This window comes from Equus caballus, chromosome 12 (genome assembly GCF_041296265.1).
Source record: "Equus caballus isolate H_3958 breed thoroughbred chromosome 12, TB-T2T, whole genome shotgun sequence".
Classification (NCBI taxonomy): domain Eukaryota; kingdom Metazoa; phylum Chordata; class Mammalia; order Perissodactyla; family Equidae; genus Equus; species Equus caballus.
The window spans coordinates 23,770,371-23,842,459 of NC_091695.1; the positions used below are offsets into that span (position 1 = coordinate 23,770,371).

Here is a 72,089-nt window from a genome sequence, read left to right on the forward strand (position 1 = left end):
GCAGATCTCATGTACACAAATATGCAGGGCATAAAGAATAAGATAACCACTGTGATGTGGGAGACACAGGTGGAGAGGGCTTTGCGCCTTGCCTCTAAGCTGTGAGTCCTTAGGGAATGCAGAATAACCACATAAGAGACCAACAAGAGGAGGAAGTTTAACATACAGATGAAACCACTGTTGGCTGAAACGAAGAGTCCTAGAGTGCAGGTATCAGAGCAGACAAGATTGAGCAAAGGATTCAGATCACACATAAAGTGATCTATGATGTTAGGGCTACAGAAGGCTAATTGGAAGATGAAGAGGATCTGTATGGTTGCATGAAGAATGCCTCCCACCAGCAGGCCACACACCCTTCAGTTCATGATGGTTGTATAGTGCAAGGGCTTGCAGATGGCTACATAGCGGTCATAGTCCATCACTGTGAGAAGGATGATTTCAGCACCTCCAAAAAGATGTCTTCCGAATATTTGGGTCATACACTCATTGAACACAATGGTCTTCTTTTCACAGAGTGAATCTATGATCAGTTTGGGAGTACTGACAGAGGAATAGCAGGCATCAATAAAAGAAAGATACACCAGGAAAAAGTACATAGGGGACCCCAATAATGGGCTGGCAGTGATGGTGACCACGATGAGCACATTTCCTACAATAGAAACTATGTAAATGACAAAAAACACAGTGGATATGATTTTCTGCATTTTTGGATCCTCTGTGAGACCCAGTAGAACAAACTCTGTCACATTGCTCATATTCTCCATGTGTTTCTTATGATGGTTAATTGCATTACCTGAAAAGAAAACAACTTTATTAATGTAAACTTGAATTCATTAAACTTATCTATTCTAATAAATATTAAATGTGTGTGAATTCTATTGAGTTGTGAATTCTTATGAGATTTCTCTTGAGATAGAAAAAGAGGTTTCAAGTTCTTGTAGGTTACTCAAATTGCCTTCCTGATAAAGATCCTACTAAAAGTATAGACAGGAGAAACTATTGTAAACAAACAGATAGGAGACCATGTGTGTTCACTCAATCATCTGAGATGATTGAGAGCCTGATGTGAAGTAGTAGATCACAGACAGATTGGCAACTAAGCAAGAAAAGGGAGGTACAACATGGATGTAAATGATGCAAATGCAAAGCTAATGGATTTCCCCTTTATTCTTAGGAAATGAAGAACCATGGAAGGCGATTGAGAATGTGAGTGGAATGATGGAGAGGAATTTGAGCAAGGGGGAACCATTTATATTGCCCTAGTAAAGATCATTGTGGTCTTGGATAAAGTGGGCTGAGGTTCAGTAGGGGATGGAAGCCTGAGACAGGAATTCCAGTTTGGACATTATATATAATAGGTGACATAAGGACTAACAGGGCATTGGTGAAGGGAGTGTGAAGAAAGTATCCAAGAGGTACCATAAAAGAATTCATTTGCTTGTTGTCTAAATGCAACAACCATATAATAGGTAATAATACATACTTTTTAATGATTGATGGCTATATGTATGGCATAGAAGCAAGTGCATTGTACATATGATCTCATTTATTACTGATAAATGAGATCTGATAAATAACAACCTGTGTGGTTAGTATTACTTCATCCATTTTGCAGATCAGGAAATAATCTCAGAGACATATTGATAATAATAAAAACAATGATATTATTAAATAAAAGTGAACATTTAGTGTGCTCTAAGGGTTTTTGCAGACACTCAGTCATTTCATCCTTACTACAAACCTATGATATGATTACCACTTTGATTTTTAAACTTAGTTTGTATATTAAGGAAAAGAAGCACAGAGAAGCTAAGGATCGTGCCCAAGGTCAAGCAGCTAATAAAGGGCAGAGGCAAGATTAGGTCAAGTTATACTTGTTAACTCTTTTTATCATATAAACTCTCAAACTTTGCCTTATATTGTTATAATTAGCAATGCTAAACTAGCAATCTATCTTTACATCACCATAATAATTATGATTACTTTAATCCTTTTTCACATGCAAGTGTATATAAAGCAATTTCATCAGCAGACACACACACACATGCATATACACACGCAATGCCATGACTGAACTCCCAAATATCAAGTAAAATGTGGTATTGAACTCATTGGAAGTATTTTTACTTTTACTTTTCCCTCAGACACAATTGTCCCTTCTCCCTACCCCACCAATTGCCCACAGCATGGGCCCTCAGAATCTTCTGCAAAATGTTGAAAATGACTACCATAGTGATAAAGTGTATTCATTTGAAAATCAGAAAGACCAGACTACAATGCCAATTTCTCCACTTACCATGTCTTTTGTCAGAGGTACATTTCTTAGCACCTAACTTATTTATTTCCTCCCCTATCAAGAGGGAATAGTAATGTCCACCTCACAAGTTCTTATGGTAATTGATTAAGGGTACATATATGAACATATCCGACATAGTGCTATAGACATACATAGGATATCCATCTATTTTTGTGACTTTGTAAGCACTTAGGAGATAAGAAGAATTGGCATTATGAGCAATAAAATAAAGAAACATTTAAGCATACAATAAGCTCAAGAGGAATCATCTCCAATTTTGCTTTTAAAGAAGCCACAGAGACTCATTATCTATAGCAGTCAATCCCAGAAAGGGTCCTCCGTGTTTGTGCTTAGACTAACAGCTGATAATTTATGTCACTTAACATTCATATTTATGTCTTCTGTGTGTGAAGTATATTTAAAATTTGGTTTGCATTTTCATGATGAGTCAATTACTAAAGGAGATATCTCATTGCAAAAGCATGGTGTCTGGTGTCAGAGAGCTGGATCTTACTATCTGCTTAATCTCTATGCATTTCAAATTTTTCATCTGTCAAATTGGGTTAATGATATTTACCAACCACCTTTTGAAGAATTGGAGTGACTGTAAACTATTTGATTACTATATTTCAAAAGTGTTGAAACATAATGATAATTATATATGGAAAGTAACAACCTTTAATAAGCATCAGCGTTATTGAAAAACTTACCTTATAGTCTTATATGACATTAACGATATTTGAGGATGTGCAGAAACAATTCTGTCTTCCAATTGACCTCGTCTTGGGATCAGTAACTGTCAATATGAAATACATGACACATTCAGAAAGAGGTTATTCTGATAATTCAATATCAAATGAACTGTCGATAAGTGTTTTTGTTAGTCTAATTCTTTCCTTCTAGCCTAAATCCTCAAAACATTTTCACCCCAAACCTGGGATTTGAATTTAGAATGGATTCATTTGAAACACTTTGGAGAAATAATCTTCCATAGATGACTCTGGTCCATTGGCAAGAGGTAGAAGTGTAGAGGAAACATATTCAAATGGGTCACTCCACCCGTGATGAATCTTGCTCTGAAGATGTAAACAGCAAAAGATATTTTCACCTTGCACTGCATGGATATTTAAAGAGCTTTCCATAAAGGTTCAGGCACCTTGTCTTGTATCTGCTACTTTCTCTCCCAGGAGTTAATTATCTCCTTTGATGGAAAGGCTTTGTCTTAGAAGTAGGTATTCTGGCGAGACGTGTGAGAGGAACACCAATTCATGAACGGGGAATTGTATTCCCTGCACTTGGAACCTAAACATGTGCGTGTCCCCTTTCTCTGTCAGAACCTGGGTTTCTAAGAAAGCTGAATGCCATGTGAATAGCAAGTTGGCGTAAATCCAGTGTGGGGACCTGTGATATAGTTTCCCTATTGACTCATGTCAGAGACAGAACTTCTGTTTTCTTATTAATATTAAACCTTTTCTGGAACCCACTATTGTCTGCTTCAGAGCTAGAACAGTGAGGGTATAAAACTAATAGCATTGGTTTTAAAGTGCTTGACTCCAATAGCTGTTTTTCACATTCCTCAGAGGGCTATAGAAGTAGACAGAAACTCTAAAAGACTCCTGGTAAGTTATCTCTAGGTCTCATGTGATGGCTAGTATGGAATTTCGGGCCACATTAAAATGTGGAGATGGGCCGGCCCAGTGGCGCAGCGGTTAAGTGCTCACCTTCCCATTCAGCGGCCCAGGGTTTGCCGGTTCTGAACACCGTGTGGATATGGCACTGTTTGGCAAAAGCTATGCTGTGGTAGGCGTCCCACATATAAAGTAGAGGAAGATGGGCATGAATGTCACCTCAGGGCCAGTCTTCCTCAGCAAAAAGAGGAAGATTGGCAGCTAGCTCAGGGCTAATCTTCCTTAAAAAAAAAAAACGTAAAATGTGGAGAGATGACAAAACACAAGAACAGAGTTCCAATTGTTCCAAATCCTTGTCACTTGATATTGTTCATTATTATTCTTTAGTCATACTTGGAAGTATGTAGTGGTAAGTTACTGTGGTTTTAATTTGCTTTGGTTGGTGACTAATGATGTTGAGCACTCTAAAAATTTTCATGTTATTATTGGCAATTTGCATATCTTACTTTTTGAAGTTTCTGTTCAAGTCCTTTGCACAATTTAACACTAAGGACTCTAGATTTATTATTACTAAGTTTCAAGTATTCTTTACATATTCTAGATACATATCTTTTGTCATATGTATGTGTTATGTATACAATTACAAAATATATGTTTACTTAAAAATTTTATGTATAAATTTGTACATATTTCTATTTAAAAAAGATTATACATGCAAAATATACACATGCATTAATTTGATCATTTTATTTATATATAAATATATGTTTATATATATAATTTACTATTTATAATATTATATTTATAATTTTTTATTAGCCTGTGGATTGCTTTTTCAATTCTTAAATGGTGACATCTGATGAGCAGAAAATTTAAAATTTTGACCAGATCGATTTGCTTATTTTTTCTTATAGTTCTTGCTTTTTGTGTCCTATCTATGAAATATTGATATACATCAGGGCAAAACTATTTCTTCTAGAATATTTATAGATTTAACTTTAATATGTAGGATTTTAGGTCTCTAACTCGTTTGGAGTTAATTTTTGTGTATGATGTGAGGTAATGGTTAATGTTCATTTGTTTCTCTTATGCATATCCAATTCATGCTGTATGATTTGTTGAAAAGTCTATTCTTTCCCCACTGAAATACCTAGAATCTTTGTAAAAATTCACATATCAAGTCCTTTTCTGGATGGTCTCATGTTTCAATGATCTATAGGTTTATCCTTATGTCAATAACACCAGCATTGACTATGGGAGCTTTCTAGTGAGTCTTGAATTCAGGTAAAATAAGTACTCAAATCATGTTCTTTTTATTTTTAAGAATAATTTGCTATTCCAGTTTCCTTTAAAGTTTGTATATTTCTACAAATATCAGTATTGTCAAATTCTCCAAAAATCCTGTTTTATTTTTGTTGGATTCCATTGAAATTAAAAAAGTGATATGCTGGCTGGCCCAGTGGCATTGTAGTTAAATTCTGTGCACTCCACTTTGGTAGCCTGGGTTTGTGGGTTTGGATCCTGGGTGCAGACATACATGACTTGTCAAGCCATGCTGTGGCAGTGACACACATATAAAATAGAGGAAGGTTCTCACAGATGTTAGCTCAGGGCCAATTTTCCTCGAGCAAAAAAAAATAAGAATATGGTAAAAATATTGTCTTTTAATCCACCAACATAATATACTCTCTAATTATTTATGTATTTAGTTTTTCTCAGCAAATTATTCTGGTTTTTATCTATGGGTTAAGCACTGTACAAATATGTACTTTTAAAATATATTTTAAAAATTTTTCCCTCATATTTTGTTTTTAACTGGCATGTTGCATAAAATTTTGTTTCTAATTTCAATTTCTAATTGTTACTATTATAGAAATACATTTGATTTTTGTATTGATATTATATCCTGTGAACTTGCTAAATTTATGATAGGATTTTTTGTAGAAGCACTTAATATTTTCTACTTATACAGCTCTCAAATGATGCTATTTGCACATAAATATATTTTTATAATTTTGCTTCTTCCTTTCTAATCTATATGCGTTTCATTTCTTTTTCTTACCTTGTTGCAATGGTAGAATGTAGGCTACAATACAGAACAGAAGTGGTGAGTAATCAGCCTTGTACTGTTTCCAGTCTTAGAGAGTATTCACCATTATGTATGATGGTAGTTGTAAGTTTTATACAGATGCCTTTTATCAGGTTGAGCAATTTCTTTTATATTCTTCATTTTTTGTAGTTTTAAACAATATATCTCTAAATTGAAATTTATCAATTTTATTCATTTATTGAAATGATCCTGTGATTCTTCTGTTTGTTGTGTTAACTTAGTGCATTACATTGATTGATTTTTGAATATTAAACATCTTTTGGACTATAATTAGATTTTGGGTGGGGAACATGATGTAATCTACATAGAATTTGAAATATATTACCATGTACATCTGAAAGCTATATATTGTTATAATCCAATGTTACTGCAATTAAAAAAATTAAAAATTAAAAATAATAACACTTTTATTCCTGGAATAAACTCCACATGGCATGGAGAATTATTATTTTTTTAAAAATTGACGGATTTTATTTACTAGTGTTTCCAGTATTTTGTTTAATGTCTTGATGCATATATTCATGAGGAATATTTGTCATGTTCTTTCTTGTACTGTGACTTGGCATTTAAGCAATGCTGGCTTCATAGACTGAATTGCACAATGTTCTCTTTTTTCTGAAATAATTTGTGTAGAATTTGTATTATTATTATTTTTTAATGTTTTGTGGAACTTCCAAACTGAATTAATCAGCCCAAAAGTTATTTTTGAGAAAGATTTTAACTCAAAATTTAATTTCTTTAACTGATAAAAGATTACAGGTTTTCAATTTCTTTTTCATTTGATTTAGTAATGTGTTTAGAAAATGTTGGCTGCTTTTTTGGGAGTGCCACAGAGAAGATTGGCCCTTAGCTAACAGCACTTGCCAATCTTCATCTTTTTGCCTGAAGAAGATTGTCATTGAGCTAACATCTGTGCCAATCTTCCTCTATTTTGTGTGTGGGATCCCAACACAGCATGGATTGATGAAAGGTTTGTAGTTCCACACCCAGGATCTGAACCTGCAAACCCCATGTTCCAGAAGCAGAGCATGCAAACTTCACCACCACACCACCAGGCCAGCCCCTGATTGTTTTTGTTTGTTTGTTTGTTTTCTTTTTATTTTATATTCACTCCCATCCTATATTGCTTTATTTTTCCTTAACTTTTTTTTAAGTTATTCTGTTGAGGTTATGTTGGCTTATAACATTCTGTACATTAAAGGTGTACATTATTATATTTCAGCATCATGTTCACAACTAGTGCACCAGTTTTATTCTGTCACAATACATGTGTACCCCTTCACCTCTTTCACCCTCCCCTCATCCCATCTCCTTTGATAACCACCAATCTGTTCTCCTTATCTAAGTGTTTGTTTGTTTATCCTCCACATATGAAAGAAATCATACAGTATTTGCCTTTCTCTGTCTGACATTTTGCTTAGCATAATACCTCAAGGTCCATCTATGTTGTTACAATGACAGAATTTTGACTTTTATTATGGCTGAGTAGTATTCCATTGCATATATAGACTGCATCTTTATCCATTCAGCCACTGCTGGGTCCTTGAATTGCCTGCACATCTTGGCTATTATAAATAATGCAGCAATGAACATGGGGTACATATATCTTTTGGAATTATTGATTTCATGTCCTTTGGATAAATACTTAGTAGTGCAATAGCTGGATCTTACAGTATTTCTATTTTTAAATTGTGGGAAATCTCTATACTGTTTTCTACACCAGTTTGCAATATCACCAGCTGTGTATGAGGGTTCCATTTTCTCCACAATCTCTCCAACACTTGTCATTTCTTGTCTTGTTAATTATAGCCATTAGAACAAATGCGAGGTCATATCTCATTGTAGTTTTCATTTTCATTTCCCTAATAACTAATGATGTTAAACATCTCTTCATGTGCCAGTTGGTCATATGTATACCTTCTTTGGAAAAATATCTGTTCATATCTTCTGCCCATTTTTTGATCAGGTTTATCATTTTTTTATTGTTGAGTTGTGTGAGTTCTTTATATATTTTGGAAATTAACCCTTTATCAGATATATCATTTGCAAATATTTTATCCCCGTTTGTGGGTTGTGTTTTCATTTTATTGTTTTCCTTTGCTATGCATAAGCTTTTTAATCTGATATAGTCCTGCTTGTTTATTTTTTCTTTTCTTTCCCTTGACTGAGATGTGGTATTAAAAAAGATACTGCTAAGACTGATATCAAGAAGTGTACTGCCCATATTTTATTCTAGAAGTTTTATAGTTTCAGGTCTTACATACAAGTGTTTAATACATTTTGAGTTAATTTTGTGTATAGTGTAAGATAATCATTTACTTTCATTCTTTTGCACATGGCTTTTGAAGTTTCCCCAACACCATTTATTGAAGAGATATTTCTTTCTCCTTTGTATGTTCTGGCTTTTTTGGCAAAGATTAGTTGTCCATAGATCTGTGGTTTTATTTCTGGGCTCTTGATTCTGTTCCATTGATCCGTGTGTCTGATTTTGTGCTGGCACCATGCTGTTTTGATTACTGTAGCTTTCTAGTATATTTTGAAGTCAGTGATTGTGATGCCTCCAGTTTGTTCTTTTTTCTCAAGGTGGCATTGGCTATTCAGGGGTCTTTTGAGTTTCATATAAATTTTAGGATTCTTTGTTCTGTTTCTGGAAAAAATGCCCTTGGGATTCTGGTTAGAATTGCATTGAATCTATAGATTGCTTTAGGTAATATGGACATTTTAACTCTGTTCATTCTTCCAATCCAAGAGCATAGAATATCTTTCTATTTCTATGTGTCTTCTTCAATTTCTTTCAATAACGTCTTATAGTTTACAGTATATAGGTCTTTCAACTCGGTTAGACTTACTTTTAGGTATTTTATTTATTTTGTTTCAGTCATAAGAAAGAGATTGGTTTCTATTTCCTAGTTCATTATTAGTGTACAGAAATGCAACTGATTTTTGTGTGTTGATTTTGTACAGTGCAACTTTACTGTTTTTGTTAATTATTTCTAAGAGTTTTTGGTGGATTCTTTAGGGCTTTCTACATATAGAATCATGTCATCTGCAAATAGTGATGGTTGTATTTTTCTGGTCCAATCTAGATCCATTTTATTTCTTTTCCTTGCCTAATTGCTCTAGCCAAAACTTCCACTACTATCTTGAATAAGAGTGGTGAGAATGGGCATCCTTGTATTGTTCCTGTTCTCAGAGGAAGAACTTTTAGTTTTTCACCATTGAGTAAGATGTTAACTGTGGATTTGTTATATATGGCCTGTATTATGTTATTATGTTGAAATGCTTTCCTTCTATACCCATTTTATTGAGAGTTTTTAGCGTAAATGGATGTTCAATGTTGTCAAATGCTTTCTCTGCACCTATTGAGAACATCAGGTGATTTTTATTCTTCATATTGTTAATGTGGTGTATCATATTGATTGATTTATGGATGTTGAACCATCTCAGCATCCCTGAAATAAATCCCACTTCACTGTGGTGTATGATCCTTTTAAAGTATTATAGTGTTTGGTTCGGTATTTTGATTAAGATTTTTGCATCTATGTTCATTGGTGATATTGGCCTGTAATTTTCTTTTTTTATGTTGTCCTTCCCTGGTTTTGGTATCATGGTAATGTTTGCCTTGTAAAATGAATTAGGAAGCATCCCTTTTCTTCAATTTTTTGTAATAATTTGTGAAGGATAGGAAATAAATCTTCTTTTAATGTTTGATAGAATTCATAAGAGAAAGCATCTGGCCTTGGACTTTTGTTTTTTGGAAGTTTTTGATTATCGTTTCAATCTCTTGCTTTTGATTGATCTATTCAGATTCTCTATTTGTTCTTCCTTCTGTTTGGGGAGGTTGTATGATTCTAAGAATTTGCCCATTTCTTATACCTTACCAAGTTTTTTGGTGTATAGTTTTTCATAGTATTCTCTTATAATCCTTTGTATTTCTGTGGTGTCTGTTGTAATTTCTCCTCTTTCATTTCTGATTTTATTTGAGTCTTCTCTTTTTTTTTGAGTGAATGTGGTTAATGGTTTGTCAATTTTTTTTTAATCTCCTTAAAGAACCAGCTCTTAGGTCCACTGATCCTTTCTATTGTTTTCTTAGTTTCTGTTTCATTTATTTCTGCTCAAAGCAGAAGTATTTATTTCCTTGCTCAAAACTTTGTAAACCTTTGCCTTTTTGGTTCAGATGTGACGACTTCCTTTCAACATTTCTTATAAGGCAGGCCTAGTGTTAACTAACTTCCTTAGTTTTGTTCGTCTGGGAAAGCTTTTATTTCTCTCTCATAACTGAAGGATAATTTTGCTGTATAGAGTATTCCTGGCTGATAGTTTTTGTCTTTCAGTATTTTTCATTTATCTTTCCACTCTCCCGTAGCCTGCAGTGGAATCTGCTGAGAAATCCACTGAAAGCTCGATGAGGGTTCCTTTGGAGGTTATCTTTTTCACTTTGCCTTCCCTTAATATTCTTTCTTTGTCATTGACTTTTGATAGTTTTAACATCAGGTGCCTTGGAGAAGGTCTTTTTGCACTGAGGTAATTAGGATTCCTATTAGCTTCATGTACTTGCATGTCTAGATTCTTCCTCAGGTTTGTGAAGTCCTTTGCTTTTATTTCTTTTTTTAATAATCTCTCTGATCTTTTCTCCCTTTCTTCTCCTTCAGGGGTATCTATTATCCTTATGTTATTTCTCCTATTTGATTTACATATTTCTCATAGAATTTCTTCATTTTTTAAAAATCTTAGTTCTTTCTCCTCCATGTGAATCATTTCTTGATTTCTATCTTCATGCTCACTAATTCTCCCTTCTATATGGTCTGCTCTATTGTTAATATTTTATACTTTATTTTTCTTCTCATTGTGTTCTTCATCTTTAGTATTTCTTTTTGTTTTTTGTTCTTTAGTTTCAATGTCTGGTGAAGGACTCCTGTTTATTAATTTTATTTCTGAGCTCAGTGAACTGCCATTCTGAGTATCCCTATTATTCATGAGTTTCTTCATAATAGCTATTTTGAATTCTCTGTCAGATTGTTATCTTCTGTGACTTCAAGTTTGTTTCTGGAGAGTTGTCATTCTCCATCTGTTCTGCCATGTTACTACAGTTCTTCATGGTATTTGGTGAATTGATCCTCTGCTGGTGCATTTACAGTAGTAACCACCTTTCTTATTTGGTTATGGCTTTAGCTACTTTGGTTCTGCACTGCTTCAGGTTGTATTTGAGAGCCTGCACTTTCCACCACCCATTGCCTCTCCTATAGGTGTCATCAGTGCTCTCTTTGTGCTGCTTGTGCCTCTGAGGATGCTGGTGCCTTGCCTGCTTTTTATTTCACTGCAGTCTCAGCTGTTGCCACCAACTTCACCAGGCTGTGAGCACTTCTGCTGCTTCTTGGGTTGCCTGAGCCTCATGTTTCCCCATTTTCTCTCTTTCTGCTCTCCATGGGTTCACGTAATGTTGCTCTGCACCAATTGTGCTGCTCCTGGGTTATCTGGGTTCAGATGTCACTGTTGTATTCAAGGATCTAGGTTCTTGTAAATAGCCCATGGTGCTGGTAGAGCAAGTGTCATTCATGTCACTATGGGAAGCTGGGTCTCAGGTTCTGCGGTGGTTCCTGAAGCCTCCAGTTTCAGGGGCCACCTGCCATTTATTGGGGAGTAAATGGGCTAATCCATAAGTGTTGTTGATGCTCCTGTAGTCTATGGTGACTGGTGTGAGCCAGTGTGCTTTTTGAGACTTCAGGTAAGGGTACACTTCTACTGCTGGTGAAATCCACATTTTGTTTGCTGTCTGCACTGCTGGAGAGACCAGTGCAGCTACCAGGGAAGGAGGACGGGGCTAGTTCACTGCTACCGCTGTGTGTTCTGAAACTTCAGGATTTGTGTGTCACCCACCACCGCTGGGGAAGCAGGAGCCACAGACTCTGGTCACTGGTCCTGGCATGTGCTGGTGGTCTGCTCTGAAAACTCAGATCGGGGCACCCTGCCCCCACTAGGGAAATTCATATCTTGAATGTTGTTCCCGCTCCTGGAAAGACTGGTGTCACTGAGTCACTAATGGGGGCTGGGTCACTTACACCACTCTATGTCCTGAAGCCTTAGGATGTATGTGCCACTTGACGCTACTGGGAGTGAGGCAGGGGCCAATCCATGAGTGTAGTGGTTGACCTTGCAACCTGTGGTCAATGGTTGCAGTGTGCCAGTTTAAGGGTCTGCATTTTTGGATCATCACTACAGAGCTCCCCCAGTTCCATTGCCTCCCAGAGGTCCAGTCCACCCCCTTCAGATGTATAGAAGCACAGAACACTCAGTTGTTCTGGTGTGCTGTGCAGGTAGTCCTTTCTTGGTCACTGGATGTCTGGTTGCAGCCTAGAGGAGAGAGACAAATGGAATGACTCACTCTTCCATGATGCTGATGTCACTCCTGAAAATATTGGTTTTTAAGTTGTTAAATTTATCTGCTTTAATGTCTTCATAATATTTCCCACTGTCCTGTTAATGCCTGTAGAATCTGTAATGCTGTATGATATTTCATTCTTGGTATGAATAATTTGCCTATTTTTCTCCCTGGTTCCCTTCTCCTATATTTCCTCTCTCTCTCCCTCCTCATTATTTTAGCTAAGACTTTATCAGCTTTTTGATCTTTTCAAAGAATCAACTTCTTGTTTCATTGATTTCTCTAGATTTTTGTTTTCTAATTCACTGATTTCTTTTCTTATCTTTGTTATTTCCTGTCTTTTATTTACTTTCTTCTTAATTTCCTTTTATTTTTCTATCTCTATAAGTAAAAACCTTTGGTAATTGATTTTAAATATTTTCTTTTTATATACATATATCCAAAATTCCATATGAGGACTTTTATTGCTTCCCAAAAATTCAGATATTTTGAATATTCAATTTCATTGATTTAAAAAAATTTTTAATTTGTTTTCTGAATTCTTTAATTGAGGTAACATACAAATACTGTAAAATTTATCTTTTCAACAATTTAAAATGTACAGTCTATTGGCTTTGAGAACTTTTACAATGTTGTGAAATCATTGTAACTATCTAACTACAGAACATTTTCATCACCCCACTCCAATGAAGCAGTCAATTATGATTTCCCCCTCCCCCTAGCATCTGGAAACCACTAATCTGTTTTCAGTTTATATGGATTTGTTTATTCTGAACAATTTCATATACATATTAACATACAATTCCTTGTCTTCTGTGTCTTCTTTCACTAAGTGTCTTTTCAAGGTTCATCCATGTTGTAACATATGTAATCACTTCATTCTTTTTTATGATGGAATAATAGTCTACTGTATGGGTGTACAACAATTTAGCTATCCATTTGTCAGTGGACAGACATTTGTGTTATTTTGGCTATTGTGAATACTGCTGCCAGGAATATTTATATACAAGTTTCTTTGAACATTTATTTATATCTTTTAGATATATATCCTTGAGAAGAATTGCTGGGTCATGCGATGATACTATGCTTAACTTTTTGGGGAACTCCAACTGTTTACTCACAGATCTACACCATTTTACACACCCATCACCAATATACAAATTTTCAAATTACTCCTTATGGTGCCAACATTTGTCAGTTTCTTTCTTTTTTTCATTATGGCCATACAGTGGATGTGAAGTGGTTTCTCATTTTGATTTTGATTTTCATTTCTCTGGGGACTACTGACATTAGATATATTTTCATATGCTTGTAAGTTATTTGCGTATTTTATTTGCAGCAATGTGTATTCAAATCCTTACACATTTTTTTAATTGAGCTGTTTTTCTTTTTGTTGTTGAGTTGTGAGTGTTCTATATATGTTCTCAGTACAACCCTTATTGAATATATGATTTGCAAATATTTTACCCCATTCTGTGGGTTTTCTTTCAGTTTCTTGATGTTTTTCTTTGATGCACAAGAGTTTTTAATTCTGTTAGGGTCCAATTTATCTTTTTTTCTTTCTTATGCTTTTGTTGACATGTTAAAGAAACCATAGCCTAATCCAAAGTCACGGATTTTCCTATATGTTTTCTTCTAAGAAACTCTGCCTTAGCCTTCACTTCCCGCTTTCACAGAGCCTGAAGGTCAGTGGCTGTTGAAAATTTAGTGTCCTGAAATTTTTTTAAAACGTATCCAACCCTGATGATATGCAAAGTATTCTAGATTCCCTATTATACACAGGACTTTTTCAATGCCTTTTTTCTCACATTTATAACCTTTCTCACCTACATTCTTTCAAGGTTTTCAATCTTTCTACTGAATTTCTTGTTTTATCATTTGCATCAGGCACTTGTGGCCAGTATGTTTGCATTTTGATGATTTTGACAAAAACTTCCCTGGAGGTCATTCCAGCAGGGAAATTTCCAAGACACGTGAAGCAAAGTCAAACCAGTGAGGCAATTCTTCAGGGAGACACCACAAAATTCAAAACACACAATCATAATTCTTTGAGATGAAATTCTGTATTGTTCACTCTGCCAAGGGACATAAGGAATGTATGCCACCATCCCCATTGCTCCCACTGAGCTGGGAATTAGGAAATGGTAATTAAGTTAAAATGCCAAAATGTTCTCTTTCCAAAATTTATTAGCCTCTTTCTTCCCTGGCCACTTTAACTTCTTGATTGTGTTCCATAATCCTGAATCTTTGGAAAAAAGTTTAGCAGTAATTTAAATAGCTGAACATACACCTCTGATATGACCCAGATATTCCATTTTTAGGTATTTACCAAAAAATAATAAAAGCTTATGTATATACAAAGACTTGTACGTGAATATTAAAAATGGCTTTATTTGTTACAGCCAAAATCTGTAAAAAATCCAAAAATCTACCAATGGGTAAATGAGTAAGCAAATTGTAGCATAGCCAAACAATGGAATACTACACAGAAAATTGTAGAAATATTTTACTTGCATGATAGTCTATTATCTAACAATATTGTAACTTTTGTCTATTTTAATTGTATTACTTACAATACAATATGGACATGTAATTGAATTTTATATATTGGTCTTATAGCAGACATTATGCTGCTCTACTATTTCTAATAATATCTATAAAATCCTTAGATTTTCTGCATGAATGATCATTTCACCTGTGAATAATATGTATTTCCTCCTTTGCACTTCCTATATATTAGATGTTTGCCTTATTGTGCCGATTATGACCTGCATCATAATGTTGAATGAAAGTGGTGACAGGAATGAACATCTTTTTCTCATTTTTGATTTTAGACAGAATGTGTCTAACTTAATCTCTTTTAGCTAATGCTTTATGTAGGATTTTTAATAAATGCTATGTTTTAGTGTTATGCAGTTTCCTTTATAATGTTAATTTACTTTAGAGTTTAAATAAGATAAACATTTAATATGATTAATATTATCATTATCATATGATTAATATAATATTAATATTATTACATTAATAATATAACTTATTACACACTTTATATTAAACTTATTACATACTTAAACTTATTACATACTTTATATTAAAATAATTACTTAATTTTCCTTTTAATTTCTAATTTGATAGATATATCTATCAAGATTGTAATAATGAACAATTCTAGAATATCTAGGATAAATCTGACTTGGTAATGGAACATTCATTTTTATATAAAATTAGAGTAGCTTTGTTAATATTTTGTTAAGGTTTTGTACAGTCTCAATTTTAGAGGAAAATGGGCCAACAATTAATTGTATTTCCTTGTAGGGATAGTCTTGCAACAGGAAGTAATGACAGTTTGCTTTTTACTCTTCAATGGAAGATTTTGTATAAGAGTAGGATTATTTATTTTGGAAAATATAATAAAATCTTGTAAATCCTTTTAGGTCTGGTATTTCTCTAATGGAATTATTTTTAATTAACTATATTTCTTACTAAAGTCTAGATAGGTTTTGTAATTCTTCTTGAGTCACTTTTTGTAATAATTTTTTTGAGAAACAACTCTGTTTCTACATTTTCAAAATTATTGGCATTCAATTGTTAATAGTTTATAGTTTTTAATACTCTTTTAAATAACTAGTTATGTCCTTCCTCATAAGTATGATTTATTTGCATTTCCTCTCTCTTTTTGATGCATATTTCTTAAGGTCAACTATTTTGATAAGGTTTTTTCCAAAGAGGAAAATTTTGTTGCTCTTTCTTTTGTACATTTTTTAATCCATTAAAGTCCATTATATTTTTCCTAATAGATTTTCTTCTTGGTTCTCTAAACTATTTTGTCTTCTAAACATAGAATCCTTTTAATTTTTCCTTTTTCCTAATGTAAAGTTTATACATATATTTTAAAGCACCACTATTGTTGCATTTTATAATATTTGATAAGTAGTATGTTCCTTTTAGTTCAATTACAGGTAGTGTTAAAAGTTTCCATAATGATTTATTTCTTAATAAATTAGATATTTACCAGGGTATAGTTTTTATTTCCAAATATTGTATATGTGTGTGTATCTACTTTATATCTATCTATATCTATTTGTAGATCTAGATCTATCATTTATTGCACTCAGAATTTTGTATAATGTCACTTCTTTAAAATATGTTGACCTAAAGCAATCCTGAGAAAAAGGGACAAAACTGGAGGCATCACATTCCCTGATTTTAAAGTATACTACAAAGCTGTAGTAATCAAAACAGCATGTTGCTGGCAGAAGAGCAGACACATGGATCACTGGAACAGAATTGAGAAGCCAGAACTAAACCCAAACATTAAAACTCTTTTCAATAAATGGGATTGAGAAAATTGGAAAGCCAGATGCAAAAGAATGAAAGTAGACCATTATCTTACACCATACACAAAAATTAACCTAAAATGGATTAAAGACTTGCATGTAAGACCTGAAATCATAAAACTCCCAGAAGAAATCAGTCAGAATGCTCTTTGATATTGGTCTTAGACAGAAGACCATCAAAAAAATGAAAAGACAGCTTGCCAATTGGGAGAAGATATTTGTAAATCATGTATCTAATAGGAGATTAATATTCAAAATGTATAATGAACTCATATAATTCAACAATAATAAAACAAACAACTCAGTTAAAAGATGGGTAGAGAATCTGAACAGACATTTTTTCCAAGAAGATATACAGACAGCTAACAGGCACATAAAAAGACATTCTACATCACTAATTATTAGAGAAATGCAAATCCAAACCACAACGAACTATCACTTCATGCGTGTCAGAATGGCTAGTGTTAAAATGATGAGAAATGAAGTGTTGGAGAGGATGTGGAGAAAAGTGAACACTCATACACTGATGGTGGGAAAGTAAACTGGTGCAAATTATAAAAAATTATTGAGATTCCTAACAAAATTAAAAATAAAACTACCATATGATCCAGCTATTTAACTTCTGGGTATTTATACAAAGAATGTGAGAATGATAATTATATGCCATTATGTTCATTGCAGTACCATTCACAGTAGCCAAAACTTGGAAACAACCTAAGTGCTTATCAACAGCTAAATAGATAAAGAAGATATGGTATATGTGTGTAGGTGTGTGTATATATATATATATATATATACACACACACAAACTGGACTACTACTCAGCCATAAAAAATATGAAATCTTGCCATTTACAACAAGATTAATGGACTTTGAGGATATTATGCTAAGCAAAATAAGTCGATGGAGAAAACTAAATACCATATGATTTCACTCATTTTTGGAAGATAACACAACAACAATAACAAACAAATCATATAGGTACAGAGAATACATTGATGGCTACCAGAAGAGAAGAGGGGCTCAAGCTGGGTGAAAGGGATAAAATGGCATATATGCACAGCAATGGATGGCACCTAGACTTTTGGTGATGAACATAATGTGGTCTATACTGAATTTAAAATATAATGACGTACATTTTAAATTTATGTAATCTTATAAAACAATATTACCACAATTGAAAATAAGGTAAATAGTTAAAATAAAATATGTTGAGGCTTCTTATGATCTAATAATTAGTTTTGTAAATATTCTACTTATGCATCAAAAAACATATTCTTTGTTAGATGTATAACTTTATATATGCGTCTATAAACTTTTAAATTTTGTTATGCAGATCTTTTATATCCTTTTTGACTGTTGTCTAATTTACTCATCAATATTTGAAAAAGAAACATAGTAATATTCAACTATGAAGAATTTTTATGATTCTTCATGTAGATTCATTTAATTTTGTTTCAAGCATTTTAAGTCTATATTATTAACTTCATGTTAGGATGAATGTTGAGTCAGGATCATGAAGCAAGGAGAAGACTGAGTCAAATTCCATATATAAAGAGGAGTACTGTAAGACAACAGTTTCAAGATGTGAAGATCTGTAGGAAAACCACAAGTGTGCAATACCCTTGGGGCCAGTAAGTGTTGAATAAGTTAGAGTACAATGGATGTCCAGCAAGGCAAAGGGAATGAACGGAAATGAATAATTAAAAGAGGAAAAATATAAAATAAAGTAAACTTTGGAGAGTCCTTGTGTTGACCTTGAGGATCATCTGCTATGAACTAAGGATTAGGATTTACTCGACTTATTCCTTTTGGGTTCTGCCTCTCATCCAAGGAGAGAAAAAAAAGACAAAATAAAGCAAAACAAATACAAGCTAAAATAAGAAAGGAAGATGATTATCCATTGTGACATTTCCCAGTTCTAACCAATACTCAAATTCTAGATGATACTGAGTAACACAATAATGGTGTACACAGCTTCTAAGATTCCAGTGAGTGCAATTAAAAATTAAGAAATTACTTCCAGATCACCATCATAATGCCATTGATGTTAGGTTGATGTGGAAAATATTATTAGTCTTCTGATGCTTTAGCATATTTGATAATGTGATAATAAAGATTTAAATATTTATTAAATATATATTATGCACTTCAGTCTTTGAGGAAATTATTCTAGGAGAGGAGAGAGACAGAAAAACAAATATCTATAATATTGCATCAGTGTTATAATATTACAGAATACTGAATCATTCTTGTGATAAACCTCAAGAGATTAAATGAAAGAAATGTCTCAAATCCATCTGTATGTGCACTATAATAGTATTGTCTTTATTTTTACATTACAACCACATACACTGGCTGATGTAAAATGCCTGTGGGACTTTTTCCCCCTGTTCCCCTTGTGCTTTTAATTCAAAGTATTCCCAGCAATATTTTCCTAAAGATTTCTTTGGGATGAAAGACTCATGGTGAAGTCAGAGGTGTTCCATATTTATATGCTGTTTCATAGCACAATCTCAGAAAAATAAAAAGAACCAGCCTGAAGGATCACCTGAAATTCCAAAGAAACATAAAATCTTGCATAAGTAAGCATTATAATTACTTATAAGTATATATGTATAAAATAGTTGAAATTTTGAGCAACTATTTTATATAATTTTTGTTTTGGTAACTCAAAGTTTTAGGTTTAGATTTTTCTAAGTTAGTTTTCTTGGTGGTTATTTTCAAGAGAGGGCATTCAGGAAAATCTAGATAATAATTTGATGGCAAATCGAGGGTTTTAAGGCTTTATTTGTATGTGTGAGGAGACATTTAAGCATAATGAAAAATGTATGAGCTTCCAAAACCTAGAGAAATGGCTTAGATAGACTTCCCCTTAGCACTTGTGTAACCTTGGGTTCTACTTTCCTTATTTGACAAACAGAGACAATAATACAATAATATATACTTCATCAGGTCATTGTGGAGATGAAATGGTTGGTAATTGAAAAAGTATTAATGTAATGCCTAGAACGTATAATTACTTATATATGATATCTAAACATTTTACTCTAAATACATCAAGTAATGAAGCTCATGATTTTCAATTTCACAATTTTTCTTTAACATATATTTGATAGTTAAAAAATCAGAAAAACCATTTCAAATTGCCCTCAGTGGATATTTACACTATCCATATACCCTCATACACTTAGCCATAAATCCTACTTCCCAAGAATCTTATTTCAATGATTTTTTTCCTTTCAAGCTATGGTTGACTTGCCTTTGCAAAAAATTCCTCACAGAGATTTTTCTCAAAGAATATAAAGTTTAAAGGAAAGATTTTTGTGAGGCAGTCTTCAACTGAAAGGTATGTGAATAGGTGGACTTCATATTCCTCACTCCAACAACCCTGTGTATCTAAACGTATATGTCGGTATGGTTTGTGTGTATGCCTACGTGTGTGTGTGAAAGAGACAGGACAAGGAGCAAGAGAGAGAATGGGGAGAGAGAAAGAAAGGAAAGAGCCTCAGGGAGATTTTTGTAGCTTAAAAGAAGACTAGAAGCAAAATAATCTGGTGGCTACGTCAGCATGAGGTAGTTTGTTCAGAGGGTTTCTAGTAAAGAGTCTATGGACATTGCTTTGAAGGATATTTTCCATTTTAGTCTGTATTTTCCAAACTTATGTTCAATCATTGTAATTTAGGCAGGACTGGCCCAAATGTCAAGAGATGCTGAGGCTCATACCAATGCTCAGGACATATTCTAAACTAAAAGCTGCACTTTCTAAATTCAATTCTGTATACAATTTGATTCTCTAGTTTTTCTACAGTTTTGTACCATGATTTTAAAGTTATCTTTAGATTTCTTTACATCTTTGATCAGGTACTTCCACATAAATAAAAACCATGTTTGGATATTCTCAATATATACATAAAAAAGTGCTTTGCTATACTCTGCTTTGAACCCAGTGCAACCTTACACCAACACTCACATTGTTTCCTTAAACCTAATGTAGTCTAATGGGTCATTCAATTGATCTTCTTCAGCAAATTTCAAAAATACACAGGTAAAACCAATTAACTGATAAAAATGCCGATCTCTATTTTCTAGTACAACAGTGTCTTGCTCTGCAAACATTTGTGGGAGTACCATTCCATGGGGTTGACAAGTTAGATTCATAAGCTCTTTATATTGAATGTTCTTTGCGTGGGCTTCATTTATTCTACTCTTGGCGTAAGACAAATAGATCCAGTATTATTAATTCCACTTACGAGTTGAAGAAAAGGCTCAGAGAGGAGGAATGGCTCAGTGCTAACAAGAAAAAACTAACAGAACATCTGAGACTGGATGTTCATCTTCATGATCGTGAGATGAGGGATCTGTCCACTACATCATATTTTGCTCCATTGATACAATTGAAATTATCAGTCTTTCAGTCAAAAAAATGTGATTTTTCTGTGGAGAATATTCTGTCCTTGGTTATGGGTAAAAGGTGATAACTTCAAAATATTCACTCTCTATTCCTAGGTATACTTCATCAAAATGGTAGCACTGTTCTAAATATGAGTTAAAATAAGCAGGTAATTCTTCAATCACACTGAGTTCTTCAACATGTTAACAGAAAACAACTAACTCTCTAAAATGTTTCTAGCATTTCAATAGTGACCTCTAACATGTGTCTTTAGAATAATTAGCAAAAAAGTGATGCTTTTCTTTAACAACCTCTGTTCCTATATTCAGATGCCTAGCTTTGTGCCTCCAGTTCCCTATTTCCAGCCTCTCCATGTTCTGAATCTTGGACAAACATGTCAAGGAGGAGAGTCACTGAAACAATTTTCAATTAATTCAGCTATGTTTTTCTATGTTTGAGAACCTTTATTATTATTTCAAGGTAAATTATTTAGTTTAGGATATGGGTTGTTTGCGTGTGATTAAAACTTTGTACATAAATTCCGTGTAGCATAGAGAAGAAGAGGAACTTGTTTATATTTATACAGGTAGTTAATAGCAAGGATAAATATATCTTTTATAGAGGTGGACAAGAGCTGGAATCTTATTTGGTCAGCGGATAATATTACATAGCTCCCAAGAGCGTGGAAACTGGCATCAGACAGTTTCCTCTTAGGTTGCTACTTGATATATTAATGAATTTGTGTAGTTAACTGAACCTTCCAATTTTTTGTTTCCCTATATCTGAAATGAGTATCAAATGTTATGAGTTAAATTCATTCAAAATGTTTACAAAAGTTCACACATACTATGTATTTTCATTTAATATCATTTGATATATAATGATGCCCTTAATCTAAAAAATATTGAAAAGATTGTCTGTAGTAAATCCTGTATGACCTACATCTTTTTTAATGTATAAATCTCCCCCAAAACTTAAAAAGTCATACTAAAGATGTATTATATTCTGTCCATTTCAGATGAATTGAGTTTATTCTGTGTCCTGTGAATTCAACTCCACCTCATGGAAAATCAGAACAATGTCACAGAATTTGTTTTCATGGGGTTGTGGGGAAATAAGCAAATAGAGCTGCTGTTCTTTTTCTTGTTCCTGCTCTGTTACCTGACAGTCTTAATGGGGAACTTCATTATCTTACTCACAATCACCTGCAGCCATCTAATCCAACAACCAATGTACTACTTTCTCTGCCACCTTTCCCTCATGGACCTCTGCTACACCTCCACTGTGGTCCCCCGGCTAATCAGGGACTTAGCTGCAGCAAAAAAAAATATTTCCTATAACAACTGTATGACTCAGCTCTTCACTGCCCACTTACTGGCAGGTGTGGAAATATTTATCTTGGTATCCATGGCCTTTGACCGTTATGTTGCCATTGTCAAGCCTCTGCACTATATGGTCATAATGAACCGGCAGAGGTGTAACATGCTGATTGTTATGGCCTGGGTGGTGGGTTTTTGGCACTCTGTTGCTCTACTGCTCATGGTACTCAATTTACCTTTCTGTGGTCCTAATCAGATAGAGCACTACATATGTGATGTGAAGCCTCTTTTGAAACTTGTGTGCAAAGATATTCATGTTGTTAGTATCTTAGTGATTGCTAATTCAGGGATGGTGGTGGTTGCCATTTTTTTTGTCCTAGTAGCTTCTTATATACTCATATTATATAATCTTAGGACACATTCCTCTGCAGGACGACGCAAAGCTCTCTCAACCTGTAGCTCTCACATAACGGTTGTAGTTTTATTCTTTGTGCCCTGTATCTATACTTATGTTCTACCTGCAGGGAGTGAGAACAAGGATAAGGAAATCTCTGTGTTTTACACTGTGATTGCCCCCATGCTGAATCCTCTCATCTATACCCTGAGAAATGTGGAGATGAAAATCACCATGTGGAAGGTATGGTCTCAAATGGCACATTCAAATTTAAAGTTCCTAAGGTGATATTCATTGTAATTTCAGTCCTGTGTCCCAAGATAATTTATTCTTTGAGATGTTATAGAAAGCGTATAAACTGTCTTTGTGGAGTTGAACTAAATGACATCTGGCGTTATATGAACCAAATAAGCAAGCTACTGTGATTCAGAATGCAATCTGCACTTTAAAGGGTCTGACTAGTTCCAGGTGTGACTACTTCAATTTAAGGAATGCAAGACATGTCCTTCAAAAGCACATCTCTGGTAATATCACCAGCTTCTCCAAAAATTGATATTGAACCCTGGTTTCCTTGATATAAAATCCAACTTTCTCAGTTGTCTATCAGAATTTTTCAAAATTGGTCTGAGTATAACTAGTTAGTCTCAGAAATCACTAAACTGGAAGAAAGTATGGTGTTATGATGATAGGCTTTGGGGTCAGGGACAAATTGGTGAACTGACTCTGTAAGTTTGTATCTCTGTGCCTTTGCAATTTGCTTTAATTATTTGAAATTTTTTTAACAATTTTTTAAATTTTAAAAATTTTTTTAAAATTTTTAAATTTTTAAAAATATTTTTAAAATATCTATTATATAGGGTAAAAGTATACTTCATAAAGTTGTAATATTACTTCGGCTGATGCGTGTGAAGTTTTAGCATGGTACATGGCATACAGGAAACTCATCTTGGTCATTTTCCTCTTTCCTTACCCTTCATCCTATGTTTCCCTTTTCTTGGGTGCTTTCACTGGACCCCTCTACATTCTCCACACGTTCTCTAAAATATCTCACCGCTATGGTTTTATTTCTGCTATCCCTTCTGCTTACGACACCTCCACCTTTATGCTTTAGGGTCCATGTCTTACATACAATTTGTACTCCTGATGTTTTCTTCTTTGGGAAGATTTTACAGATCCATCAACAGACCCAAAATATTTCTGATACCTACCCTGTTTTTTCATTGGCATTCAACTGTACCTTTACTTTATTTCAAATAATCCTTTGCTCTATAGTAGTGTTTATTCTTATGAACTGCGTTTTACCAGTTTGACTGAGCCAGGTGATTATGTGTTGCATCTTTACTTTTCTTTGTATCTTTTTTCCAGCAATAAAGCTGGTACAAATTAAGATGTAAATAAACAGTTACTGAATTACATTGAAAAATATTATCTTCTCTTATTTGACTGTATACATTGTTCGCACGCATCTAGAACTTTTCCTTTTGTCTTTGACAATCATGCACTAATAATAAAATATGAATTGTTAGATAGGCTAAAAATTTAACATAAAGCTCATCTGTCTATCAGGGAGAGAATGAAATTCAGCAGACCCCTACCACCTGTAATGTCTTTTAACTTATTTATTTTCTGAACTAAGGAGGTACTAGTCTTCTAATTTTTGTTTATTCCCTTGTCCATTGAGGGACATAACCCAATCTCAGCACTGTGCTTTGGTTCCCATTTGTCTCAGCATTTCTCTCTGCCCAGGCACTTGTCTTATCAGCAGAATGATTTCATTGCTTCTACATCACTTGTTAATAAAGACAGTTTATGTCTCCTTTTCCAATTTTGATGACTCTTTTTTTTGTTAACATGTGTTCAGCAAAATTTCAGTATAATATCAATGTATAAAAAATTGTTTCTACTAGAACCAAACAATCAGAAGATACTGTTTATAATGTCATATGTAGTAGCATCAAAAATATGACACAAGAATAAATATCACAAAATATGTGTAAAAAATGTACATGAAAATTATTGAACTTAGTTGAGAGAAATTAAAGTAGACAATGATAGAGAATGATAGACAGCAATCCATGCTCATAGATCAGATGACATGACCACATTGAGGTCTATTCTATACCCCTTAAATTAATCTCAAATAAACCCACCACAAAAATTAAAGCAGGCATTGTTTTGCAATATAAACAATTACTTTAGTGTTGAAAATGAAAGGATATACATTAGCCCACACAACTTTATAAAAGAAGAAAACTTGTAGAACTTACACTACCTGATTTAAAAGTATATTATAAAGTTATGGTAATCAAAGTAGTTTCTTATTTTCAAAAGGTAGACAAGTAGATCAGTGGAACAGCCTAGAGAGTCCAGATGTATACTTGCACATTTATGGTCAACTAATTGTCAACAGAGATCTGTAGGCAATTCAGTGAAGAAAAGAGTCTTTCCAACAAATACTGATGGAATAATTGGACATCTATAGGCAGAAAAAGTAAACCTCTACCTATATATCACAACTTGTATAAAATTTAGTTCAGAATAGATCCAGATCTAAATGTAAAATACAAGTGTATAAATTTGTTACAATGAAATATGGGAGGGAATCATCATGATTTTGAATTAGACAAAGAGTTCTTAGACAGGATGCTAAAAGTATGTCCTATGAAGGAAAAGAGTGATAAACTGGACTTCATCTAAATGAAAACTTTTGCCATAAGAATGAGACAGCTAATAGGGTGAGCAAGCAAGTTACATGCTGGAAAAAATATTTTAAAATTATATAATTACTAAAGAACTACTATTCAGAATATATACAAGTCTTTCAAAACTCAGTAAGATGAAAATGAACAACCCAATAAAAGTATGGGTTAAAATGTTGAACAGATATTTCATCAAGGAAAACATACCCATTGCATAAGCACAAGAAAATACACTAAACATCATTAATCATTTGGTAAATGTAAATTAAAAAACTAAATGATATGGCTACATACCCATTTGAACGGCTAATTACTGAGTGTTTGCAAGTATGTGGAACAAGCAGGACTTACAACCCCCACAACTGGGGATATAAAATTGTACAACTACACTGAGAAACAGTTTGGAAATTTCTTTACAAATTACATACAAACTTCGTATATGACCAGACTTTCTAGTCCTTCACATTTTCCCAAGAGAAAAAAAATCTTTTGTACATAAAAAAAATTGTACATGAATTACTATAGCAGCTAATTAATGGTAGCCCAAATTTGGATGCAACTAAGATGCCTAAAATTGAGGAAAGAGATAAACAAATTGTGGAATTTTCATACAGTGGAATGACCTTAGAAGTAAAAAGGAATGCACATTGATATATAAAAAAACACAAGTGAATCTCAGAATATATAAGTTGAGTGAAATAAACCAGATACTCCCCTCCAAAAAGCAACCCATACAATATGCTTCCATTTTTATAAAATTCTAGAAAATGCAAATTAATCTACTGTTGCAGAAACAGATCAGTGTTTTGTTGGGCATGAGAATGGAGTGGGAGGATAGAATTACAAAGGGGCATGAGAAAACTTTGGGGAACTATTGATATGTTCATTATCTTGGTTTAAGCAATGGTTTTATAGGTATACACGTAGGTCAACATTTTCATATCATACATGTTAATTCTGTATTGTATTTCAATTACACTTCAATATATACTTGAAAAATATATATTCTTGTAATTGATCCTGTTACTTCTCCTCTGGCCATTCTGGGACTTCTAGATCTAGAAGGGAATTCAATGACACTTCTCAAATTATCTGTTCAAAAATGCATGTAAACCTTGTAGATCCTTCATGTGCTTAATACTTAGGTGCAATTTTACCACTTTTCATTATTTGGAAAATTATAAAGAAATATAAATTTTGGAAATAAGTCAATATAACCCTTGAAACCAAAGGTATTGACAGGGGATTCTAGAAAAGAAGGGTGAAAAGAACAAAATCAACTCTTAGCAGAGAAAGTTAAGATCATCTGAAATGAATTCAGGAATTGGGATCGTAAATGAGGTATTTCTACACATCTCTAAGGAGTATCGTGGTATGTTTGTGTGTGTTATTGGTAGAGATGTGACCAGTTATCTTCTCCTTCATATTGACACAGGCCAAGTTGAAGAAATTTTGCCAACATCAGACATTCTGTTGAAAGAGAAAACCAGTAAAACACAAGATTCTGATATCTTTCATTCAGAAGTTCTAGAATCTCTCATTTCCTCAGGGTTGCTACACTTTCAAAGCCTAGAGGTAGGTCATAAACATAGAAAAACCTGTTTTTTTCACTCACAGAGAGAAGTGTCTTTTTTTTGTTTTCTTTAGTAGCTGTTTGAGCTAGTCATTTAACCTCTAGAGGCTTGTGTTGTTATCTGCACAGTAGAGGTAACACTACTTATGTCAAAATATGCATTATTGTGAAGAAGAAATGATATAATGAACTTAAAGCAAGAAATAACTTCTCAAGACATTATTGTTATTATTAATGTTTTGTATCAGATAAGATACTATAAAAATTGATTTCCTGAAGTTTTAGTGTCTGAAGGAAACTTTTAATATATGGATTTGTGTCTGAGAGAGGGGAATTGGTTAACTGAACTTGAGTGTGTGCGACCTGCAGAAATGACATGGCATAGGAGAGAGGAGACAAATGGTAAATAGAATATATATTTTGTGTGTGTGTGTGTGTGAAGGGAGACTGGCCTTGACCTAACATCTGTTCCCAACTTCCTCTTTTTGCTTCAGGAAGATTGCCCCTAAGCTAACATCTGTGCAAATCTTCCCCTATTTTGTATGTGAGATGCCGCCACAGCATGGCTTGATGAGGTGTGTAGGTTTGTACCCAGGATCCCAACCCATAAACCCTGGGCTGCTAAAACAAAGCACATGAACTTAACCAATACGTCACTCGGCTGGCCCCAGAATAAAAGTTTTGCTGTATATTGAGTGCTGACTTCCTCTGATATTTTCATTATATCCTCACTTAATGATACACCATTTGTATCCTGATATGTGTATGGGGAGTAGAATGTCTATTCTTTTATCTTTTCTTTCCTCCCGTCTTCCATTCTCTAGCCAACTATTCCATCCGTGTTGGGCCCTGGAAACAAATAAGCTGGTTCCAGTCCTGATCTTTCAGGTCACTGATTTTATTGATCTATCTAATCTGTGCATGTAGGTTACTCTTGATAATGATCCCCATTTGAATGACAGCTGTCTGTCTTTGGTTTTCTTTGTCCTTTCTTAATTCATACTTTCTGGAAGCTAACTTAATACTATTCTATGCTACATTATTTGTCCTCTTTTTCATCAGAAAGTGAGATCCGCAAAAGCCAGGCAGAGTTTCTCTGACTAGAATATTTTAGTGTCTCCAGAGAAACAGTGCCCGAGCCAGGCTAACACAAAGAATTAAAGTTATTCCAGAAAATGCCAGAGACACCAGGGTCATTATCATGGACAGTGGCTCAGAGGCATTTGGTGAAGATCGGTTTAGAAATGCCTCTGGGATTATAATTTCTTAGAGGTTTCAAAGGCCTATTAATTTTGTGTTGTCATATCACTTTATATTCTGCATTCTGAACCAAACTTATTTTAAGCATAAACATAAAATAAATTACTCCTAGGACGTAAAATAGATGTTTGGTTTTGTAAGAATTTTGAAATACTTGTTTTTAAGTCTGACGATCCATTCTTGCATTCCTGATGGTTAGTGTATATTTAACTTCCACTTCTCTTACAAATGTATACAATATTCCAAGACACGTTGAGATTTTAAAAATAATTTTACACAATTCACCTAAATCTGTTTAAATAATTGTTTGTAAATCTCTGCATTCAGATTGAGATACTGGAAAAAAAACCTAGAGTGAATATCTTAAGAGGAAGTTCTTTACTCAATCTAAAACTCATTTTACAGATCTGATAAGTCAATGAATTAATTATGCCACTCTTCTTGGAGAATGTTCCACTGTGCTTTAGGATGATTATACACTAGTTAAATGTATTCTATTTAATTTCATTCTTAAGACCATACTTTCTCTGTAGCATAAGATAATTTTCTTACTATAAAGATATTTTAAGTGTTCACCAACCTGCTTATCTAACAGTTAACTTTAAAAAAATTTGTTTTAGGTAAATAAATTTATCTGTGAAATAAAGAATAGTCCATCTCCTAAACAAAGAATCAGTATTAACTATAATAAAGATAAAATTGATCAAAGACCCAAAAATTTATTACACTCTATTTAAGTACTGTTAACTGTTGAAAACTATGAGTATTTTTGCTTTGTTAAAATATATATATATAGTTAGGAACCCTTAAAGCAATATTAAATTCATAGTAGGGACAAATTGAGTTTTTCTCCTTGATAACATTAGAATTTAATAATAATTTAAAGTAGAATTGGTTTGTCATAGTATGGATCATTTTTTAATGCTATATCAGTTACCTATTCACCATTTAAAATGATCTTAAAGACACAGGTTTTATATTTGTGAATCACTGTGTTTGATGGCTTCTAAATTAGGTGTGAGTTAATTCATCAACACTGGATAAAACAGTTCCCATAGAGCATTCTTTGCATTCCACCCACTCTATTTCCATTTGTATAAATAATATCACATTATAAGTAACTGTACAAAATATGCAAATGTATTAATCTTTCATCCATTGATTAATGAAACAAGTAGTCACTGAGTGCTGACAACAAATCTCTCTTAGAGCTACATCCTGTATCATCTTCTTTTATTGACTCTAATTGCCTAGATTACATGTAAAAACATGAAATTTCTAGTAAAAGTCATAAGAAATAAACAATTCAAAATGGGCAATTACATTTTTTGACTCTATGGACAAGGCAAGTATATTTTAAAATGTGCAAAAATTTTTATTTTGTTAATTATGTAAATTAAACTTTTATTGTTATCTAAATAATGTAATTAACAGTAATAACATGGTTTCTTTAAAATCAATCTAACATTTAAAATAATCTTTAATTACATTGATGGTAATGTTGAAAAATGATATCATTATACTCTTTTCACATTAGATTTCACAACTGATTTATAAAATAAGACACAGGGGCCGGCACTCAGCCGGTTAAGTTTGCGCACTCAGCTTCCATGGCCTGGGATTTTTTTTTTTTTTTAATTTTATTTTTTTCCTTTTTCTCTTCAAAGCCCCCCAGTACATAGTTGTGTATTCTTCGTTGTGGGTCCCTCTAGTTGTGGCACGTGGGACGCTGCCTCAGCGTGGTTTGATGAGCAGTGCTGTGTCCGCGCCCAGGATTCGAACCAACGAAACACTGGGCCGCCTGCAGCGGAGAGAGCGAACTCAACCACTCGGCCACGGGGCCAGCCCCGATGGCCTAGGATTTTAGTAGTTGGGATCCGGGTTGTGGTCATGGCACTGCTCATCAAGCCATGTTGAGGCTGCGTCCCATCATAGCACTCACAACTGGAATATACTACTATGTACTGGGGGGCTTTGAGGAGAAGAGAAAAAAAGAAAATATTGGCAACAGATTTTAGCCCAAGTGCCAATCTTAAAAAAACAAAAAGACAGAGCCGGCCCGGTGGCACAGCGGTTAAGTGCACACCTTCTGCTTCTCGGCAGCCCAGGATTCGCTGGTTCGGGTCCCGGGTGCGGACGTGGCACTGCTTGGCAAAAGCCATGCTGTGGTAGGCGTCCCATGTATAAAGTAGAGGAGATGGGCGTGGAATTAGCTCAGGGCCGGTCTTCCTCAGCAAAAAGAGGGTTGGCAGTAGTTAGCTCAGGGCTAATCTTCCTAAAAAAAACCCCCCAAAAGACAAAAAATATACTGAATTCTATACATCAGGAATAACTAATATTAACATTCGATGCATGTCAATCCATTTGTGGCAAATCCTATATTGTTATTATCATGCTACTAATTTTTATACAGATTAATGTTTTCTTTCTTTTCAGATATTCACAAACTAAAATATATAGAGAGACAGAGAAATGTTTCAGAATTCATCCTTTTGGGATTTTCTTAAAATAAGAACATACAAATATTTTTCTTTGTGCTCCTTTTTTTTTGTGTGAGGAAAATTAGCTCTGAGCCAACACCCATAACAATCTTCCTCTACTTTTTGTGTGGGACACCTCCACAGCATGGCTGATGGGCAGAGTGGAGCTGGCCACATCTGGGACCCAAACCATGAACCCTGGGCCACCAAAGCAGCATGCAGAACCTTACACACTTGGCCACAGGACTGGCCCCTTGCTTTGTACTCTTCTTATTCTGTTATGTTGCCCTGTTTATAGGAAACCTCCTGATCGTTTTCTCCATTTGATGCAGCCCACTTTTTAATCAACCAGGTTATTTCCTCAACCAGGTATCCCTTATGAACATCTGCTATACCTCCTGTGTGACACCCAAACTCATTGGTGACCTACTACTGAGAAGAAATACCATTTCTTATAGTAATTTCATATTACAGGTCTTTACCATACACTTCTTTGGAAGTGTTAATGTCTTCATCATTAGAGTCATGGCCTTTGATCGTTGCTTTGCCATCTGCAAACCTCTCCATTCCATGACTATCATGAACAAGACAAGATACAGTCTCCTAGTCTTGGCTGCTTGGGCTAGTGGGGCTGTCCATTCCTTTCCTCAATTTTCAATGGCAATCAAGTCGCCCTTCTGTGATCCTAATGAAATTGATCACTAATTTTGTGATATATTTTCCTTTGCTGAAAGTTGCCTGTACTGATAGCTACATCACTGGTACCCTTGTAGCTGCCAATTCAGGAATGGTCACCTCAGTGATGTGGGGGACTGGAATTGGCCTCTCCAAGATATGTCTCTTTGTTATGAGGAAGCCTTTTGCTCTAAGCAAAGGATTAATTGGAGAAAGGGTTTCCTACATCTGGGAATAGAATAGATGATTGGCTGGCAAGGGAATAAACTAGTTTTAAAAGAGAAAAAGAAGAAAAGAAGGTTATAAGAAGATAAAATTTTTGTGATAATGAAGCAAGCTATCCATTAAAGCCAGTACCAAGTATAGAGGGAAGATTTCCAAGAAGAGAAACCCCGTGTTTCTCAGTGACCGATCCCTGAAAAAATGTATAGAGTTAAGCTGTTGTAAAATATATAGTGCAAAAAAGTAATTGCTTTGGCTGGCGAAAAATGAATGAAAGTTATGATCATCAGTGTTGAGGAAAGTTGATAAATATGTCACTGTAAACATTCCCTTTGTAAAAGAATACATTTATTTTTTGAGGAAGATTAGCCCTGAGCTAACATGCCTGCCACAGCTGGATTGATAAGCCTGCGGATCTGCTCCTGGGATCTGAACCTGTGAACCCTAGGCCACCAAAGAGGAGTGCGTGATCTTAACTGCTATGGCCCCAGGCCAGGCCCAAGAATATCTTTTTAATAATTAAGCCTCAATTTCCTCTCTATTGAAGGATATTGGCAAACATTATTTTAAAACTTGAATTTAAAAAGTCAAAAAACCACTTATTTTGAGAGATTTATATTTTCTTCCTTTTTTTTAGCAAAACCAGTTGTGGTTTACTCCTTGATCATGTATAGGTAATGTCAAACCAGTTAAACTATAATGAATCCAGCCTCCATGACTTATCAAGCAGGACGATATAGTCATCTCAGAGGCATACTGAACTTTGAGGCATCAAATATATATCTTCTGAAAAATAGTGGATAAAGTAGATAAAGGGGAAAATAATTTAAAGAGTAAGGGAGGTTCTGCCCTGCCCAATATTGCAACCAACGTTAGAGTGTGCATAGGATGTGAGATGCTATTCTGATCCTTTTTTTGGTGGGTTTCAGCTGTTACGTACCTCTAATAGTAAATGCATCTTGCAGAGATGAATGATTGGATCCCACTTTTACCATTTACTAGCTGTGTGACATTGGATAATTGTAACTACACTCAATATACACCTCATATCTTGACTTTTCAACCCAATGTGTATAAGATGAGACGTTATACTTTTATTACTATTAATAATGGCAATATATGAAAGATGCACACACACATATAAAAATAAATATCTGAAAATTACTGGATTTTTTGTATACTAACTGTAACTAGTGAGAATGAGAAAATCTAATGGAAAAATATATTGCCTTCTCAATAACAACAAAAGAGATGAAATATCTAGGAATAACTTAATAAGAAATATGAGATTTATTTGAGTAAATGGCAAGATTTTATTGCAAGTTATAAAAGAAGATTTCAATAAATAGAGCTATAACATGCTTTTGGATGAGAGAACTGAATATTATAAAGATATCAATTCCTATCAAATTAATTTATAGTTATTACTCTAACCCAAATCCCAATAGTGTCATTTTTGGAATATGACAAACCATTCTAAAGTGCATTTGGAAGACAAACAAGCAATCGTAACTAATATATCTTGAGGGGGATAAAAGGAGTGATTAGCTTTCCCAGAAAGTAAAACACAACAGAAAACAACAATAATATTATCAATTTGTTTCTACTGCTAGTGTAGTTTCGTAGAAAAAAATAGATATGCCAGAAATAACCTAGGGAATATATAATATGATGCTGATAAAGATGGCATGACAAAGAAGGAAGGAAGGGGAGAATTTTTCCATAAATTGTGCTAGATATTAGTGTGGGGTAGGAGAGGGTTGAAAGAGAGAATGGAGAGAAATTGTTTTCCTGAGTGTTTTTTTCTATGTACAGGGGTTTCAGCTCGAGTCACACTACAGACTTCTCTCTCAAGCCCTCACTTTCTCCCTCCCAGAGTAGGAGGAAGGAAATATCTAATAAATGAGTTTAGAAGAAAGTGCATGTGGCTCAGGACCCGCCTCTCCCTTTTGGATGTGCCTGCCTGTGGAGAGGCTGGGTGCTGTTCTGCTCTATGCTCTGTGATCCTGTAAAGAGGCAGTTCTTGCTCCCACCCCTCCCCCTAGGGGATTCAGTGAGGATCTAGCATGCCTTGCAATTGGGGGTGTGAGACAGCTAAATCTAGGGGTGAAGTGTTACCAAAAAACTTAGCTGTTTATCTAAAATTACGTGTTCTAATTGGCTTTAATTAGTAATAAAGAAGACAATGCTCTCCCCTCAGAATAGAGTGACTTTACTATATATATATAAAACAATGTAGAGATTTATGTTATGGAATCATTATAAAATGGTTGACATAGGAGGTTTTAAAATAAAAATTTAAAAGTACAAAGGCATATGCACTGTCAGTGTCTTTTGCCTCCATACAACCTTTTTCAGCACTACCAAAAGACTAATGGAAAAAAGAGAATTTTGGTAAGAAGTGTTAATTTACAGTGCATGTTTGTGTGTGTGATTTGAGTATTTTTATACAAATCAGCTATTTTTGTTATAAGAACAGACTTTATGAGTAAGAAATTTATCACATACTCAAACTTTGTTGGAAAATTGGAAAATAGATATGAATAAGCCTAAAATAATTGACCCAATACTGTACTATGTTTCCTAATTTCTAGGTGTCTCAGCTGGCTAACTGGACCCAGAGTGGAATCTTTCCTTGTCTACAGATATAGCAATATGAAGACAAACTATATTAAAGTAGAGAAATAACTGAAGGGAGTATATATTAGCAAAATTGTGGCATTTAATGTTTAAATGGGTCACTCAACCAAGAAAATGCCTCCTATAAGGGATAAGAAGCAAAGCTGTATGACAAGATGTTCGTATATTCCTTCATTAAATATTTATTGGGCTCCTAATATGTGCTATACACTTTGCCTATTACTAGGAAATTTGCAGTGAAATAAATATGACAAAACACCTACTTTCATGGAACTTAAAGTTTACTGAAGAGTGAAAACAAGGGAAGCACATCAGGGAAGGAATATGAAAGAGAACCACTGATGGAAGCTGTTAAGACTTGACTTTTACACGTTCAGACTGATTTTCCCATCAACAGCAGGGAATTAAAGAAAGGGAGTGTAATGTAAAGATGTCAATTCACATCAAAAGATGAATAGCCTTCAACTCATTGGCTTTCCTTTCATTGCACCAAACTTTCCTTATGGCATTTTTCATCTCCACATTTCTAGGTGTGTAGATAAGAGGGTTGAGCATGGGGACAATAATTGTGTAGAAGAGTGTAAACACTTTATCTTCTGGTAAAGTTGTGGCAGGTCTAATATAAACAAAGATGACAGGTGCAAAAAACAGGATTACAACTGTGATGTGGGAACTGCAAGTAGAAAGTGCTTTGTGGCGGCTTTCTGCAGAATATGCTTTCACATTATATAAGATCATAAAGTAGGAGGCCATCAAAACCAAGAAGATCACCAGTCCCATCAGACCAGAATTGGCAATGACTAAGAAACCAATTTTGTGTGTATCAGTGCAGGCCAGTTTCAACAAAGGATATATGTCACAGAAATAGTGATCTATTTCATTGTGGCCACAGAAAGGTAAAAAAATAGTAAGCAGAAACAGTCCAAGGGAATGCCGAAGCCCCCCAACACATGATGCTATGAGAATTGAGTTACACCTTTGCCTATTCATGATGATGGCATAGTGAAGGGGTTTGCAGATGGCCACAAAGCGGTCATAGGCCATTCCTGTGATGATGAAGACCTCAATCCCCCCAAAGAAGTGTGTGGTAAAAAGCAGAGTCATGCAATTTTTATAGGAAATGACATTCCTTTCTGTCAGTAAGTTAGTCATAAGTTTGGGTGTCACAGTGGAGGTGTAGAAGAGGTCTGAGACTGCAAGATAATTAAGAAAGAAGTACATGGGCTGGTTAATTAGCTGACTGCATGTGATAGAAATCATGATGATCAAATTCCCCAACCAAATTGCTAGATAACAGAGTAAGAAAAATAAAAAGCAGAGGATTTGTACTTTCTTGTTCTTAGAAAGTCCCAAGAGAATAAATTCAGTAAGATTATTGCTATTTTCCATGGTCTGATGCTCAAGAAAGTTATCTGAAATAACAAAAGTAAAAAAAAAAATCACTCATGAGAAAATGAAGATGTAATATGTAATTAAAGAGGCACTAATGCATTTTTCAAAACCTCAGCCATTTTGAGATCCATTGAATCACTGATTCATTTAAAAAAAGACTTTTGAATATCTAGAGCCAATATCCTTCTAAGAACTGAGGATACAATGGTGAATTAAAGTTCCAACTTTTGTGTAATTTCAATTCTTTTGTGAGAAATCAAGAAGGTATACTCATCAAGAATAAAAAAAGAGGTAATCCGAAGAGTGTTAAGTAGGGTGAACACATTAATGTACCACTGTAGGATATAAAATGGAGGCTACCATAGAACTTACCTGATTAGACAGCTTCTAAGGAGAGCACAAAAGTGGTGGAGGGTGTGTGGATGATTTATACAGTGCTTGGCATATAGTCAATGATAAATAAATATTAACTAAAGAAAAATTTGGGAAGTAAACAATGTTCTATAATCTTTAAGGAATAATATGTCATTAGAAATAAGCTGTCATCCATTAGTCAGGTAGTTCATGATGAAACTGAAGAACAAATTATTTTTCTGAATTGACTTGTAGTCCATTTTGGACTTATAAGAGGAAATAACGTAGAAATTACTGCATGAAACTTTTATATTTCTTAAAAGTTATTTGTAGCTTCTATAGGATAATGGAGCCACAACTCTGCTTTTCCTGTTTATTTCTCTTGCAGGATTATAGTAAAAACAAAATTAGTTTTAAAAAGTCATTCTTGGTTCAACCATTTTTAAACGAATTACAACACATGTTTGGGGGTTGGCTCAGTGGCAGAGTGGTTAAGTTTGTGTGCTCCACTTCAGTGGCCCGGGGTTCAAGGCTTTGGATCCTGGGTGCGGACCTACACACTACTCATCAATCCTTGCTGGAGTCACATCCTACATAAAAATTAGAGGAATATTGGCACAGATGTTAGCTTGGGCCAATATTCCTCATCAAAAACAAACAAAAACACATATGTTTACGCATCATTGATGCCTTCTGCTTTTTATATCAAATTGAATGCATTCTACTCTAAGCAAGTTAAACTTAATGCTAATGAAGAGATAAGTAGTTGAAAAATATTTTTTTAACTTTAGAATTACTTAAGAATGAGTGATGATTCTTTATGAGAAATATATAGCCAAATTTCAAAAATTTTTCTGTTTATGTTTAGTTACATTATATCCAAGAGAAATCAATTTAAGTAAATTGTTAACAATGGCTATCTGATGATGGTTGGACTATAGAGATTTTAATTTCCCAATTTATCTTTTCTTTATTTTCCAAAATTTTTACCATAAATGTATTTACTTTTAGGAAAAAATGAATATTTTATAAACAAAAGTGTATTTTACATCACTAATGATTATGACTTCAATTAATTTGAAAATATCTTTATAAATATGATTGTACATTTATGGTTCAAATGTAGTTTAAAATATTTAAGAAATGTGTTCACTGCAGTCTGGAAGTCCACTTAGATTTTTACATAAAACTAGGACCAGGAATTCACACTGATAACCATTTATCCCTAAGTGATAATTTCATGAGAAACAAAAATGCCTGGATTTTTGTCATGTTTCTTTTATTTGAATGATTGATGAGACATGCGACTTCTGTTCAAATTTGCCAAATAAATAGGAATATTTCAATTCTCTGTGTCAATAATACCAAAGGTTTTGAAATGTCAGACAAATGAATTAGGACTCACAAAATTCCAAATCATAAACTAATTTTGAATACTGTTGTCACAAGACTGTGACTCTGGGTGTGGAGTGAAGAAATTATTTGAAGATCAACATGCATTTATTTTTTAAACTTTTTTCCTTTTTAGCTCGTCATCTACTCTTTCGAAATAACTAAATTTTCAGAACTTACTTGATGACATCATATAAGGTAACCAATTATGGTTGCCTAGGTTTGAAATATAATACAGAGAAGTAGATTCCTTTAATTTCAAAATAGTTCCCTCAAACACAATACAATAAAAATGATGCAGCCTGCTTTTCTCTATCATGTTCTCCCTTTGCTTCTTAGAGAATACACCCACACAAGCAGCACAATTCCATAAAATAATCTCTTCATAGTCTCTCAAATAGAAGCAGTTATATTTGCATTCCAAGTAATCATCTGGTAAATGTACTCTATCATTAGACAAAATTCCTAGTTTCTCTCCCATCCTTCTGTTTAATTGTTCTTTCCCTAGGATTTCAGGCTCTCATCCATACAATAAAGGAGTTGGATTAGATAATCTCTGAAGATCTCCCCAGATTCTGATAGTGTGTGACTGCTGATTCTCCATTAGTCTGGGGAAAACACCTGTCTGCTTCCTTCTTGCCTCCCTTACTCCCCTGGATGTACTGAGACTATGGAAAATATAATATCAATGAGTGACAATTTTATTACCATTTCCGTGCCTCAGTTTCCTTCTCTGTAAACTGAGATAATGATAATACCTCCACGCGGGGTGATTTTTTTTTTTTTTTAGTTAAAACAGTTAAATGAGAAATTTCTTAGAACAGCGCTTGGAAATTATTACACATTCAATAATTATTAGCCACCTTCTACAATTACAAAATGTAAGATCAAGGCACTAGGGAAATTGTAAGCATACCAGGTTGAGTTATATCTTGTAGTATCCCTCTCTTCACAATATTGGAAATATCAGAAACTTTGGAGATAGACACTAGTTTGGAACACAGCTCTGAAATTTAAATGTAAGATTCTTCAACTCCTTGAGTATTTTTTCCCTTCATCCATAAAATGAGCATCACAGTGCCTAACTTACAGGATTGCTGTGGAAATCAAATTAAACTATACATATGAAGCTCAATGCTGCAAAACATACTAATGCCCCCTGTTTCCTCTTTGGAACCCCCCTACTGTCACAAATTTAGGAGGTACTCAAGATATTCAAGTAGCAGCAGATGCTAGCAATTATGAAGATACATTCTTGAGCTATATAAAATCAGGTGGGGTCCTGGCTTTAAAATTCACCTGGAGCATGATCTTAGGCAAAATACATAACCTCAACTTCTTCATTTATAAAATGAGTAGTCCTATAATTGACTTTGAGTCTGTTGTAAGGACTTGATGAATTAATTTATGTAAAAGCTTAGCACAGAATCGGTATATATTAAGATTAAAGATTTAATAAATATTTTTATCATTGATATTACACACTTTTGTCATATTGGAGAGCATAAGCTTAAATTTAGAATAGTATGTCATCTTGTTATTATTCTTGCACATTTTGAAGACCTTATTAAGAATATATTATATTTCAACATGGATAAATGAAGGTAGGTAGAGAAGACATAGCATAGTTCCCCTGCCATGAACAATCTATTATTTCTCATCTGAAGGCTGGGGTTCTCACACTGGTTAAATGTTCTCTCATTAAACCAAATTTTTACCTTCTGTTCACAGTTGAGCTAACCTTACCCCCACAAACCCGAAGTTAAACTTCTTGCTTGTTCTAACCATTTAATGCTTTTTTTCCCCTTTCCTTTGGATTCATTAACCTTACCCAAATTAGGTGGATGTTTATAAGCCTCTTTGACAATTTTTCTTCATCTCAAAAAAAAGTCTCTGTTAAACTTTGAAAAAAGAAACATACCCTATAGATATTATGCATTGAAGTAGGTGACTGAAAAATTTGCCATACATTTTTGCTTCTGCATAGTCTTAGAATCGTACCGGTATTTTGCCTTTTAATCATTTTTTATTGATTTCCTTCACTGACATTCTGTCCACTGACCTGCTGGGCTGGTACATCTTTCTTTATATTCAACTTTCTCCCATTATGGAATATGGAGGGCTAATGATGTGATTAAATTTTAAAATAAAACAAGTAAATCTAGTAATATTTTGATAGCTGCTGTGGGATGTGGCACCAATACCTCAAAGAGCTGACGCACTAATCTAAATTCATTACAGCTTGGTTTGTTACAGTTGGAAAGTAAAGCAGAACTTTTCCAAAAATAGTAAAAATAGCATTTTTTAACGATTATGGCTTTTTTCCATGCAAAGGTTTATTAGAGGGATTAAATACTAAATACAATCAGAATGATTCAAATATTCTTTTAAGGAAAATTACCAGTACATATATGCACTGAATTTAACTTACCAGCTGCTCATTTCACCAGACAGATTTCATGTAAGCTGAGGTTTCCACCTAAGCTAAATTCAGAATTAAAAAAAAAAATTGCTGTACAATAAATAATAAATCTAAATTATATAAAGTCTTATTAGAGAACTCTTGTGAATTCCATCAAAAGAGACACATTTGGGAAATTTAACCAAATTTGAGATTTTTTTCAGCAAACTATTTTTCCATTTCTAAAAAAAGAAAGTAGTGTCTCTCTGATATTTACCTTTGCCTCTGTGGAAAATTTATATATACAAAATTCTTCCTATATATATAAAATTGAATATATATGTTCATTTTGATATCAAGTTGGCATCTAAATTGAATTCTGAGAAAACACACTATGTAAAACAGCTCTCAATATCTCTGAGGGTTTAGAAATTTCCTATTAGTATACTTTGCCAAAGTTTAAACTGTAGCTTAAATTTCTCCCTAGTAAGTAGTTATGCCAAAGTCAATAATTATATTTGCCTATTGCATCAAGATCCAAGCACCAAGATTAGACATGAGACACGGGAATTATAAGAATATGTTACACAGTGCTCATATGTCAGGACAGGTGGACCACCAGGTGGCTAAAAGAGGCTGAGGGGAGCTGAAATGGGAAATACCAGAGAACTATATAGTCATGATTAAAAATACAAAGCAAACCAAGAATTTAAGATTGAACTTTTCCTAGAAAAGCAAGATTGCTAGAATGCTGGAATTTCTAATTGATGCCTGGAAAACACTCCTTTTCTTTACGACTGTTCTTTCCGGAAGCCCATCTGCTCCCATGGCTTCTCCTGCCAGCTCTTCAGATAGCTTACAAATTTCTCTCTCGCTGGCAAACTCCTTTCCAAAAATATATTATTTGTTCTGATTAAAATCACACAGGCGTATATTTTAGAAAATATAGAAAACTATAACAAAATAAAAGGGTCTCATTAATGTATTCGTTGAAAAGTATTTACTGTCACCTAAATCTAAAAAAAGTCTGAGTTGGATAAAACTCAGTGTAGAGCATGCATATACTGGTGGATAAAACAGACATAGTCTTTGCCCTCAATGAGGATAGACAATAAACAAGAAAACAAAGAAATGTACAACTACAAATAGTATATTCAAAAGAAAAGAGCACAGTGCTGTTAATCTTTTTCTTTTTAATTTATTGAAGTTTTATTAAATAGAAAATCTTTGACTCTTTTATGTCATACAAATATTTGTTACTTGATTGTCTCTTGAATTTGTCTTTAAGTAATCCTACAAGATAATTGTATTTTCTCATCCTTTTTTATACCTAAAAAAATATTGTCTTTATATTTGATCTAAAGTTGGATCATGTGATTGAATTAACATTTTAAAAATTTACTTTGTTGTCGGCCTGACAGTTTGTCTGATCTTTTCATTTATCATGGAAATTGTTTTAAACAGCTGTTGTCTATGAATAGATCTATTTTTATGTTTATTTTTAATTCAGCAATGTTTTAAGGCTAATATCTGCATGCTTAAATTTTTAATTTTTAAGTTTTAGTTCCTATTTCAAGAAAGTTATCTTTAATGGGAATTTCTTTTGATCAATCTGTTTTCAGAATGTAATGATAGGAAGACTTACAATTCTTATAGTATATCAATTTATTTCTCTGAAATATCAACTGTAATGTCCTTTACTGATTTTATCTATTTTTTTATGTTCTTCACCATATCAAGAAATCTTCTCAAGTCTTCACTATTTGATTGTAGCACTTTATATTTTGTTTCTTAATACCTTCAGATTTGATTTTAGTTTTTCTGTTTAGCTTTATTTTCTCCTGTAATTCTTCCTAGTCTAAATATTTCTCTTTTCACATCCATTTCCTTTTTAATATCAATTCTTTCTCCTTAAAACATTTTACTTTAGTTTTTTAGACATCCTCTTGCAACCTATTGAAGATAGCAAAATTTTTTTCTTTCTTGTTCTCACAGGAAATAATTTTAAGAGTTATGTTCTTTCTCTAAGCTTTCTGGTAATATTTCCCTTTTCGTTTTTTCTGCAATATTCTTTCACTATCTTTTATGGGTTTTTTTTTTCTATTCTTGGTGAGATAAAATATCTTCAGAACAAGTGTTTGCCAACTGACAGGTTATTTGCATTATCCTCCATTAATTCTGTATCCTCCTGGGTAAAGCTGAAGTCTATCCTTTGATCTACAGCAGTAACAAGTGGATATGCCTAACTCCTTGACCATGTTACTTTATCAACCTGGTTTTGATGATGAAATTTTGGTCCAGATGTTTGTCTGCCTCTGTACTCTTAAGTCCAAGCATGCTTGGTATAGTCTAATTGTTCACATCTTTTTATTCCATGTAATTTAGATTAAAAAAACTCACTCAGGTTCTTTGTTGCATCAAAAGAATCCACAAGATGTGTCTGGAAATGCATTAATAGCTAACATCCAACGTCAATCATAATTGAATGATTACTGTGCCAAGTAGTGTTCTAATTTGTTGCTCATTTCATACTTGCTAATCCTATGGTTAGCTACCATCATTATTCCCCCTTTACAGCTGAGAAGACTGAGATACAAAGTTGAGAAGCTTTCCCTAGGCAATAGATGTGTGTGTGATTGAGGGGGCTCTAAACCCAGACAGCTTGGTTTCAGAGTCCGCATGGTCTACTGGTTCCAGGAGACTCTACTATAGGCTTAAAGCAATAACAGGGTTTTACATCATAGTAAAATATTTTTAAACTCTATAGTATTTAGGTGTTTCTTACAAGTACCTAATCTTTACCATTTTGCTCTATTTTCCTCAGTATCTACTTCCTTCAATTAACATTTTGCCCTCTACTCTTCCCTGAGTCTACCTTTAATCACTAAATTAAGTTTCATCAATTCTAGCCTCTCTATTCTGAATATAAAGCAATTTGGAAAGCTTTGAATTTCAATCTCCTAACTCTTGGAAGAGAGAATTGAATATCATTTATTCATTTTAAATAACATTTTTTTTTCATTTTTTGTCTATGTTTTTGAAATAGTGGATATTTAGGAGACCTGATTCAGAGACTGCTAAACATAGACTATATTTATATTATCTCAGACCCTATTTTCTAAGTTTCTTGACTATAGCATTAAATTCTCAGTTTCTTCAAGTTTACCTCAATACTCTAACACTACCACTTATTACATTGTTAAAACTCCTTCCGTATTTCCCAATTTAGCATGTGCTCTTTTCTTTTAAGCTAAAATTCCCCTTCCTATATTAGATGGATTATTTATTTATGAAGCGTGAAAGCATATGTAAAATGTTCTATGCTTCATAAATAAATAATGCAGGCAATATAATCAGAATATTATGCTTTTAGCCTAGAAACAGCTTATCTCAGATGTCTCTCTCTTTAAATCAACCATTGGCTGCAATGGTTTAGTGGAGCATGCCCTGAGCTGGGAGTTAGAGACACATTTTTTGGTATCAATTACATGAGAAAGACACTAAAATTCTGTGATATTTTATTCATCTGTAAAATGGGCTAGATTCTAAACATATGAAAACAAAAAACAATAGGCAAAATATCTAGAATTAATAAGAAAGTTGGTAAGGTAGCTTGATCTAAGATATATATAAACAAAATTAATAGCTTGCATCTAATCTAGGAATAAAAGTTAGAAAAGGAGAAAAGAAGTTCTACTTACAATAGTAAGAAACCAATCAGTTATTTGCAAATAAATTTTAATAACAGAATATCTGGATCAATAGGCAGAAAACCATATGAACTTATTTAAAGCCATAAAATCACTGACAGAATTATAAATTAACGTTTAGGTGAGGAGATAATATCATAAAGACAATAATTTCCAGAATTAATATATAAATTAAATTTCTTTAAAAATCGGGATACTTTTCGTTTTTCTTTTTAATAAAATGATCCTAAAGTTTATGTAGAAGAATGTGTTCAAGAAGAAGCAAAAGAAAAAAATGTATCTATTAGTTGGGATTGCTGTTAGTTACATTTATTTGAAAACAATTTAGGAACGTCAACAAGTAATTTTTTTAATATCACAATAAATCTGTAAGAACACAGTCGATATGCACATAGGGTTTATTTACAACCATGACATTGTTAACTGAATCACATAGTTGCTGATGTGGTTGCTTGAATAATTCATCCAGAAGAAAATCCTTCTAGATTCTTGCTCCATCACATTTATCATGAAGTATTTTCTCTTATGGCTGAAAAATGCTACTCTACCTAAAGTCTTATGTTCATGTCTCAGGAAGGAATAAAGAACAGCAAAAGGAAAGAAAAAACATTTATCAGGAAACAAAACTGACCCAGAATTCCAGAGTACACTCCCAGCTAAGTTTCATTGGTGTCAGCTGTGTAAATAACTAACCTAGTTACAAAAGAGGACTGAAGAATTGCTAGCAAAAGCCATCTCAGAGGTTTGATAGTAATAAAAAAGAAGGAGAAATTTGGGTAGGCTTTTGGCAACATCTGAAATAGTATGCAAATAAGATTTCTGAAGGAGGAATTGCCTTCTCAGATACCAGGTCAATAAGGAACTGATTTTGGAATGGATGCATAATTTTTTGGAAGAGAATTTGGACCCCAGAAAGATTTCTAAATATATGTAAAGAATGTAACATATGATAAATATATGGTTCTATCAATATGCCCCCCATGTTTAAGACTATATTCTCTGTCATTAGGAAATTTTCTCATATATTTATTTAGCAGGTATTCAATCAACAAATATTTATTCACTATTTATTAATGCCATCCATTATTCTAAGAACACAGTGAAATAACCACAGATACCCCTGCTTTAATTTTAATTGAGCTATTCAGTAAATAGAGCAATTACATAATGCATAAATGCATACCTAGGACTTAGACTTAGAGTTTGAATGATATTGCTCAGTTGAGAATAAAAGTCGGGGTCAAGTGCAGCAGAAATGAGACAAGAATGGGGGCTGTTACAATTATTCAGCCAGGAATGATGGGTATGTGAGTTCAAGGGAAAGGTCTGAGTAGGAAGATTAAAAATTTGGACTCATCTGCACATAGAGAGTATTTAAAACCATTAAATTATATGAAATAACCAAGATTGGGGGAAAAAAAAGATCAAGGCCTGAGCTCCATGACTGTCCAATATAGAGAGGTGAGTAAGAAAAGCAAGAGCCAGAAAAAAACCTGAGATATAATTTTTAGACATGAAAGGAAAACCAGCAGAGTATGGTGGCCCCAAATCCAAGTCAAAATGTCATGAAGTAAAAAGACCAATCAACTCTGTGAAATCCTGGAGATATTGATAGGGGAGTGATTGACAACCTTGATATAAGCAGCTTCAGTGAAGTAGTTGAGGTGAAAATATGATTTGAGAGCTTAAAATAAACCTGGGGAGAGGGAATCAGATACAGAGAGCATAGGAAGAAGAGAAATCAGAACTGGGGAAATTGGGAAGGGAAAGCAGGGACAAAAGAGGTTTCTGTTTGGCTTTATTATAGATTAGAGAATTAACAGTTTAGTATGTTAAAGGATAAATTTTAAAAGAAGATATAATTGTGATTTTCATCCAGATAATGAATGAACATGTCAAAGATTTTATCTAACTTGGTATTTAATGCAGAAACAAATAAAGATATTACCGTTGGTTCAGTCAAGAACAAAGTGCACCACACGTTTATAGTCTGCTAAATCAATCTATAAGTGAATGCAAAAGTAGCAAAATATCCACAAGGCTACGATCAATTGTATTTCACTGTACACAATTTGTATTTCTATTGGCAGGCATTATTTGTGTTGCTATCATTTCCTATGAGTCGACTTCTCTAGCTATAGAGTCGTAAAATATCCTAGTCAAAGACAATAAAATGTGGATAACCTGAATGGCAGAACTAGTAAGGTCACTCACTGCATTGCAAAGAATCTCGTCATGTTTCCCTGCAGTGGTATGCTGATACTGCTGATCCAACTGGAGAGAGAAAAATTGCTGATGTGGAGAAAGACCTGAGAATTAGTCATTAATTACTTAAGTGATGATGAAATGATGCTCTTGAGAAGGTGAGAAGGGAGGAGATCCAGTGCAAGAGTGAAGGAGGCAAATGAGGAATTCCCTGCTTAGTGGTTGGTGTTACCGATGTCTTTTGCTCCATATTCTCCAATAATCCCTGTTCAAAACTTTTATTCCAAAAATAAAAATAAAAGAGAAACGTTTGTATTAATTTTTGAAGTTTTACTTTTCAATAATGCAAGTCTGGCTGGCTGGAAGATAGAGCTTATGAAACAGAGGCAGACTTTAAGGCCTTGCTGGCCTTCTTACCAGAAATCCTGCTAATTGTACACCAGAAAGTGATCTTTCACATTTGTGCTGTGATGCTGTTCTCTGACACGTGCACTGTTCAAGCCCACTCAGGAGCTTTGGAATAACCGTCGAGAACTAGAGAAAGAACAACCAGGAAATTATATTAGGATATTTTTCAAGACTGTGTAGCAGGTGATATTTGAAGTTTTATTTCTGGTCATTTTAAACTGAGTCACAGCATTATGCAATTTTTCTACTTATATTCTTCACCCATTTTGGGAACCCTCAGCAACAATAACTCATTTTAGTTAGTATGCCTTCTATACTAACCTGAAAACAGTTTCTTATGCAAGTGTGTCATGTCATTGCAGTTTCTAAATACCTTTGAGATCCTCCTCTGTCCTAATGAATTATCCAGTGGCTTGATTTTGCTCCTAGCCATTTCTGACATTGAGCAAATTTCCTCCAATTCCTACTGAAAAAAACTGCCTTTAGCTTTTTTTTATAAAAAAAGATTGGCACCTGAGCTAACAACTGTTGCCAATCTTCTCTTTTTTTTTTCTGTTTTTTCTCCACAAATCCCCCCAGTCCGTAGTTGCATATTTTAGTTGTGGGTCCTTCTAGTTGTGGCATGTGGACTGCAGCCTCAGCATGGCCTGAGGAGTAGTGCCATGTCCGTACCCAGGATTCGAACCGGGGAAACCCTGGGTCACCTAAGTGGAGCATGTTAACTTAACCACTTGGCCATGGGGCTGGCCCCCCTGCCTTTAACTTTTAGAATGAAAAAAAACTTACCCATTGAGTTTAAACGATATTCTCCACTTACCCACTATGAGAATAATTTGATTTCACCAGTAAGAGGAGCATGACTGTAATGTAAGCATTCCTTAACCTTTTTCCATCCTCATACCCGCACTGCTCCAGAGGAAAGTCATCATCAGCATGAGTACTTTTCTGAGGCATAACAGGGGATTGGGCCATAAAAACAGCTCATGCTTATTGAGCACTTGCTGTGTGACAAGCAGTGTTTTAGCCCTTCACACATAATCTTCACTAGACTCTGAGTGTGTATTACTATTGCTTCCATTTATAGATGCTTTCTTGGGCATACGTCCTCAGAGTAAGTAATTCTGGGTCTGGAACTCATGCACATAACTGATACACTGTAAGGTGCTAAAATTAGCCAGAGAGAAGGGGTTGATTTATATATGCAGAGAGTTGGGAAAGAAAGTAAGTTAGAACAAAAGAAAAACATGCTAATGTGGGTCTTGGGAAAGAGTACTGGTGTTGGGCACGTGAGAAACTCCAGAACGCCACTGGGTACAAAATTATCAGAGTAGAAGGTGAAATTTTTGAGAAATATTGTTGCGGAAAATAAATTAGATCTTTTAGAATATTCTCTAAGTGATGCAAGTGAAAAGTAGGAATCATTTTTTTATCACTGTTTGGTGGCTGGAATTGGTTCACTGAATAGACTCATACACGAGAATGAGCTGTATGGGCTCACAGTGTTGACTTGTACTGCACACTGCCTTTGATGGTCTGCTGCTAAATATCTAAATTAGTTACACAGCCAAAGGATCGACAGGGCAAGGAAATATAAATCAGAAAACTAGGAAAGAAAGCACATCAGAGAGGAGGCCTGGGTAAATCAAGGAAATCGTATACTTTTGCACATATTTGTGCCTATGCCTGTTGCTAGATACAAGAAACATAAGCATGCATCATATATTTTATACATTTCAAGGTAGGAAAGTTATGTATTCAACCAGCTCTGTAGCGAAAGTCAGGGAGCCTTTCCATTTATTTCCTTACTTCCTGTGATATGGCACCATAGTTTCTTTATAGGTTTTTCATCATTTCTTAGTGTATATATCAGAGGGTTGAGTATGGAGGCAATGATAGTGTAAAAGAGAGCAAACACTTTGTCTTCTGGTAAAGTAGTTGCCAGTTGAATATAAATAAAGACTCGAAGGGCAAAAAAAAGGACCACTGCAGTGATGAGAGAACTGCATATGGAAAGAGCTTTGTGACAAGTAGCACCTGACAGAATACAAGATCACAGTATAAGACATCAACAAGACCACAAAAGTCACCAGACCCAGCCGGCCCAAATTGGCAATACCCAGGAAACTGATTCTGCTTGTGTCAGTGCAGGCCAGTTTCAGTAAAGAATACACATTGTATTGTGTATTGTAGTGATCTATTTCATTGGGACCACAGTAGGATAGAAGGATGATAGGGAGAAACTGATCAACGCAATGTAGAAATCCCCCAGCACAAGAAGCAATGGTCATGGCATCACACTTCTGCCTGCTCATGATGACAGTGCAGTACAGGGGCTTGCAAATGGCCCTGTCGCGGTCATAGGCCATCCCTGTGAGGAGGATGACCCAAATTCCCCCAAAGAAGTGCATCATAAAAAGCTGTGTCATGCAGCCATTGTAGGAAATGGTCTTCCTCTTTTTTTTTTTTTAAGGTATGCTGTTTTTTTGCTGAGGAAAATTGGCCCTGAGCTAACATCTGTTGCCAATCTTCCTTTCATGTTGGGTTTTTCCTCTCCAAAATCCCAGTACATAGCTGTATATCCTAGTTGTAAGTCCTTGTAGTTCGTCCACGTGGGATGCCACCACAGCATGGCTTGATGAGCAGTGTGTAAGTGTGTGCCTAGCATCCGAACTGGCAAACCCCAGGCCATGGAGGCAGAGCAAGCGAATTTAACCACTATGCCACTGGGCCGGCCCCAGGAAATGGTCTTCTTTTCTGCCAGTAAGTCAGTGATTAAGTTGACTGTCATGGGGGTAGGTGAAGCAAAGATCGGAGAGGGAGAGGTGACTCAGGATGAAATACGTAAGCTGGTTAATAAGTTGACTGCAGGTGATAGAAATCAAGGCAACCAAGTTTCCAATCAAAATTGCAATGTAACAAAGTAAGAACGGTAAAAACCAGAGAACTTCTATTTCCTTTTTCTGAGAAAGTACTAAGAGAATAAATTCTGTGATGTTAATCTTATTTTCCGTGATCCCAAGCAGTTTGTAGTCACCTGAAATAGATAGATTATGAATTCTTATGATATCTATTTAAATATAGTGATGCATATTCTTTGGCATGGGACAAATTATAATGGAGAGAGTCCAAAGTTTGAAGAAAATAGAAATTTAATTTCTATTTAGAAAGGCTTTCCTGCAGGTCTTTTTGTTCTTTCCTTGAAAATATTAATTACTGGTAAATGTCTTAGGTACCTGAGATAAGGACTAGCAGTGTAAAATGCAGTGTATTTACGTAACAATTCTATAAACATGTATTATCAAACATAACTGGATGTTATGCCCAGATGGAAGTACAGAAATGGTACTTTTGGAGAAACAAAGAAAAAATCAGCTATCTCTTCGCTGTTCTCAGTGTTTATTATTGAGAAAATACACAGATAAATGAAACATGGAGTGAAGATACAAAAATGCAAATACATGAAGTCTAATATGTGGATAAGGTTATATGGGAGGAATGTCCTGCCATATGTCCTATGTAGAAAGGTGATAAATAGAAAAATAAACAAATGTATTTGGAATCATGAGGCAGTCATCTACAGCCACAGTTAGTTATATTTCTCTTGTGCTTAATTTACAAATATCCTTAATTCACAAAATAAGAGTTACATTTCATTCAACCAAATGGATAACAAGGGAAGTATGATTACTTCTATTTTTCAAAGTATTATCATCTCAAATGTATTTGACATTCATCAAGGCAGTTGAGGATAATAATAGTAGATGCAGCTTGGATTTTAGAGTCTCGTGCATTGCCTTATTCACTTGCATAAATTGGCCTCTTTTGAACTGATGTACACAAATTATTCAACACTTCCTAATCAGCCATTCTGAAAACACAAACACGTCCTCCTTTCAGTTTCCATATTACAAGTCTTAGTACCTCAGGCTGACTTTCGCTTCTTTCAGTCTCATCATTTTTACTTCCTCCTCCTTGTGACTGTTGTAATGTAGAACCAACTGTAATAACGTCTTTATGAAAAACTGTTAAACCTTAGGAGAAATAAATAGCTTCCTACTGGTAGAATTTCAAGCATCATAGATGGACTAAGGAAGAACTTCTGAGAAACGTTCCACTAAATCTTTCAACCATTCCACTAAATCACACTGTCTCTTCTCTACTTCAGTTGTATAAAACTTTGAACCACAGTATTTAAAATATGTTACGTCAATTAATTACAACTTTGGCACCAATATATTTAGAACTTATTGTCAAAACCATAATACTTTCCTCCTCCTTTATCCTTTCATTGGAATTACCATTCAAATTTGTGTACATTAAGCAGAGTTTTGAGTAGAGTTAATTAACATCAATTGCCACAAAATGACATTTTGATGTCCTCTCTACTGAATAATGAAGAGAAGATTTTCATATTGGTCAAATAAGCCAACTTATTCAATTAACAATTGCACTTTAGCATTTTAAAATTACTCATGATAATTTAAAAGAATTTATTGCTCTACTCTAATGTGGAGCAAAAGTTACCTTCTTGTGATTTAATGAAAAGAGGTATGATGAATTTTAATTACAGTTGAGTCTTTACTTCACATTTAACTTGCATGAGCTGATCAGTCAAGTTTTCTTGCCTTTTTCCCTCACAATTAGCCTGAAACTCCTACTTGATCTAACCCATAGTGCCTCTGTGAATTCTTTATCAAATACCAGATCAAATCATGTTTGAAAAAAGACAATGTAAATGCCATTCTGTTGAGTGTGTTTTCAGACTGAAAGTCAAAAATAAATGGAATGATTAGAAATTATCAGGAAAATAGGAACATTTTTAATGCAGATTACTTTGTTTTACAAATACTTAGCTATTTTAGACAAAAATACAAAATTTTTAAAAGAATTGTAATCACATAAATTTACCCAATCTAGTTTATCAGAAAAGAGGAATGGAAGATGTGAAAAGACCTTTCATTATAGTTTTGGGTTTCTTTTGAGGAAGATTGGCCCTGAGCTAACATCGATGCCCATATTCCTTTATTTTTTATGTGAGTCATCTGCCGCAGCATGGCTTGACAAGCAGTGCATAGGTCCACACCCAGGATTCAAACCAGTGAGTCCTGGGCTGCCAAAGCAGAATGTGTGAACTTAACCACTGCACCACTGGACCAGCCCCTAATTTACTTTTTAAAACACAAAATCTATATAGTACATGACTCGAAAACTATAATCTACATTCTTGAATCACTTGAAAGTATTATTTCCCCTACTTTCAAGTATTTCTTTAGAAAGCTAAGAAGATACAAGTATATGTGTACAAGAACCATTTCATACTTTATTTTTAAAACATAGATAACATCAACTTATCAATAGCTACCCTTTAAAATACTGCACTACTTACGATGCGGAGTCGAAAGAAAGATTTCTTGGACTCTCAAGGTCTGGCAGTGGTGCTCTTTTATTTAGAGAATACTGTGGAGTAGCATGGGGACAGGACCCATGGGCAGTAAAGAGCTGCTGCATGGGGACAAGACCCATGGGCAGTGAAGAGCTGTAGACATGGGGACAGGACCCAGGGGCAGTGAAGAGCTGTAGGCATGGGGACAGGACCCATGGGCAGTGAAGAGCTGCTGCTGCTGCTGCATGGGGACAGGACAGGGGCTTCTCTCCCTGGGGCAGCCCTAATTCATACCATAAAAAAAATCACCGGGTCATATAGTTTGGCATGTAGGCCAGGTCACCTTGGGCTTCTCTAGCTGGGGCAGCCTTAATTCACATCACTTGGAAAACAAGAAAAAACGTTATCGCCTGTATCTGGCTCTAGTACTTCTTAACTCAATTAGTTTTAGTATGCCGCATCTCTTTTATGTATTCCAGTTTAACCATAAGCAAACTGTGCGAGTTGAACTAGATCTTTAAGAACCTCTTCTGTGCCTGACCTATCCCTGATACTGGCATAACTTAAGAAGAATCAGCAGCTGAGTATTAATAATTGTATACCTTTTTTCCAAACACATCAGAATAAATCCACAACTACTGCTTCCGGTTGTTGTCTTTCTTCTCTCCTTTAAGGTCAACTGATCTAACCACACAGTCACAACAAAGTGGCCTTTTTCCCAGAAAGAAGCAGACCCTCCAGGCTCTCTCCATTTCTTTGGATCCTTCATAGCCTGCTAATTTAAACTCCTTAAACATTGTTTCCTTTATGCAATCCAGGCAGAAATCTCCAGTGTCCATAGTTAAATGTAAGTGTTCTTCTCCAGGATTCCTAATTACTCTTACCAGCAGCGGAGCTGGACATTTTGCCATTCCCAATCAGGCCTGTTCACTCCTATCAGAGTCAGTTCAGTTCCAGATAGATTTCCCTGACCACTGCAGCCCACCGTGCAACCTTTACTCAAACATCTTTTCTTTTGGCACTTGGAACTACTTTGCTTCATGTTGTTTATTTACTGTTGCCAGGATGTTAAATATTTTAGCTTAAGTCTCTAAAGGAATCTTATCTTGGTGAGAGTTAAGGCCAGGCCCTCATCTTCTCCCTACCCTGAACAGAATGGAAATACAAAATTAAACAAAATTTTATGCCTTTCAGATCTGCGTTGAATGGTGGGCGTCTGATTTTTGGACAAGTTGTGTGAACTTTCTGAACTTCACTTTTTATCTGTCAAGTATGGAAAATAGAATTCATCTGTTGATTTAGGAAAAGTTGAGTTGTAATTAATGCCTACTCTGTACTAGGTGATGCGGGGTCGGTGATCCGAGGAGTCAAAAGAAAGATTTCTTAGACTCTCAAGATCTGGCAGTAGTGCTCTTTTATTTAGAGAATAGTGTGGAATAGCATGGGGACAGGGCCCATGGGCAGGCAGAGCAGCTGCTGCTGCCCCCACTGGCATGGGGACAGGACCCATGGGCAATCAGAGCTGGTGTGTGGGGACAAGACCCATGGGCAGTCAGAGCTCCTGCTGCTGCCCTGAGTTGAGGGTTAGGGCTAATTTTATAAGGCATGGGTACGTGACTTATTTTTACTGGAAAAAAAGAAAAGATGATGTAAAAAGTCATTAAATGATTTCAGTGCAGATGGGGTCTGGTTATTGTGCGGTCGTATAACTTTAGATACGAATCTGGCCATATAGATCGGCATGCAGGTGAGGATGCCCCGGGCTTCTCTCCCTGGGGCAGTCCTAATTCATACCATAAAAAAAGTCCACTGGGTCGTATAGTTTGGCATGTAGGCCAGGTCACTTTGGGCTTCTCTAGCTGGGGCAGCCTTAATCCACATCATAACCCCCCCCGAACCCATTTGGCCCCGAAATCTTTTGGGGATATGGACGACGGTCAGTCTTCTGTAACTGCTTCCGGCTGTACAAGGTCGTAGAGCTGTCCCTAAATGGGGCCATAGGTATAGGTAGGAGCAGCGGACCAGAAGACTGCACCCGTGGAGTCCAAGGCTGACAAGGCATCCAGAGCCTCTGGGGACGAGAGAATCATTTGATGAGAGGTGGTCCAGGAGGTGAAACTTTGTTGACATGCGGAAGACAAACAACGAAACAGACAACAAATTATGATAAGAAATACAAGCAGTATGATTAACCCAATGAATAAGGTTTTGATAGCAGTCCAGAAACCTGGACCTGACCAAGAGTTCAACCAGTCATTTAGAGATAGGGGAGGGTCAGACATGGACTTAATTTGGTGGCTCATATCAGACAGGAATCCGGAGATATTTTGATGGTAGTCAGGAATATAGACACAACATTCAGTTTTTATAATGGCACAGGTGCCCCCCTGTGCTGCTGTCAAGACATCCAGTGCCATTCGGTTTTGGAGGACTGCCTTACGCATTTGGGACACTTCTAAATCGAGCAGCGAAAGGCTATGTTGTGTATCATTTAATGCCTTCATAGTAAATTTGTTTAGGACTTCCATGTGCAAGATGACACTTTCAATTCCTAATTGGGGAAGGAAAATTGAGGAAAGATGGTCATACCAGTGGAAGACAGAGCGGGTCCAGCGCTGTTGCAGGTTGGGTAGGTTAGCAGGGGGAGATATACTAAATGTAGTTCTACCTTGCATCCAGACGAAACCTAGGGTGCATCGTCCAATCCATCCAGGTGGCAGCCATGGCCATAAGTTGGAGCCACATAGCCACTGAGTGCCATTAGGGGCTAACTAACGTGTGCTGGTCGTCTATCCCAGTCAGTCCCAAACCAATCAGTATTTTTTAAGCTTATGATATGAGAACACATATGACGGGGAATTTGTCCCATAGGTCGGGTGCTATTAGGCCACATATCACAGGTGTGATTGGTTTGTTCCCAACATATAGTGGCCTTTTGACTGAGTTGACCTCTAGTAGGAGTGAGCCAAATATATTCGTCCCAAATTTGATATAGTCCATCCTGTGTGTATCAATAAATTGGGGACTTTACCTTTGGAACTTGTCGTTTATGATCCACCTGTGACAAGGCAAATCTAGTTAGTGTTTGGGCAGTAGTATTGAAGGAAAAGGTTTGATTGTGGCCTGGGAACTCCCAGGGATCAGAGATAGATGGCCACAAGGAAACATTATGATTAGTAACAGATGAATCTTGCAGAAGAGAAGAGCTAGAATCTAATATCCATGAATGTGTACTATACCTTCTACTGAAACATAATTTTTTCTCTCTAAAATCACCCTCATTTTTATAAAAGATAGCCAAATTAAGATGAACTGGTCTGCCAATTATTTACATAAGTGCAGCAAGAATACCAATTGATTATACAGGCTTTTTAAAATCTGCTTTGCTGGAATTTTTTTTTTATGAGGAATCTCAGATTGAACTGTAAAGGCCTCTTGAGGCCAGAAAAGCTAAGCCAAGGACTTGCCATCAGATTTTGCCTGCAGTACCTCCAGATTTGGGTGGATTTCTCTCTTCTCGAGGTCCCCCAAAACATTTTGAGGTTCCTTGCACCTGCCAGACAAGCAAGCTTCCTTACTTACCGCGTAAGATTGCCAGAATCTCTGTAAACAAGGTACCAGGCCCATGTTTCCAAGTCGCTGTATTCCAGAAATCCAATCTTTATTCCTGAAAACCTGTCTTGTCATATCTGAGCCTGTAGATTTCACTCAAATATGACATTCCAGTCAAAGCCTTAGTAAGATAACCAATGTGTCCTGTTATAAGGAGACCAAATTCTTATTGAACTTATGCAAATAACTATATTGCCACGAAATAACCATACTCACAAAGAGTCTCCAAATTCTTGAGGGATCAGGTAGGGAGAAAAAGACAAATGTTTCAGTTTGCTCACAAAGGTATAATTTCACCAAATTGCTGTAAGTCATAGTTAGCATAACAGAAAAGAGAAAAAGATTTCCTTAAATATGAGAAAACAAAACAAAACATCAAAACTCAGCAATATTTCAAACAGAAGTCATAAAAAATTATAATCAGCCTCATCAGTTCACACAGTCCTGTATAATTGATCATTGAGTTTAACCTTCTATTAGCAGATCTATGAGCTCAGTTTCTGTTAGAATTTTGTAATTTCTTACCCAGTTCAGTTTTACACTCTGAAAGTTTATCAGAAACCTGTAGTTTAGAATCTTGTGTCATAATCCTTTCCAGGAATTTCTCTGAAGATGAAACATATTTGCAAAAGCAAAAAGCATCAGTAAAACAGCAACTATCTGTGAATGGACAAAAGACTCAAAGGGGCAATTGGCAAAGAAACTTTACTTCTGTGACATACAACACTTCAAGATAACAATTGGAATTACAACCGATAACCAGGACAGATCAAAATTTTAGGAATGCTATATAATTTTAAGACGCCTATATTAATAGCATTTACCCACATAATAACACCTGAGAAAGTTTATCATCACTTATTTGACAGTGCTTCTCATGTAATTTAGTATTTTCAAAAGAAACCCTTTTATTCAGGACTTGAATATTTTTGACGAGAAGCTTGTCAAAAATACCAAAAGACTTTAAAACACTTGTTCAAACAACGCTCATTGTGAAACAATGCTCAGGTATCTAATCAAAGTGATAGCAGAAAGAGTCAAAAATCTTAAGAGTGACCTCAGTCATTATTTTAACAAAACAGATTTGTCTTTTAGGTAGAGTTAGAGCAGGCCAAAAGTTCAAGAAAATTATCCTTTGAGAGAAAACCAAATTTTAATTTCTGTACCAGCTTATTTTTAACATTAAAACTCATTCACTTAATTGAATTTACTTTAATCTTAGTCTACTTGACCAGGGATAAAACTCCTTTCAGAATTTCTCCTTCACAAACCTTCTACAACTTTCTTTTTGCCTTCAGAATTTGTCCCAAAGTCTTTCTTATTCCTTTCTAGTACTTTAGGACAAATTTATCTTTCTTAACCCATCAAACAAAATATTTCCATTCTTTGTACCTTCTTTACTGAAAACATACATTTTACTTTCCTTGAATACAGAACTGTTTTCCTTATTAATTTCCAGGAGCTTTAATTATATAGGTTAATAAGAACTTTTAACCCTTAACAGACCCTAGTAAACGCTAAAAGGTAAGCAATTACGAATTGTCTTTTATACCAGCATTCTAAACACTTCATAATTTCTAGAAACATGCCACTTCACAATAAAACAGCTGAAGACTTTTAGCCTCTCTGCAATAAGAAGCCAAAAGTAGATAGATACGTTTAGCAATAAGGTTTGTGTTCTATCCAATCCAAAAATGACCCAGATGCTCAGATTTTTATCATTTAACTTAACTTGGCAAAACTCAAGATTGTTATCAAAACAATTTGGAAGCTGTTTTTTTTTTCCCCAAGTATACAGACCATAAAACAGTTATTGTACCCACAAAAACTTCATGAGACATTAGACAAAAGTGGTCATCATTTAAAGTTATTATTTTGCTGATGAATTTAACAGACAACGTGAACTTATTTGACTAGGAAACCCAGGCTGCAGGCCTGCATCGTATGCAAATACCGACAACTCTGGCAACAAGAATATTTTCAATCAAACCAACAAACTTAAACAAGCTTTCATTTACCAAAGGTTAATTCACATCACGTTAACTTGAAAGACATTGGATTAATTTCTACTACATTTAGAATTTATGTAAGCGCTTACTTTAAGCCAATTAAACTGAGCTCTTAATTTGGCCATACCATCAGGAGGTAAAAATGTCACACATATAACATACATAAGACATATGTACACAGAGACTGCACAGCTATTTTTTTTTTTACCAATATTTGTGGAGGAGACACTCAAGATGCTAGATTTTTGGCAAGGGCATGCTTATGGCTGTTTTTCCTCTCCCCTCCTCTTTCTTTCTTTCTTTTTTTTTTTCTTTCTTCAGTCTTAGGAATTAGTGATGGGCTAGATAGTAGTTCCTGGAGAGGGGAGATGATAATCCTTTCCGTGATAAAGGAACTAGGTGGAATCTAAACTGCCTCTAGAGCTGTATTTCCAGTCTTGCAAGGATTTTCTAAGGACAGTTGCTCTTGATTTCCCAGAAACTGGATTGTAACTCAAATTACATTCCAGGTTGATCTACCTGTCCAACTGCATCACAAAGGCACAGAGAAACCCCTCAAATTTTCTCCCAGATGGAGTTAGAATGCATCCACAGGGTGGGTCTCTGGGGATGCTTAGGAGCCTTCCCCGTGGCGGTAAAGCCAGTGTCTGACTGACAGCAGCTGGAGAAAGGGTGCAGAGGCCGATTGCGGGTGTGCAGAGGCCGATTGCGGGTGTTGACATAGTTATAAGATTTAGTCAAGTCCCGCTCAGCCTGGGCACTTTGTCTCTGAGCCAGCAAAGTTGAGGTAGGGAAGCAGGAGGCAAAGGCCTGGAACTGGCTGGAGGCTGGGGCTCCCAGAGCCAGGTTGGAGAGTTAAATCCCTGGCAAAAGGCTTATTTTTCCAATTTTACAGAAGGTCAAGGTTCTGCTCAGGTCTAGCCTGAACTTAACCTCGACTTGGTGACAACAGAAGAGATGATGAGCAAAACAGACAAAGAAAGGAAAAGAAGAGATCAGACCTCACCCTCATGGCCTCTTCCAGAGGGTTATCAAGATAAGAGTCACACAACACTTCCCGTGCTGGGGCACACTAGGCTAGCACGACAGTTCACAGAATAAATCACAGGTCTCCTACCCTCATAACTGACTCAGTAGGTGACTAAAATACTCAATGAGTCAACTGTCAAGAGAGGGCATCCCCACTTAGGGTTGCTGGGTTGGTCAGGCCCAGAAACCCAAAGTTGGGGCTCCCAGGGGTGGAGCCTTGTACTCTTTAAAGATTTATTTGTTTCCCAGTTGCAAAGCTCAAACGGAGACGAAAATGGCCATTGTAACTCTTAAGAGAGACGAAAGAAACGGGTCCATTACCGTGAAAAATCCCCCCTGAACCTAGGGCAGCGTCCTACCGGTTGTTCCTACTGTGGGGTTCCTATAGCAAGGGGTGATGGGGGCGTCCCCAGGCATTGCATCCCTTGTATACCTTCCCTGTTATGCCTGGCAGTAACAGGTGCCTGGTGGACATCTTTCCTATTCTGCCTGGCAGCATAGGCCTGGTGAATGGTCCCCAAGAGAAAAGGAGAAAGAAAAGGAGCCATTACCTTGAAAATCCCCCCATTGGGGTTCCTGTAGCAAGGGATGATGGGGGCATCCCTTGAATATCTTCCCTATTCTGCCTGGCAGGAATAGGTGCCTGGTGAATGGTCCCAGGGAAAGGGAGCCATTACCTCGAAAATCCCCCCAATGGAGTTCCTGTAGCAAGGGATGATGGGGGCATCCCTTGAACATCTTCCCTATTATGCCTGACAGTAATAGGTGCCTGGTGAATGGTCCCAGAGAGAAAAGGAGCCATTACCTTGAAAATCCCCCCATTGGGGTTCCTGTAGCAAGGGATAATGGGGGCATCCCTTGAACATCTTCCCTATTCTGCCTGGCAGTAATAGGTGCCTAGTGAATGGTCCCCAGGATAAAAGGACAAAGACAGTGAGAAAGAGAAAGACAGTGAGGAATTTTCCACCAGTCTGGGGGACATTCTACCCAATTGCATCCTGGAGCCATTCTCCCAAGAAGGGGTTCCCATACTCCACCAAAGGTTAGAGTTTGGTACTTTCCTTGAACTGGAGCCCCGAGTGGGACTTTCCTCACAGTTCAGAGCGTGGTCAGGTGCCAGAGGGAGGGATCCCAATCCAGCCTTAGGAAAAGAAACCTTCCACGGGAGTCTTGGAGATTGGCGGCCGTCCTAATGACTTAAGTGGCCGACACGCGCCCACGTAAAATTTGTCTATTAGAGATAGAGTCAGGAAGGAATGGATTAATTCATTCTCCATCACCCTGAGGCTTAAGGTACTGATTCTCTTCAAGCTGAATGCCACGATTTGCCCCATAGAGTAGCCATGGGCAGCAAACGTGGATTCATACAGCTGTCCGAGAAAGTTCCCGATGGAGCAGTGAATCTAGATCCATCCTTGAAAAAGAGCAGGAAGGAATGGATTAATTCATTTTCCATCACCCTCAGGCTTAAGGTACTGATTCTCTTCAGGCTGAATGCCACAATTTGCCCCATAGAGTAGCCATGGGCAGCAAACGTGGATTCATACAGCCATCCAAGAAAGTTCCCGATGGAGAAGTGAATTTAGATCCATCCTTGAAAAAGAGAAAGGCACAAGGAAGAAAAGGGCACTTACCAGAACTCGAGCTCACAAGCCGATGAAGCAATTCCCCGTACGGGCCACCAGAAATGATGTGGGATCGGTGAGCCGAGGAGTCGAAAGAAAGATTTCTTAGACTCTCAAGATCTGGTAGTAGTGCTCTTTTATTTAGAGAATAGTGTGGAATAGCATGGGGACAGGGCCCATGGGCAGGCAGAGCAGCTGCTGCCGCCGCTTCTGCTGCCCCCGCTGGCATGGGGACAGGGCCCATGGGCAGACAGAGCAGCTGCTGCTGCTCCCGCTGGCATGGGGACAGGACCCATGGGCAGGCAGAGCTGGTGCGTGGGGACAGGACCCACGGGCAGTCAGAGCTCCTGCTGCTGCTCCCGCTGGCATGGGGACAGGACCCATGGGCAGGCAGAGCTGGTGCGTGGGGACAGGACCCACGGGCAGTCAGAGCTCCTGCTGCTGCCCCCGCTGGCATGGGGACAGGACCCATGGGCAGGCAGAGCTGGTGTGTGGGGACAAGACCCACGGGCAGTCAGAGCTCCTGCTGCTGCCCTGAGTTGAGGGTTAGGGCTAATTTTATAAGGCATGGGTACGTGACTTATTTTTACTGGAAAAAAAGAAAAGATGATGTAAAAAGTCATTAAATGATTTCAGTGCAGATGGGGTCTGGTTATTGTGCGGTCATATAACTTTAGATACGAATCTGGCCATATAGATCGGCATGCAGGTGAGGATGCCCCGGGCTTCTCTCCCTGGGGCAGTCCTAATTCATACCATAAAAAAAGTCCACTGGGTCGTATAGTTTGGCATGTAGGCCAGGTCACCTTGGGCTTCTCTAGCTGGGGCAGCCTTAATCCACATCACTAGGTATTTTGCTAGATGGGCAAAAGCCTCAGATGACCAAAGCTTCACGGAAATTCTCATTTAGTTGGATGGTTACCTGGTTCTCCCACAGCAAGATTGTGACTAGATGATTAAATCTCAAACAGTGAATGATTAGATGAATCAGATAATACATTCATAATTTAATCAATCAGATGACATCTGATATCAAGCATTAAAACATTAATTCCATTTTCTTCTCTATAGCCCACACCAAATTTTGATCATTTTAAGTAATCTGTATGTATTTGCCAAATTAATCACTAAATTTACTTTCAATGTTTGAAAGAATGAAATGGAAGATCATTTTAATTAAATATCATTATCATTATAATTGCTTTTCCAGGTATTGAAAAGATATAAAAATTTTTATAGTCAGATTTACTTCAGAATTATAGAGATACAGAGAGAGTCATTTAGAATGGTCCTGATTTCTCCCAGTGCCCTGTTTGTTAGCAAAAATCATTCAGGGGTTGTCACATAAGCCCCAACCCTTAACCTTCCCCCATTTCTTCATCCATTGGTTTAACTGTGGAGATGTAACCCAAAGTTTGGTCTCTGAACCCGATGCCAATCCAAACAACGAGAACAGAGTCTTGAGTGGAAGAGGAAAGATTTTCACTATGCCAGGCACAGGGAGGAAAGCAAGGGCTCATGCCTCAAAAATTGCTAGTTTCCTGATGAGGAATGGGTAGGGATTTTTATTTGGGGTTTTGGGTAGGGGAGAGGGAACATGTAGCTTGTGCAGCTGGGTGCTTATCCACCAGCCTGCATTTGGCCTTGAGAGGCTGCTTGCAGCTGGGCAGGGGGGATGGTGAGATGGGGGGATGGTGAGATAGGTGGATGGCAGGTGGGCACCCTTCACCTTTGTCTCCTCTTCCTCTTTGAGGCCGGTGCCAGCGCCAGGAGTGGAGGAGTTGAGGTCTGGGAAGCCCCAGCTCCTTGATATTCTTGAGACAGAGTCTTTCCTGGCAAACTTCAAGGACACATGATTAGCTAAATTTTAGAGTGCCTCCAACTCCAGGCCACCTGGGCTTTTAACAATTTGTAACTCCCATTTAGTTGTAAAGCTCAAGGAGTCCAAGTTTAAAGAAACAGGTATTTACATATGAGTGGAGCTAGAGAAGCAGGAAAGGGGGTGGAGGGTTTTAGTTTTAACCCCACATATGCTGGGTTCAATGTAGGGGAACTCATATCAGAGCTGATGTTAAGAGCCTGTAACAGAGACAACAATTTTGAGTATGATCTTGTTAAAATTCAGGTCACTTTCCTCAACACCCTGGTAGTCTCTTCCCTTGGTGGCCCCCAAAATGTGCAGAAATAAACCCGACTGTACTTTATTCTCTATCTTTTCACCCATCCTGGAAGGATATTTAGATAATTGTCATTAATTTCCTATTTTAACAGAGAGCCAAGGTTTAAATGAACTGTAATAGAAAGGTAATGTTTAAATACAGAAATAAGAAACATAAATTATGACACAGTCAGACAATTAACATGACGTAAGAACAGAGTCATTTGACACACTCTGTATTTCCTGTTTTCCTCATCAGATTTTCTCTAAATCTTTCAATGAAATAAAAATCATTAACTTTCTGCTTTATTTATTTCCCCTAAACCTTCCTCAAGTCATGAAAAAACAATTGTCAGTCTCATGCTTTGAATTCCTTTATGCAATTGACACACAAAGGGTAAATTATCATATACGGATTTTACAGAAAGTGTGTAACCACAAGAGATACTCTACATTACCAGGTAGTTGGAACAATAGTTTCAACAGGTTACTGTATGCAACTTATGGCTAAAGTTTTCCAATAAGCAGGAGTCAAGTCAAAAATAATCATTAAATTGACATTTTAATCATATATTCTAACATGATATTTTTGTTGACCTATAAACAGTGATTAATTGTGGGTTGCTTAAATAAAACAATATGTGTCCAACTCACCAGATAGTTGGCTTTTGCATTAAGGTACATGCAGTGATGCATGACTGCCATACTCAGAATCAACCTAATATATTCAACAAATATATATTAGTAAATCACTGTGCAAATAGTTGTGAGAAATCCTGAAGATAGAAGTTACCTTCTCTGTAAGGTCAGGTGTCCAGCTATTTTTTACAGCAAGTTCATAACTCTTTTACCACTTTTATTGCAATATTCAAAAGAAGAAACTGGTATCTTCACCATTTCTGTTGGCAACTCTTATTCCTCTGTCCTCAAATGGCACACTTATCACATTCTCAGGGAAAAACGAAAACAGGGACAATATGTGGTTCCTGTCGATTTCCAAACAGCTTTACCTGGGAGATAGTTAACTTGCAGAAATTTATTGTAGTATCTCTGTGGGTTTGGGAATTCCCATTGGGATAATTTGACCAAGGTGAAGCTGACCTTTTTTTTTCTTAAACTTTATTTAAAGACCTAAAAATAATTTTATAGATCAAGTCATATTTTTCTTGTGTGTATATGGAAAGTAAGATCAGATCAGCTTCCATTTTAATATGGAAATAGTTGTGGGAAAACTCTGGTGACCTAGAAAGAAAGGTCACAATACTCACACCTCAGAAAGGAGTAGAAAGAGAAGAAATTTTAGTCGCAGGTAAAAGAAAAGCATTCATGTTGTCTCAATTTATAGTTTGTGTAGGATGCTGAATATTCCATCGTGCATCTCCTATTATCTACTAAAAACTTTTTAAAAAGTGAACACAATCTGTCCTCCTTTCCTTCTCAGTGTCCTTGACTCTTGATTTTTCTATCAATAATTCATCTCATCATAAGCAATCTCCTGATACACTTTGTCCCTGTGATGGAAGATATTCCTACACCTTTTTTGCGATTACTTCTTTTTATATTGTAACCAATTTCTTAGTAACATAATCTTCTCTGATAGCATTTTCTTCAAGCTCCATAGACCACATTCTTCAAAATTGCTCATATACAAAACTTGGAATTTTATCAACTTTGAGTGCATAATTCAGTGGCATTAATTACATGTACAATATTGTGCAACCATCACCACTATAAATTTCCGAAATCTTTTCATCATCCCAACCATAAATTCTGTACCTATTAAGGAATAACTTTCCATCCCCACTTCCCTCTGCCACCGATATCCTATAATCTACTCTGTCTCTATAATTTTGCCTATTCTAGATTTTGAATAGAAGTGGGATCACAATATTTATTCTTTTGTGTATGGCTAATTTCACTTAACATAATATTTTTAAGTTTGATCCATGTGTCAGAGTTTCACTTATTTTTATTGATGAAAAGTATTCCATTGTATGTATATATGACATTTTGTTTATCCATTGTCTTTTGATGGACACTAGGGTTGTTTGCATCTTTTGGCTATTGGGAATGAAGCTGCCAAGAACATTGGTGTTCAAATATCTATTTGAATCCATGATTTCAATCATCTTAGGTCTATAACTAGTAGGGGTACATGATAATTGTATGCATATATTTTTGAGAAACTGCCAAATTCTATTCTATGGTGGCTGACCAGTTTACATTCCCACCAGCACTGTACACGTTTCCAAACTCTAGACGTCCTGGCTAATACTTGTTATTTTCCATTATTGATATTATTATTATTAGCATCCTAGTGAGTGTGAAGTGGTTTCTCATTGTGGTTTTCATCTGCATTTCCCTAATGAATAATGATGGTGATCATTGTTACACATGCTTATTGACCATTTATATATCTTCTTCGGAGAAATGTTGAGTAAAATTTTTTACCCATTTTTCAATTGGGTTGTTCGTCTTTCTATTGTTGAGTTATAAGAGTTCTTTACATATTCTAGATATCAATCACCTATCAGATACGCAATTACAAATATTTTTAACAATTCTGTAGATTGTCTTTTTACTGTCTTTTGACAGAGAGAAGTTTTTAATTTTTATGGAATCAAACTGGTTTTCTTTTTTTCTTTTGCTGCTCATGCTTTTATTTTATCCAAGAATCCATTACCAAACACAAGACCATGAAGATTTACTCTTCTGTTTTCTTCTAAGATTTTTACAGTTTTAGCTTTTGTATTTAGGCCATTGATCCATGTCTTTTGCATTACTGTACATTGTGTGATATAAAGATACAACCTCATTCTTTTTCGTGTGGAAATACAGTTGTCCCAGTATTGTTTTTGAAGAGACTCGTCTTTCCTTATTGAATTCATCTGCTACCCTTGTTATTAATAGATCATAGATTTATGGAATTATTTCAGGTCTCAAATTTCTACTCCACTGGTCCATATATCTAACCTTACGTCATATCACACTGTTTTGATTACTATAGATTTATAGTAAGTTTTTAACTTAAGGAATGTGAGTCCTCAAGCTTTGATTCTTTTTCAAGATTGCTTTAGTTATTTGAGGCACCTTGGAGTTTAACACAAAATTGAAGATCAGTTTGACTATTTCTGAAAAAAAAACAAGCTGTTGGAATTTTGATAGAGATTGCTTTATAATTGTAGATCTATGGGTAGCATTGCCATTCTATAACCATCAAGTCTTCCAATTCTTGAACAGTGGAATAAGTGGATACCTTTCCACTTATTTAAAGATTTTTTAATTTTTTTTTCAGCAATGTTTTGTAGTTTTCAGTGTACAAGTCTTTCACCTCCTTGGTGAAATTTATCCCTAGGAATTTTATTTTTTTAGATACTATTGTATATCACTTTGTTACATTTTTTGGATTGCTTGCTCCTGGTGTAGACAAACACAAATGATTTTTGTGCTGATCTTGTACTTTGCAGAATGTGTTTATTAGCTCTGGTAACTTTCTTTCAGATACTTTGGGATTTTCTATGTATAGGAGCATGCTATCATTGAATGAAGAAGTTTTAATTCTTCATTTTTAATTTGAATGCTTTTTTTCTTCCTTTTTCTTATCTAATTGTTCTGGGGAGAACCTCCAGCACAATGTGGAATAGCAGTTGTGAATGTGGGCATCCTTATCTTCTTCCTGATTTTAGGTGGAACACTTTCAGTCATTCACCGTTTAGTATGATGTTAGCATTGGGCTTTCTATAAATGCCTTGTACCATGTTGCTTAACTTCCCTTCTGTATCCGGTTTTCTAATTTTTTTTAATGATACACGTTATGATTCTGGACTTTCCTTTGTTGAGAGGTTTTGATTACTAATTCAATCTTTTCACTTGTCATAGGTATACTTAAATTTTCTAAGTCGTCTTGAGTCAGTTGACTTCTTTCCTTCTAGTAGCTTTGAATTTAGCTTGCTGTATTTCTTTTTTTTTTTCAGTTCCTCAAGGCTTAAACTTAGATTATTGACTTGAGATCATTTTTTATTCTATTTATTTACTTATTTTTTTTTTTTTGCTGAGGAAGATTCATCCTGAACTATAATTGGCTGCCAATCTTCCACTTTTTTTTTGTATGTGAGCTACTGCCACAGCATGGTCATTGACAGATGATTGATGCAGGTTTGCATTCAGGAAACAAACCCAGGGTGCTGATGCAGAGCACACTAAGCTTAAACACTAGGCCACTGCGGCTGGACTGAGATTCTTTTTATTCTTCAACGTGAACTTTCACCGCTATGCATTTCCCTCTGAGCACTCCCTTTACTATGTCCCACAAGTTTTGATGTGTCATGCTGTTTTCATCTGTCTCTAAGAATTTTCTGATTTCTCTTGTGATTTCTTTTTGGCCCTTTGGTTGATTAAGAATGTACTGTTTAATTTCAACTTATGAGTAAATTTTCTAGTTTTCCTTCTGTTAGTGATTTCTAGCTTCATTTTGTTGTGGTTGGATAAGATATTTCAGATGGTTTTAACCTTTTTAAGTATTTTGAGACTTGTTCTGTGGCCTAACACATGGTCTATCCTGGATAATGTTCCTTGTGTACTGGGTAAGAATGTGTATTCTGCTTCTGTTGGGTGGAATGTTGTGTATATATATATATATTAGCTCTAGTTATTTTAAGTATTGTTTAAGGCCTCTATTTCATTACTGATCTTCTCTCTAGATGTTTAACTCATTACTGAAAGTGGCATACTGAATTCTCCAGATATTATTGTATAACTATCTGTGTCTCTCTTCAATTCTGTCAAGTTTTCCTTCATATACTTTGAGGCTGTCAAAAACAAGAGAACATGCCAAAAATGGAGTCACTTGGGCTAAGCCCCATGTCAGCAAACCAAGACTTAACTTAATTATATTTTATGCTCACCCAAAAATGGAATCTTAAACCAGCTAATCAGGAATCATCTGATCAGCACTAGTTAGGTAGTTTGCATGATAGATCCCTGCCATTTTCTAAAGGAAAGTAAACTTGCAGGAACCAATCTGCTTTTATGTCTACTATAACTTCTTTGTTTCTGATCCCTTCTGTCAATAAAAGTCTTTCATTTTGTATAGCTCCTCAGAGCTCCTTTGTACTGCTAGATTGGATGCTGCCTGATTAATGAATCATTGAATAGAGTCACTAAGATCTTAAAAATTTGCACAGTTGAATTTTTTAACAGGGCTTTGTTATTTGATGTGTGTTTGTATATATTATATAATATAATATCAATATATTATATATTATATATATTATTGTTATAGCTTCTTGACAAACTGACCCTTTTATCAATGTGTAATTTCCTTCTTTGTCTCTTGTAGCCATTTTGGGCTTGAAGTCTGTCTGATGGTACTACTTCCACACTTGCTGTCTTTTGCTTACAATCTGCAGTGTATAACATTTTCCAGCATTTCACTTTCAACCTATTTGTTTCTGGGGATCTAAAGTGAGTCTCTTGTAGACAGTATAAACTTATCTTCCAGTCATTGCAGATTGGCTAAATGCTGGGACACTCTTTCAACAGTCAGCCAGGCTTATACTGAACCTAGGGATCTGCCCAAGATGAAAGCTTAGGGTCTTCTCAAGTTCTTTCTGAGCACCTATCTTGCCCTGAACATAACTGTATCTTCCAAATTCCCTCATATGCAGGGGTGCTTTTGAATGTCCTAATTGCCCAAATAAACTGTACTCTGCTTTCTGCTCTGGAGCTGAGACATCAGTGGATTGTTATTCATCCTGCAGTGTTTTCAAGCAGTGCCGATGTTCTTCCCACATGAGATTTCTATGTTAGATGAAACAGAGATGTGCACTTTGCATCAGTCTTTCATGTAGTTTCCAGATAGATTAGTATGCACATACAAAATAATTTGCAAATATGATTGTTTCTGCTCCCTCCAGAACTAGAGTTCAGAATCTCACATTGGGGATACAGGCTAAAATTTCAATACTGCAACCACACCAGGGAAGGAGCAGCCAAGGGCAAGTAAAAATGCCACAAAACTTCCCTATTACTTTTAAGTTACTTTTTATTTTTTGTTTTGTTTTAGCATCACCTTGGTTGCTGTATATCTTTGGTGTTTTCCAGTTTTCTGAAAAAGTTTGTTCTGATAGTATTTGCTTTTTTTGGTGATTCTATGGGGGAGAGACAGCTTGGGGTGCTGAATTTGCCATTTTAGTATATCAAGATACTCACTATAAGAAATAGAAAACTTGATTTGAGGTATTTATTTATTCGATTTTCATGAACAGAATGATAATTAGCTTCTCTTCCTACTTTACCCTACAACAAGGATGGAGAGTGGGATTTTATTAAATATTGGGGCCTGAGTGATCTAAAATGAATTCTATAAAAGTGTTTATTTTTCCAGAATATAGGAAAATATTGAAATATTCAGATCTCATTCTAAGTTTCAAATTTTAAAGAAAATGATTTAAAAATTTTGATTAATTTCTCTCATGAGCAGATATGCAAAAATATGAAATAAAATATTGTCAATTGAAATCACTAAGGCTTTAAAAGTAGTATATTTGAAAATAAATGTATGAGACAGTATCAGAAATGTTTTCATTTTATTTCACATATTTGTTACATTGGTCTGGCATAATAAGAAATGTCCCAGCAAATCTAAAGACACAAAGATAAATTTGAGATATAGGACAAAAATGACAAATTTATTTATAATATTTGTTTATCTTTCTAATATCTATAAGCTATCCTTTTAAAATGTTGGTATTGGTAGTGTTTTCTTCGTGATTTTTCTTTTGATACATCAAGCTAGGCATTTACCAATTGTAGTGCTCTATCCAAAGAACCAAATTTAATTTCATTGATTTTATTCTATTATTTTTTCTTCAATTTCTTTATTGATATCAATCAACTTTTTTTTGGTATAATCTTTTTTCTGTTTATGTTGTTTAAAAACTTTTATTCAAGACATATTTTTAATATTTCCAAATTATTGTTTAAAGATATTTAGTTCAATTAAAATGTTATGGTAGAGTTTCCTCCTGCTTATTTTGTGTCATACTATTTTGGGGACATTTTTATTATTTGGACTCATTTTATGTCCCTCACCCCCATACTTATAGTAGCATTCTATGGATATAGACATTTTATTAACTTTGTGGACTAAGTTGAAGGTTTTTTTTTTGGTTTACAAGATTTCTGGTTTAAGATTGCTTTATTGTTTTCTTTCGACAGTATAGTGAAATGAAGGGTGTGTGTGTGTGTGTGTATGTGTGGTTTATAAACAACATATATACATAAATATATATATACTTCCTCTTTCTCATATCCATTGCAACTCTAAAGGATACTGTCCTCTTTATCCTTCCCTCTTTTCCATTAGAAATATTTTTCCCTGATTTTTTCACCTCAAATCCTATATGGTTACTAGCCTTTTTCCTATAGCCAATGCTGTTTTCTCTCAGGCTTTGTACATGTTTTCAATTATTGGTTACATAAGAGGAATTTTGTCATTGATTTTTATCTGTTTTATTTCACTAATAGGATCTCCACCTCCCTTTGCTATTTTCTAAACTATTTCTTCAGCTTTCCTCACTGATCACACAGAGAATTATGGTAATTTGAGGGCCAGAGATAATTTTTTTCACCTTTGTTAAATATTTCTCTACTTACAGGCATCTTCCACTTGATAGGATTAACGTCCTCATAGTGATGCAAAAAGTGTGTGAGATTTATTTGCCCTCTCTGGTCTGATTGGTTTTGGGGAGAATGAGTGAGAGGATTAAATTTTAGGTGGTGTTATTATCTTAAGGTCTTTTTCTAGGACTTTGGAATGTTTATTTATTTTCATTTTATGTTATCAGTACATATTTCCATAAAATTTCTTCTGATAATTACCTTAAATATATCTCATATAGTAATTTTGGAGTTCTGGTCTATATTATTCCTTTGTTATTTTATAATGTCACGCTTTTACATTTTCAAACGACATGACTTGTTGCTTGATAAACATTGTTATTAATTTATACTTGTACTTATTAGTATTCAGGGCATACTATTTATATTTTTATCTTTTTTGTTGGATTTATTGTGGTTTTACTCATGGGTTAAAATATAGTCAGCTTTTATGACTGCTTATTTGCAGTTGAAAAAATATTGTATTTTCTATTACTGGAGTTCCATGATATATATGTGATTGTATTATTTGGGGTTATAGCCTTAGCACTAAATGTCTTTTTTATTTTTCTTTTGTCTTGAATTGAGAGTCTCTGTTATTTCTCCTCTCATTTCTTATAGTTTCTGGTTTATGGAATTATTGCTTTGTCATTGGGTATATAAATATTAATAATTGCTATCTCTTCATTATGGATTCTAGCTTTTGTAACATGGTGTTTGTTTTGTCACATGTCATGATTTTGGAATCATTTTATTTGCTTTCGTCTAATATCTTTACCAAATTTTTATTTTTTTCTTTGGTTTTAATGTGTATACAAAAATGTGCATGAACTGCACCATAAGTTTCTACAAAACAAGCCCATCTCTGTAACCAGCATAAAGATCAAGAAGCAGGGCTTTAACCAAACTCAGAAGGACACTTGATCATGTTCATTTACCAACTTTGTCTCATTCAAATAAAACAAATATTTAAATTTATAACACAAATATTTTATCTATTTTTAACTTTACCTAAATACAACTATCCAGAATATCACTTTTTTGTGTCTAGTTTCTTTTGATTGGTGCTATATTTATAATGTTTATTCACCTTGTTTACAAATTTCTTTGAATATACCCCAAATTTTAAAAGCAAGAATATTGATAGCTTTTTAAGTTTTTTACCTCTCAGGTATTACAAATTGTGGCATTATGAAGAATCTTGTTATATTGTTTGGTGAACATAAATATTTCTGTGAGGTATAGACCTGGGTATATTTCTGGGTAGTAAGTTGTGCATGTGTTTACTTTAAATATTATAAAACTAGACACAAAGCTAAGTCTATTTGAGGAAAGCCCATGCAGCTACAATAATATAAGACACAGTACATTTTAAGTAAAATAAAATTACTAAACATAAAGAAGATCATTTCATAATGATATAGAGATCTACCTACTAAGAAGAGCTTACACTTCAAATATCCATACACTTGATAATAGACCTTCCAAATAGGTAAAGAAAAAATCCAGAGCTATAAGATGAAATAGATAAGTCTTTCATCACCATGGGAGAATTCAGCATACTTTCTCCAATTGATTAACAAACAAGCAATACAATGTCTAAGGATATAGAAGTTCTAAATGATCTAATTGACATATTTGACCTAGTTAATTTTCATAGAATGACTACCAACAAAAACAGCATACACGCTTGTCAGTGCACATAGAAAATTTACCACAATTGATCATTTTCTGGATCATAAAGCAAGCCACAGCAAGGGTCTAAGGACTCAACCATTGAGAATATTTTCTGTGACAATGAAATTAATTCAGGAATCACTACCATTCTTTAATTTTAATGTTACTGAATTTCTTCGTGTATTAATTTCTCATATAGTACAGTGTTGAATTTAAATTTGTCATTAAATCTATCAAGATAATCAATATGTTGTTTCAGTTCTGTACTATTTGGTTGTGCATATGGTATTTTACATCATACCGTGCATGCATATGTGATACTCATATGTGTATATATAACTAGATAAATGACTTTTTGACATCTAGTGTGTTTTGTTGCTCTTTGCTTTTAGGAAGGTTTGTATTTTTGTAAGGATGTTTATCTTTAAACTAATATCTGTATATATTATTGATCCCCTTTTTATTTGTATATTTACTTATTATAAATGAATTGAGTTGAACTGTTAATGTTCTTTATTACTCAAACTGTGTGATCGTGTAAGTGACCAATAACCAATATATTACTCCACTTTTAAAATTAATAAATGGGAAAACAAGATAAAAATAAAAGTTGAATTGATGCTTGAACTGGGTCAAGTAATTTGTCACCTTTGCACATGTATTTCCTTAT

General features: G+C 35.2%; 2 protein-coding genes and 3 pseudogenes across 2 annotated transcripts; 2 read left to right on the forward strand and 3 right to left on the reverse strand.

The window, feature by feature from the left end:
* The window catches only part of OR4C10HP (olfactory receptor family 4 subfamily C member 10H, pseudogene), a 915-nt pseudogene extending 151 nt beyond the window's left edge, over window positions 1-764 (reverse strand).
* OR4A123 (olfactory receptor family 4 subfamily A member 123) lies at window positions 22,206-23,144 on the forward strand. Its single transcript, NM_001391885.1, has one exon. The coding sequence runs from the start codon at window positions 22,206-22,208 to the stop codon at window positions 23,142-23,144; it is 939 nt and encodes a 312-aa protein (NP_001378814.1).
* OR4P83P (olfactory receptor family 4 subfamily P member 83, pseudogene) lies at window positions 31,085-31,769 on the forward strand (annotated as a pseudogene).
* Window positions 34,844-35,794, reverse strand: OR4P61 (olfactory receptor family 4 subfamily P member 61). The gene has a single exon (NM_001391223.1). It carries the CDS (start codon window positions 35,792-35,794, stop codon window positions 34,844-34,846), a length of 951 nt encoding a protein of 316 aa, NP_001378152.1.
* OR4P67P (olfactory receptor family 4 subfamily P member 67, pseudogene) lies at window positions 48,051-48,693 on the reverse strand (annotated as a pseudogene).

Coding starts and splice junctions, on each gene's coding strand:
- OR4P61 (NM_001391223.1), bottom strand. CDS start 35,794: ATGGAAAATAGCAATAATCTTACTGAATTTATTCTCTTGGGACTTTCT.
- OR4A123 (NM_001391885.1), top strand. CDS start 22,206: ATGGAAAATCAGAACAATGTCACAGAATTTGTTTTCATGGGGTTGTGG.